General features: G+C 32.6%; 4 protein-coding genes across 6 annotated transcripts; 3 read left to right on the top strand and 1 right to left on the bottom strand.

The window, feature by feature from the left end:
* Window positions 1-16,144: 16,144 nt before the first annotated feature.
* Window positions 16,145-20,166, top strand: LOC120137366 (protein trichome birefringence-like 3). Its single transcript, XM_039153127.1, has 6 exons — window positions 16,145-16,381; window positions 16,468-16,690; window positions 17,501-17,672; window positions 18,622-18,818; window positions 19,015-19,173; window positions 19,833-20,166. Exons 1-6 carry the CDS (start codon window positions 16,177-16,179, stop codon window positions 20,164-20,166), a joined length of 1,290 nt encoding a protein of 429 aa, XP_039009058.1. The 5' UTR covers window positions 16,145-16,176.
* Window positions 20,167-22,827: 2,661 nt separating this feature from the next.
* LOC120137367 lies at window positions 22,828-24,725 on the top strand. Of its 3 annotated transcripts, none has more exons than XM_039153130.1 (5): window positions 22,828-22,932; window positions 23,129-23,221; window positions 24,178-24,239; window positions 24,363-24,421; window positions 24,513-24,725. In XM_039153130.1, the coding sequence occupies exons 2-5, from the start codon at window positions 23,145-23,147 to the stop codon at window positions 24,522-24,524; spliced, it is 210 nt and encodes a 69-aa protein (XP_039009061.1). In that variant the 5' UTR covers window positions 22,828-22,932; window positions 23,129-23,144; the 3' UTR covers window positions 24,525-24,725. The 3 variants fall into 3 exon arrangements, with proteins under 3 accessions (XP_039009061.1, XP_039009060.1, XP_039009059.1); XM_039153129.1 differs by having other exon boundaries at window positions 22,857-22,989; XM_039153128.1 differs by lacking the exon at window positions 22,828-22,932 and having other exon boundaries at window positions 23,023-23,221.
* A 1,960-nt stretch (window positions 24,726-26,685) lies between these two features.
* Window positions 26,686-28,128, top strand: LOC120137295 (protein SCO1 homolog 1, mitochondrial-like). The gene is made up of 4 exons (XM_039153081.1): window positions 26,686-26,926; window positions 27,022-27,210; window positions 27,309-27,511; window positions 28,020-28,128. Exons 1-4 carry the CDS (start codon window positions 26,774-26,776, stop codon window positions 28,126-28,128), a joined length of 654 nt encoding a protein of 217 aa, XP_039009012.1. The 5' UTR covers window positions 26,686-26,773.
* A 433-nt stretch (window positions 28,129-28,561) lies between these two features.
* On the bottom strand, window positions 28,562-35,078 carry LOC120137365 (AMP deaminase-like). Its single transcript, XM_039153126.1, has 19 exons — window positions 34,613-35,078; window positions 33,827-34,002; window positions 33,538-33,724; window positions 32,657-32,835; window positions 32,506-32,557; window positions 32,289-32,416; window positions 32,014-32,193; window positions 31,667-31,734; window positions 31,426-31,568; window positions 30,989-31,050; window positions 30,575-30,688; window positions 30,325-30,465; window positions 30,056-30,208; window positions 29,912-29,965; window positions 29,724-29,834; window positions 29,452-29,625; window positions 29,292-29,372; window positions 29,116-29,214; window positions 28,562-29,013 (listed from the first exon to the last, which is right to left on the bottom strand). Exons 1-19 carry the CDS (start codon window positions 34,962-34,964, stop codon window positions 28,948-28,950), a joined length of 2,520 nt encoding a protein of 839 aa, XP_039009057.1. The 5' UTR covers window positions 34,965-35,078; the 3' UTR covers window positions 28,562-28,947.
* Window positions 35,079-63,319: the final 28,241 nt, after the last annotated feature.

Below are 63,319 nucleotides of genomic sequence, written 5' to 3'. Positions count from 1 at the left end.
GACCATGTTGCATGACCATGCGACCTCTATAAAAAGCCAAGAAGCTTTGCTTCAAAGTCACATCTTGTCTTTAAGGGCCTTGGAGGGCCAAGTTGGTCAAATTGCCACGGCATTACAATATCACCCACATGGCAGTCTTCCTAGTGATACTGAAGTCACTAAGGCTTAAGAAATGGAGCATTGTGGTATGTTCACCTTAAGGAGTGACATCGAAATCTACAAAGATGCTAAGTTTGGGGGGAGATACTCGGAGAACCCGTTCATAAGAATGTGCACGAAGATTTGAAGGTGCAAGAAGATTCACATTCGCTGGAAAACAATGATGAGGGTTCGAATAGTGAAACCAATGAAGACGAGAAAAATTTTGCCACGGTAAAAGAAAAGCCCCCATCAGTAGGAGTTGATGACCAAAGGGAAGTTGCATAATTTTTCCGCAATAAATTTTTATGCACCAATAATCACTTAAAGATTCATGAAGAAGACGAAGAGGAGCTTGAGGATATTCCAAATGAGATGAGTCAGTCTAGCTTACTCATAGCTAGACCATGTATAAAATTTAAACCTTTGGATTCTATTGAATTTACTCATCCTAAACCCCAAGTAATTGCCCATCTGTCTAGGCTAGAAATTATAAAAGAATTAAGGAATGAAATGGAGATTAAGGGAAAATTTCCTAATGAGAAATTATTATTTGTCGCGACAATTTTGTCGTATGCTAACATTGTCAATTTTCTCGTTAGTGTTGTTTTGCTTCCTTATTTGAATATCCTAGGAAAAAACAAGGCCATACACGATGGTGGCTACTGGCATAGGGATGACCTCGACCTCTTCAACAAATTTGTTGGCCAAATGATTTCAAGTTACCATAGCAAAAAGGAACGAAAAGAGATCTCACTCCACTACCATTCAGCTTCACGCAGAGAATACTTTGAAAAAGAGAGGACTACTGAAAAGGTCCTACAATTTAGATGTGAAAGACACAAAATGTCAGGGCAAAATACTTTGAAGGTGGAACTGTTATATGTGTGGGGCATTTTGGTCTATACTGGTGCTTCGATCGAACGCGACAAATCTGCACTCCTCTTGCACGATATCGAGACTTGCCAAGCATCTTGAAGATGTCGTTACATTTTGGATTTACTCCTGTGTATAAATAAATGTTTATTTTGTTACTGTTTTTATTCAGTTTCCTTTTAATTGAATATTTTATTTTTCTTTGCAAGGTTAGGGTTCATCCAAATTTCAACCGTACCAGCATCAGATTATGAATACTCTAGCCTCACACAATTTCAAAAGCACACACGTCGCACGACCGCCGCACCACCACAAACATGAAATCAAGGTACCTTGCATTGCATTAAATTTCATAGCATGTAGTTTAGATTTTTCTTAGTTTTTATTTAGCATTAAGGAAAATGCTTATCTCAAGTTTGAGGAGGTAGGGTTCTTAAATCATTGCATGATAGTATTAATATAATGAATATTCCATGACATTAGTAAGTGGTTGAATTGGTTTTCTGGAATAAATTAAGGATGCCTGATGATGATGAATTCTTGATGGCTAGGATTGAATGTACATGAATGTTGAGGATGATAGAACCAACTCTAGGACTTGTTTATTTGAAACCTTTAAATACACGATTATATATTTTTCATGCTTAAGGAACGTAGAAATTTTTTATAAGAGAACTCTTGCATGTCTTGGCATAAACGATGAAAACCCCACTTTGTAAAAAAAGAGAAAAAATGAAGTTGTGAATAAATACTTCGGCATATCTGTAGAGGGACACTCCGCTATGCCATGGCATTGCCTGGAAACTGCATTTAAATAAATGACAGCTATGGTATATGAGTGAATGAAAGTAGTCACGGGATATTATACTTGACTAGCTCGAGGGTGGAAGGTATGCTCCCTTTCACCTAGAGTGTGGGATGGTAGGTGTGATGAGCTGACTTCCCTCATAGCAGTGTAAAAAAAAGTAAAAGAAAATAATGTGGGAGTAAAAATTGTAAATGTCATGGAAAAACAAGAAAACTTGCTTAGAAAATTTTTAGGTTTGTTAAGTATGGACTGAATACAAATACGCACACACCCACACAAAGAATCTTGCCCTAGGGGACAATACTTGATTTCTCAAACTAGTCTAGCATGTTAAAGCCAAGTGTGTTGAGGGCTGAAATTTTATCCCATACAACTATTCTGCTTCTGAACTTGCCATGATATTTTTATTTTGCTTAATACTATTCATTGCTTGAGGACAAATAATAACTTAAGTTTAGGGGTGTGATAACTCCGTAAAAGGGTCATATTTTGGACATTTTCACTTAAGTTATTGACTGTTTAAAAGCTCATATAGGATCATATAGATGTATTTAGGAGCATATAGTTGCATATGGTGGAATTTTGTTTGTCGCGGCATTTTATTTTGTAATCTGTGCTGCTTTATGGGGAATGTGTTTTGTTTGATGATGTGCAGGATTTGGGAGCAAGGATAAGCAAAAGGGAATTGCCATGACATGATGAAACTACTGAGCAAAATGTGATTGCCGCGACAACTCGGACGGCATTTCTAGGCAGAAAAAGTCAAATAAGATATTTTTAGTAAGAGCCAACTATCATTGACTATGCGTGATTTCTGCAATAAGCCATAAAGGATGGGCCAATTACCATCTTTGCACCGACTCTCACATAAAATGAATGAACTTTAGGGTACTAATGTAATTTTAACACAAAACCCTAGGTTCATTCTCCCCTATAAATAAGAGATGAAGCCTGACTTTTTGACGAGACTTAGAGATTTTTATACAGCCGCTAAGAGCCTAAAAATTCGAAGAAAAATTTCTATCTTTTTCCCGTCAATCATTTTTGTCGTGGCATTCCTCCGCTGACAAGCTAGAGGGAGTGGCGTTCTAGGCGTCCAAGAGGAGCTAGTTCGCTGGGATTGTCCGTGGTGGCCGAGGGAAGCTCTGACAGTGCACGTCGAAGGCTTTTCCTCCTTCCCTTTCCTCTTTGCTTTCATATTTTATCGTTTGGGTTGTAATGAACGAATTAACTTGCTTTGTGCTTGCTTATTTCGAACCCCCACCATGAACTAATACTATTTGGTGGGAGTTTATTTTGGATATTTAAGTTTTGCTTTAATGAATGATTATTTTTATATGTTATATTCTATTTTGTTTATGAAGCTTAGTGCCTTAAGGTTGTAGGAGCTACGAGAGTAGTCGTTCCTTAGGAGATTACTTAGTGTTCGAGAGAATGTCTAGGTAGCACATTCTTAGTGTTCAAGAGAAACTAGGGAGGAACCATATAAGCAAGGGGTTCTAGATAATAACTAGGACTAATCCACTTTAGAGATAAGGCTAGGATTTCATTCGACTAAAAGGAGTTGTGCATGAGCGATAGGTTAGATGTTAATGCTGCCGCAAAAAGGTATTGCCGAGACATATCATGTTATCTGGACCAATAGGATCACTGTAGGGGTTTACGCCAACCGGTTTTGCCAAGACATCTTCACTCTGTCGAGTCCCTTACTAGAGATAGCGTAGGGCACCCTAGTAGACTCTGTCGGGCAGATTAGGCATAGAAGTAAGATCATTCTGAGAAGTAGACTTAAATTTCCTAAGTAACTCCTATCACTCATTCCCATAGTAGCTTGTCGTGTGAGGAAGTCTAAAGTCCTGATAATCAAATCAAATATTTACATTTTATATTGCCTTTGCATTTCTATTTGTTTGCACTAAACACAATTTAATTTGTCACGGTATCTCTATCCATTTTGCCATAACATTCTCATTTGTGAATATCATTAGCTATACTTAGTTACTTTAGAATAGTGCAAAAAATTTACTCAAGATCTCTCCAATCCCTGTGGATACGATACTCACTCATCATTATATTACTTGTTCGATTGTATATACTTTCACATATTTCCGCATCCATATATAGTAATCACAATTTACGAACAAAGGGATTGTGTCATACGGGTTTTGAACTGAGTATTGTGTCGCAAGCATATTAACATTGAGGTCGAAGAAGATCGCACTTGAATGTCTCCCCTAGAACTTGAAGACAACTTGTCAATTGGGCACTTAACAGATTGTTGTGTCGAGGGAATCCTCATATTCAAGTCAAAAAAATTGGTAGATGAATATTTTCCCATTGAACTGAAAGCGATGTTGCCATACAAATTGTTCGTAGAACCACCTCGATAGAGATCGTAATAAGTTGCTGATGAATGTCTCCCCATTGAACTTGATGGGATGATACTAGGATTTAGATTTCCCATTAACAAGTTAAAATCATTACACATTACTTGAGTTGGGTTGTCAACTTGATCAGCTTGTTGAGCCAGCCCATAGTAGGAGCATAATGACATACCACGAACCGCGGCCACTTCAACAAATGTGGCATACATTTGTGTATCAGGTTTAAATTTTGATTCTGAGAATCAATCATCATAGAAACATCGTCATCGTTGGAGAGTTCGAACGCTGTATAAGTTAACGGAAATACTGTTGTTGGAAATTTGTACCGATGTGAGGACAATTTTCTAGTACTTCCAACATGAACATTCCTTGAAATTTTAGTGATCATATTCTCAAGAGTGATATTTCTCTTGAAGGATATTCTGATGGAAAAATTTGATGCGAAGATAACACCGATTTAATCTTCTCGAATTTCTCCATCATAGTAAACAATACCTGAAATACACCTCATTTTTAGATTTTTATATCTGCAAAAACAATAGTTGAAATTCGGCTAATTAAATAAATAGTATACGAATTAAAATATAAACTAATGCTATTTTTTTATAAAAAAACACAGTAAATTAAATAACACAATTTAATATTGTTACCGTATCGGTAAAATGTCTCGAGAGTTGATCTCACCTTCCATTTTACAACCGTAAAAAGTAATACAACATAATTAGTACAAAAACATTAGTCAAATAAATAAATATAATATAATAAAAAATAATTTTACCTTTTAAGAATAACAAAATCTACTTAGCTTGATAAAACGAATTAATAGAAGGAATAATGTGAAAGTAATTTTGTTGTGGTTTGATGTTTGCATTCCGGGGTATTTATAGGGGAGGGGGATGGGTGAGTCATCGAACCTCGGATAATAATGAAGTACCCAATAATTCAAGGTGAATAATGAAATGCACGAATCTCCGGGTGTCAGGTTTCCCATAAAGATGCAAATGATGAACCACGTTTTTATCGTGTGACGTAAGTTCGGACGAAAACTTAGGGAATGTGCGGATGGTGGTCTGTGCTTTACCCGTGTAGCGCCAGCTCACACGAAAACCCAGGGAAGGTGCACTTGATGATCTGCGCCTTCCTCCATGTCAATAATGGGTATTAAATTGGTAAAATTTAGTCAATGAATACTTGACATGTAATTATTGATTATTTGGGTGATTTTGGGTAAAAGCGTCATCCTTGCTGTTGGGTGACTTGTCGTGGCCATCCTGGGTGTTTATCTTCTGCAATTAGCCTTCTCGTTAGCCCAAACTCTGCAGTTCAAACATGTGAAAATAATGACTTTATTGAACAGCTGTTAGGATGTGATTGCCGAGCCATGTGATTGCAATAACTTTCATATAAACTCGTTGCATGATATATGACACTCTTTTGTCGACTTTAGAATGTTGGATTCGTTTACTTATGTTAAATATGCGTAGGTTGATATATTTATTTTGAAGATTGACTTTTAGATGGTAGAACGCTCGCGTGAGAGGTATGGGGATCGATACTCCGCATCTCCATCTTTTTTCCATTTTCTTTCTCTTTTTTACTTACCCACAGCTTCAAAATTTAAGAAAAATCCAGGGGAAAACACCTCCAAAAGTTAAATGGATAGATATTCTCTTAAAAGAAGACCTTTTTTATTCAGTCTTTGTTATTGATAAGGACAGTTTTACAATAAACTCTTTGTTCTTGGTAATGTTTCAAGCATAGGAAAGTGCCAAAAATAGCAGAGCCGCTGCTCAAAATTTTGTCATGTGAGAAGTAGACACGGGTGGTAAATAATATCTGGGTTTTGTTTCTTCAGTTGAAGCAGGCTCCACCCCATCCTAAATATTTGCCTTTTGTTTTTATGTTTGCTTAATCATCATATGAATTCCATCATACACATATGGATTGCTGCATGCAGTTGTTGTTATGGTGATACGGAACGATTCGCATCGAGTGAGGCGAATCTGCTCGATATTTTCCTCGAGCAGGTCGACTTTGTCTAGTATTAGAAGGAAGTTGTTTTTCTTAAAGGCCGGAAAGATTTCGTCGATAACCTTAATGATCAACAAGACCTTAACAATGCAGCAGAAAACAAGAATGCTGCTGCCTGAACAAGATTGCAAATCACAGAAACATGTACTTCAATCACACACTATAAGCACTCGCACACTCATATCTAAGTTGTGGTCACTGCTACGGAGGTTATTGTGTGATATAGATTTCCTAAAAATAATTATGTTTTTAAATAATAGATACGATTGTTTACGCAATGACCTTGAAAATCATTATAACTATTATGCTTTAGGGTGGTGCGTTTGGTTTACGGAATGTAAGATTACCAGTGAGAATAAAAGATTACCAGAGAATATAATTACTGAGAATGTTGTATTTTGTGTTTGGTTGGTTTAATAAGAATGTAAGATTATCGTGTTTGATTAAATGAATAAAAGATTATTTTAATGTATATTTTACCAAACTGTCCTTATTATATTTTTTTTAACAAGTTGAATTCTACTATAATATTACTATAATTAATTTATATATTTTCTTTAAAAAATTTAAATTCATAAAATTTATATAATTTTTTTTACAAAATTGAAAAGAAAAATATGTTTAATGAAATGGTAAAATTTATTTTAATCCCTGAACTTCATATAAAATTATAATTATAGATTTTTTTTTATAAATCTAAAATAATATAAGGATAAATTTATAATTTAATTTTCGTAAAATTTTGATTATTCAACGACAGAAAAAAAAATATCGGTTTACAGTTACAAGTACGTACTCTACTTGCTCATTCGAACGATTTGACCATTGAATCCCACATTATCAGTTTGGGATAAAGCGGTATCTAGTCCTTTAACTTAATAACTTCTTTCGATTTGGTCCATGAACTTTGTGTCTCCACATTTATCAGGGAATTAGGGAACTTTTTTTTCCAACTTGATCAATGGCATAGTTGAGCAGGGGGTCACAGGATGATTGTACAGCAGTTGAGCATTGTAGCAAGTTTACAGTTTAGTTTGTTCTTTTGTTCACTTCAAACCCAAAAAATACCAGGAATGTTTGAACGATAGTCTTTGTCTTTTGGAGCTAAAATAAGGTACTGGTGAAATATTTTAATTGGGGATGTAGCTCGGATGGTAGAGCACTCGCTTAGCATGCGAGAGGTACGGGGACCGATACCCCTCATCTCCACACCTTTTTTCACTTGTTCTGCTTCAAACTTCCGAATGGCTTTTTGAAGTTCCTACCCATCTGAAGCAACGGAGGAGCCGCCAGGCTCAGAAAATAGACACATCAACGTTGGCCATCCCGTCCAGTTTCTTGGCTGTTGTATTTTCGTCATTGTAGTTTTTTCTCTTACGCTTTTACCCGAAAATACTTGAAATGGTTTGATGGCGTTGGACCATAGACTCTGATTTAACATTTCATCATGGGACTTGGATGGCAGAACGCTTGCTTAGCATGCCAATATCCTTACACCTCCATTCTTCCTTCTTCTTTCATTTTTACTTCCCTACAGCCTTAGTTTTTCATGTATCTCAAGGGAGAACAGTTTTGCAAAAGATGAAACCAGGACCCATTGAGGAATGTTGCATAATCTATTCGTATTATATAAAATTTATAATCAATGTTGCATATAGTTTAGTTATGCTTTCTTCCTTTGAACCCATTGAGGAATGAATGGTCTTACTCACAGAGGAAAGTGTTGTTCTTTTAGAGGTTTCGAGTTCAAGCATACCTACAAAAATATGTGTTGTGAAGAGCTAAAAACTATTATGAATAAATATTATAATAATTTCAAATTATTAAAAAAATTATAAAATGTTAGTGGTAAATTTTGTAGAATAAAAATAAATATATGACTTCAAGATTATAATAGTTGTACTAACAAATAACTATCAAGGATGTGAAAGTGATGACTTTGTTGGATAGCTGTTAGGATGTGATTGCGTGGATTTTCAAATAAACTCGTTGCATAATGCATTTATGACGCTTTTGGCGAGGTTGGAATTTTGGATTTTTCGAGAGTTTCTATTAAATAATAACTATTGATCTGAATCGGCTAACTGGTTATGTAGCTCAGATGGTAGAGCGCTCGCTTAGCATGTGAGAGGTACGAGAAATTGATATTGATGGTTATCAGCATGATCCATCCCATGCTTAAATCATTCACTTTATTTATTGGAATAGGTATACAACTTGTACAGTTTATAATATTCCTTGGTGCTTAATTGGTGCATCGTAGGACAATTGCTTAGGTACTCATCGTGCTTAGCATTTCTTGCTTTGAATAGACAGGTACCAGCTTAATAAACTGCATCCCATTAACATGAAGGGATCCAACATACCTACACCACTAGAGGCAATGTAAAAGCACGCTGGGAAGAGAACAGGTGAGGGCGCCGGGTCGGGAGATTGCAGGATTATCCCACATAATTCAGAAGGTCTCTATTTATAGAGATAGCTTCTTTGGCTAGCTCGTTTGTTATTGCTTTGTTGACTCACAACATTTCCATAGCTATTGCAAATTAAAATAGCAACACCATAACCTATGTGTCCTTTGCTCCGGGCAACATGTTCACGGAAAGATGGTGAAATATCAGAAGCATGGATCATTTTTGCTATGCAAATTATAAAACTTTGATCCTGGAACCTCTTTGCTTATTTGGTTGGGTTTTGAGATTGTTAGTATCTTCATTTAACCAATGTTCTCTTTTCCTCACCCCCCCAAATGGTGAGATAAACAAATTCAGTAACTTGTGGACCACACAAATGGTGGCAAGCAAAAAATGTAGAGGATTTTGGTTCAAAAATAGTTAAATGTTTTGACAGCTTTGGACAAAAAACTTTTTAACTTTGGAATGTTACAACAATAATGTTCGAACATATCAACTGGGGATGTAGCTCAGATTGCAGAGAACTCGCTTAGCATGCGAGAGGTATGGGGAATCGATACCTTGCATCTCCGTTTCTTAATATTTTCCTTTTTGCTACATACTGCTTCAGGTTTTATGCGCGGAAGTTAAAGGGGTGCATCATAGGACAATTTCTTACATATTCATCCTGCTTAGCATTTCTTGCTTTGAATCAACAGGTACCACCAGCTTAATAGACATCGATATCGTAAATGGTCGGAAATGCTTGAAGAGATCGATATCGTCCTACTCTGTCTCTTCCACCGACTATGATGAGTTTTCATTAGACAGTAATGGAGTTCTCACAAACAAAATGTTGACAAGCATGCAACTGTTTGAAAGTACGTTCAGTCACCTATCCAACCTTTGAGAAGAAGAGCTTCCTTCCATAATGAGCAAAATTGCATTCAAATACTCCAAGCCACATCACATGAGGAAAAAAATGGTCAAACTGATTCAAGATCCTTATTGCATAGTGTCCAATAAGAATTAGAGACTGAAATCACCTTTGGGGCAATCCCAGAAGCCAAAATGTCTTTTTCTAATTGATCCCAGATGAATTGACCTAAGACAATTAGTTCACGTAGAGATTTGACATAATATAGATCACGGGCGGATGCACTAAGTTTCATAGAGGATCAAGTGTATACACGTTATTTTGTACTTCTATTTTTAAATTTTTAGATCTACCACTGACCATTGCTAGATACACTCTCATTTGAACCAATTTTGATGGAGGACACATGGCCTGAAGTCCTCAAAAGAATGTCATACTCTAAAAATATTTAGGCATAATGTCAAAATTAGCTCAGGCGATTATTAAAATAGTCATTTTAATTTTGATTCTATTCTTTTTTTTTGGAGCATTTTGGCCCAATGTTTCATTTTGGGGGACCCTCTATAGATATAAATTGTTAGTTAACACATGATTAACACTCTAAGGTAGGGGCATTTTTACCCTAAAACAAAACATTAAGTGCCAAAATATTAAAAACAAGGAAATAAAGACCAAAATGACTGTTTTAATAAATATTAGAGGGCTAATTTTAACATCATGCCAAACATTTAACATAAGACACACCATTGTCCCAAAATGCATTTTTTGTAGTGATAGTAGATATTTCATATTTGTTTATAGAAAATTAACAACTAGCAATATTCTCTTAAAAGGAAGTCTTTATTTGTTCTTGGTGAGAACAGTTTCCCATAAACTTTTTTCTACAGCTGCCAATTGGTTGGTATTTAATTTCCATTCACTGGGTAGAAATTATGGTAATTATTACATGGTGATGGATATTTTGCATTGTTCATATAAAACATGATTTACCACCATGGAAAAGTATGCAGGTGCAGGCATTGCCTGGATATTTAACTTGTTTGCAGCTTACTTGCAGCAACATCCATGGCTTTAATGGTATTGCTATGTTGAGTCACATAATTGCCATAGCAACATGTGCATATATGGAAAGATGGAGAGATTTCAGAAGCATGATGAATCACTTTGTCCTGCAAATGATAAATCTTTTGATCCTCTGCTCATTTGGTTGGGTTTTGGGATTGCTAACATCTTCATTTAACCAATGTTTTCTTGTGAGCTGTGAAGTGATTATATTGTAAATGAGTTGGGGGAGAAAGAGGTCAAGCAAAGGAAGGACTGAGATAATCAAATCCAGTCCAACACGTGGACCAACAAAAATCATGGTGGCAAGCAAAAGGAAGGATTGAAAGTTTAGGCCATTGGAAGAAATTAATGAATATTCATCCAGTTCAATGATATTGATGCATGGGAGATGATCGAGAACTGTTACTCTTCGTCAAGGAAGAAGACAAAGAAGTGGAGTGACCAAGAACGGAAGAAAATCTCAACTCAATGCAAAGGTCATGCACATGTTGTTTTGTGCATTTGGTCCCGATATCTATGAAGGATTTTCTTCGTGTTCAAATGCATAGGAGCTTTAAAATAAGCTCGAGGAGATCCATGGAAACAAGAAAGAAGTGTGCTCAATGGCTCTTGAAGAGTCTAAGGTATCCTCTAACTCTTGTGATTTAAATTCTTATTCATTTAAAGAGTTACAAGATGCCTATGATGAGTTGTATTTGGAATTTGAGACCATGAATTTCAAATATAATGAATTAATTTCAAAATTTAAAGTTGAAAATGATTTTCTTCTGAAAGCAAATGTTGATTTTGAAAATCAAAATGAAACTTTGAAAACGATTTAGAGCTTTCAAAAATAAAAATCAATGATTTAGAAAAAGAAAATTTTGATTTGAAAGTTAAGCTTGAAAGCTAATCTTAAAAGTTTAACAAAAGAAAAAGAATTAATTTCTAAAAACAACTCATTATGTTTAAAAATAACAAATGCTCACATTGTCATTTTCACGGTCATTTGGAACATACTTGTCCTATAAAGAAAATAAAATCTTTTAAAATTAAACAAGTATGGGTTCTAAAAGGAACAAAGGGCATTGAAACTAACGTTTAAGAATCCAAAACAATTTGGAACCAAAAATCTACTTAAATGTCTCTTGTAGATGTGTGGGAGCAATGGTAATGAAAGTGATGTTATTCAAATGCTTTAGCCACACTTGAAAAGGAAAGGGTAACCTCTAAGCTTAATGTTTTTATTTTAATTAATTGATTGCTCATTTAGCTTAAGCATGCATGAGTTTTGATTTTAAATGATTTTATATTTTCTATCTCATGTATGTTGAAAAGTGTGTTATGATGAACATTTTAAAGTTTTAATGATTTTTCATAATTTTTAGTTTATCATAATGAGTTTTGGTCAAATTTGATTTTGAATGTAAATGATATCTCTCTAACAACTGATATCAATTTTTCAAATGCATAACATTTTTGGATAACTTTATGCATATGCATTTAATTACAACAATTGATATTACATAAAGTATATTAGACTTGGATATATTGAATTTCATGTGTTGCTAACATGTTTGTTCATCTTTGTTGAAGTTTTTTTTTTTTTTTTGGTGTCAAGCTTTTACAAGTCAAATTTTTGTTTGAAATGTTTTTATTAAGGGCGAGCTTTTGATTTTCCAAATGTTTTTAATTGTAAAATTTACCACTTACTCTCTATTATTATTTTTGAACCTTAAATTTGAATTATTTTTTATATAACAAAAAGGGAGATAAGTATGATTTGAAAAATTCAATTTCAAGAATGAAAAAGGAAAAGTTTTAATGTTTTCCAAAATATGTCTATTTTTCATTAAATGTTTTATTAAGGGGGAGTTTTGTCAAAAACGATTTTTTGAATGTTTTGTTATATCAAAAAGAGGGAGATTGTTGAATCATGTTTTATTATATTTTGATATAACAAATTAAGGCAAAATGTTTTTAGACTTGATTGAATTTATTCAAAGTTTTTCAAAAATAATTTAAAGTCCAATAAATTAGAATTTGAGCAAAAACAATTTTTCAGGAATGACGTACGAATAAATTAGAATTTGAGCAAAAACAATTTTTCAGGAATGACGTATCGATCTGTTCTTACAGCATCGATATTATATGAACAGTATTGATATTGTTCATGTGGTACTGATATCAAAGGTAAGAGAATATCTAGGAGTACTAATACCCTCTGTTCTGAGCAGTTTTATTTTGCACGAAATTTCATCTCAACGACTCCAAATCATCCCCAACGGCTAGAAACAATCACAAACACATTCCAACATCTAAATACAAGTTCAAGACACTTAAATAAGGGTTAGAACACCCATCCAAGAAATCAAACACAAAAGAGAAATTTTTCACTCTTTTTTTCCTTTCTCTTGTAAATAGTTATGTTTTTAGTAAGCTTAATTTTGTAAACACCCTACTTTATAGATGTTTTATTATTTATTTCTTTTATCCTTTTATAAAAGAATTTTGGTTCTAGTTTAGCCTTTAAAAAATTAGAGAGTGTAAAGATTATCTCTTTATCCTTAAAAAAGAAATAATAAATTAGAGGATTTGTCGAAAAATCTTAAGCGAGGAGCGTAAATAGTAAATGTAGACTTCATTAAAAGAATTGAACCACTATAAATTATTGTGCATAACCAATTCACTATCTCTCGACAAAACCATTTAGTTGTACAATCAAGCTTCTTCGAATCTTAACAATAGGGGCTGAGAGAAATTAGACCTAAAATTTTATAATAAAATATAATATATAGGATACCTTTATTTATTACTTGTATGATCTTATCTTATGAGATCTTTGTCTTGACGTGGGGGCAGTAATAAAGTAGACCCGGCTGTAAGAGGAACAACTTACAATGATGCTTTCATTGTTTAATACACCTGGAATTTATTAAAATGACATATCTCACCCCCTTTCAAGGCAATAATAAAATTTTGATGGTAAAATTCAGTGGCTCAACTTATTTTTGCAATAAAATTACAATAACCCCCTTTAGTTTAATTTTAGTTTTTTATGTTTGATCGAAATTTAATATTTAATATATTTGTAGGGTGGTTTCGAATATTTTTTTAGAGCCTAAATAAAAATTTAAAATAGACCCCTATAAAATGAGAGTGTATTCTATTACTTTAAATAATTAATTTATATTACATTGATAAACATAAAAAATAAATTTTGTCAAACACATTATTTTTATTGTTTTGTTAATAAAAAATCTTATATACAACTAAGACAGAAAAAAATCAATAAATATTAAATGTGGATATATTACAAAGCTTGATTTTGAATGATGAGATTTAAAAAGATAATATATTTTGTATTTTAGTGTATAAATATTTAACTTAAATTCATAATATTTTATTTATATTAACTTTAAAAAAACATTTTTATATTAATTTATTAAATAATGTTATTATTAACTTACTTTAAAAATATTTTAATTTAATATAAAAATATATATTTTATTCTCATTTAAACTTTTAAAAATATATTTTATTATTATTTTAACTTTTCAGTATATATTTTTATATAAAAAATATATATTTTATCTTAATTTATTATATATATTATATCATTATTTTAAATTATTAAATATATTTTATTCTTATCTTAACCTCAAAATATTTTAACATAAAAAATATATTTTTAACTTAAGTTAATGATAAATTATATTTAATAAGTTAATATAAAAATTATTTTTTAGAGATAAGTTCCTATTACAGATTGTAAAACTATTTTAGTTTTACACAAATTTAAGATCGTTGGTGAGTAAAAATATATGGATGAGATCAAAAGTTGGAAATATAAAGATATTCACTGGAAAAAAAAAGAGTCAATCTCAACCATCTATTTTCACTCATCCAATGATCCTAATTCTATGTAAAACTAATTAATTTTACATTGTGTAAGTAGATCCTAACTCTATTTTTTATACACTGAAATACAAAATATATACATCATGTTGTCAATTTTAGATCAAGCATTGGTTTTAGCTCAATGGTTGAATATATGCTTAGTATCCCAAGAGTCCTAAGTTCAAAGAACTTAATTTGCTTTGGTTTAAACCCGTCGAATATGAATTAAATTGTGATCATTAATTACAAGTAAATAATGAATGTTTAAATACTCTGTAACAATTGACAATTTAGGTAAACTAGTTAAAGCTTTGTACAAGCTCAAGCCCTTTCTCTCAAATTCATTTTTTAATTTTTTTTATTTTAATTTTTTTGTTAGTTATTTATTTCACAGATCGTGTTCACATTAAAATTTTATCTATCTATATATAAAACTTTCGTATTATCAATACATGTATATCCGCTCTTAAGAAAAATTTCTTAATCCGTCATTGAGAACAGATTGCCCAACTCATCAAATAATGTCCTACAACTCAATGTCCCTAACTCGTCGTGCAGGAGCATAAACAACATGGTGTTAATGTTTTTGTTGAAGCACTTCAAGGGCTCATTTAATCTGCAAATTAGAGAAGCGTTGCCGATTGTGTACCGTAAATGAATAAAGATTACTCCTCAAGGGAATTAAAGCAATAAAGTTAAGAGCTCGACTCTCCACCTTGAAAGCATTTTTGGTTCGTTTGATACATAATTGAACACATGGGAACCATAAAGCATTCTGCAAGGACATCAGTCCATATCAGCCTTCTCCCTCGTGGCAGGGAACACCATGCGATTGGTAACTTCCACCTGCTACTATCTAGAATCGGTTTAAAATTAGGGGTGTAAATGAACATAACGTTCAATAAATTGTTCGTGAATCGTTCATTTATTAAGCTAAATAAATAAGTATGAACAAAATGTTTATGTTCATTTAATAAGCGAACGAATATGAACATATGCATGTTTGGTTCGTTTATATTCACAAACAAACTTGTTTGAAAATTGGTTTATAAACTTGTTTATCAACTTGTTTATAAGCTCGTTTATCCGGTTCTCTTTTTTCTTTTATTTTTTATATTTTAAAAATTGGTGAAGATAGAGAGTAAATTGAACACATAGACTTTTGAGTTCAAACTGTGAAACCTAAAGGAGTTTAAAGACTAATAATGTAGTTCCTTCATTTTGGAGAATATGTTCTCAAACACTAAACGAAAATATTTGCAAACCTTAAACGAGCATGTTTAGAAACCTTAAACAAACAAAACACCAACATCTTCAAAAATAAACAAACGAACCCGAATACGATATCGAAATTTAAACAGATGCAAACGGAATATAAACACATCTAAAATTAAACAAACGAATAAAAATACAATCACACAATTTTGTTCATTTAAACCCGATTTATTTTCACCCATATTTAAAACCCTAAACCCTTCCTCCGAGACAAGTTAACAAAAAAGATGTAACTTCCACAGCAAGGATGAAAACAGAGATGTTAGCCTCTTAACTTACTCCCTACCTTCCATTATATACTGCTAAACAGAAGATGATAAAGCCCATAACCATAGCTTTAGCTTTACTCTTACTCAAGAAAAGACTATAAAAAGGGAAATAAAAAATAGGTTGTCATCATACTGTTGTAGCACTGGCTCTCAAATTTTCTCAGCTTTTCTCTCTCTAAACATGAGCTTCGTGGCACCATCTTCTTCAACAGTCGTGAAGAAAATGAAATCATACAGAGGAAAGATACCTCTCTCTATTATCACAGCTTCACTCTGCAGTTTTGTGTTCCTTGCTCTCTTATATACAGAAAGACTAAGCTTTCTCTCTTCAAATTCTATTCTCAAAGCTGGATCCTGTGCGAGAAGAAGTGCTGTTGTAAAGCCTAGTAAGCGATTCGATAAATAAGCACTTAAATTATACTATCTTTTTCATTTAAATATCTAAAGTATTTCTTGTTGGATATGTTTGCAGAGAGAATCGAGAAAAATCCCGACCTCGACGACAGGTTCGAGTTCGAGCCTGACGAATGCGATATTACTCGAGGGAAGTGGGTGTTCAACCTTTCCATCAAGCCATTGTACACGGATACGAGTTGTCCGTACGTCGAGAGACAATTTTCCTGTGAGAAAAATGGTCAGCTTGAGTTTGATTACCGTCATTGGGAATGGCGGCCGGATGACTGCTACTTGCCCAAGTAAGCAAAGTTGTGTTATATAAGTTAGTTGCATTCTACATCTCCAAAATATTAGCATAAGTGGATGTTCCTTGTTCCCATATGTAATGGGGTAAGGGGAGGTAAGATAGTAGGTTGCCTCCAACACCAGATTGGAAGCAGCTTTCGTAGAAGACCTCCGAATTATGAAATGCCCTCCGTAGGACTCGATTCCACGACCTCAAGGTTAAAAACCTTGTGCTCTACCAACTGAGATGGATATTATATTATTTTAGGGTAAACTACACATTTAGTATTTAAACTATCGGTTTTGATCCATTTTAGTACATAAACTTTCAATTTTTTCAAAATCATAGCTAACTTTTATTTTTCATATCATTTCAGTACCCGTTGTTAAAAACTTAAAGTGTTTAGTATATAAACTATCAGTTTTAGTCCGTTTTAATACCTAAACTTTCAATCTTTTCAAAACTTAACATTAACGACGGGATACTAAAATGAAACAAAAATTGAAACTTTAGGTATTAAAATGAACGAAAACTGATAGTTTAGGTACTAAACACATAATTAACCTGTTATTTTATCAAATTGAGTGTCAAACTTAAGATATGACAGAGAAAATGAACATATGTGTTTACATTTTGATTAATATGTTTTAAACGTGCTATGGTGTCAACATTTGAGGCTTAATGTGATTACTAGACTGACAAAAGAAGTCGGTTGATATGATATTGAGGATTTAATCAGAACGTTTTGAAATTCAGGTCGATTTAAAATGTTGACCGTGACTTAGAAGGATATATGATGCAATTAATCATTTTTTATGTGTAGATTTGATGCGGAGGTTGCACTTAAAAAGCTTAGGGGAAAGAGGCTGGTGTTTGTGGGGGATTCCCTGCAAAGAAGCCAATGGGAGTCTTTGGTTTGTATGGTTGAATGGACTATTCCTCCCCCACACAAATCTATGAAACGAGGCAGAATTCGTAATGTCTTCAAAGCCAAGGTATTGATTTCATTATTACGCCTTCCACGAAGCTCACGCTTCACCCACCCCATTTATAGAGTACAAAGGTTGGTTTTAGGATGGAAATTTGGTCCGAATTTGACGAGTTTTGATCCGACATGATCGGAGTTTTTTTTTGTGAAAATTAGTATTGAATTGGATTTGGTCAGGTTTTTCGAAAGATAAAGTTGGATCGAATTTTAGTTTAGGGTGAAAGTATTAGACTCGAACCAAAAATAATAGTATAATTTATCTTTTAATATTTACAAATAATTATTATAATGTTATTCTCTTTCTCTATTTTTTTTAATTAGGTCAATAAAAACGAAAATTATATATATTTGTGTTGTGACGAGTCAAGTACGAGTACGGGATTTTACCTTAGAAAATCTAATCAATTTTTGAATCTTATGCTTAGGTTAGATGAGCTAAAAACTCAACCCAACTTATGATCGTCCCTAATTGATTTAATGTCTGTTTGGTAAAGCTTTTTAAAAGCATTTTTAATTAAAAAAAACATGTTTTGATTGTAAAATCAATGTCAAACGGGTACAAATTGAAAAAAAAAATACGATGGAAACAATAGTTTCAAACCAACACCAAAAGCTAGGATTTCTAGCTTTTTCAGTTTTAACTTTGCGTTTGGAAGCAAGTTATAATTTTACCCTGACTAATGCTTGAGCTTTACTCAATTATGTATTTACGTTATTTTAATAATTTAATACTAACACTCTTAAGAAATAATTTATTAATTTTAATAATTAATTTTAATTATTTAAAAATAAATAAAAATTTATAATTTATATATTAAAATATTAATAATGAGTTATATAAAATATATATTAAAATATAATTATATTAAAATATCAATATCAAATCAGTTATAATCACGAAAAATGATCAGATGAATTTAAAAAAATCGACTTAACCATTTACTTTTATTTTTCAGGAATATAATGCAACTATTGAGTTCCACTGGGCACCATTTCTTGTTCAATCCAATACGGATCTCAGTATCTTAGAACCAAAGAAGAGAATCATAAAAATAGATTCGGTTTCCAATTCCTCGAGAGACTGGGAAGGAGCTGATATCCTTGCCTTCAATACTTATGTTTGGTGGATGATTGGCCCTAGGCTCAAAACACTGTAACTTCTCCTTTCCCTGACTCGTAACCGAACCGGGACGACCTCGAAGACCGAATCGTTTAAGTCCGATTCGAAATTTGATATTCGAAGTTTAAAAAATTAAATCTTATTAATTTTCATATAATCGAAACTAGTTTGTACGAGTTATATGCTCGGATTCACGTTCGAGTTTAAGCTCGTTTATTATATAATACAGGTGGGGTTCATTTGCCAACGGTGAAGAAGGTTATGAGAAGCTGGATGCACGGGTTGCCTACAAGATCGGTCTGAAGACGTGGGCTAATTGGATCGATTCAACCATAAATCCCAACAAGACACGAGTTTTCTTCACAACTATCTCCCCTCTGCACACGAAGTCCGGTTCTTGTCTTTCGCCAACTTTTTCTTTTAAATGGTTCAATTGGATTTGGTCACTTTATTATGCTAAAAACTGGAGATTCAATACTTCGGGAAGTCTTACGTGCAACAACTTAATATACAGCTAAAGAAATACGCAACCGAAAATGTCGAAATTGTCTCTATAAGAAAATACAAGAATAATGAGTGAAAGAAGGTGGGGAGAGATATAAGGAAGTACAAGAATGATGAGTGAAAGAAAGGGAGGTTCAATATCCCTCTTTCGATCTTGATCGACAAATTTTATATTAATTTTTAATATTGATGTCAAGTATAGAGTTATTATGACTATTTATAGATTAGTTGGTGTAGTTGATATGGTGAGCTAGTAGTAAATTTAATTCCTATAGATCATGTAGACTTGTTAGAAACCATATAAAGAGATCGTGAATTCTCGAAGAGTGTACAATTCTTGAGATCTTTACTCTCGGGGATATGAGTATTTATTCTCGAAAGAGGAATTCGAAGGAATGTATAATATGCGGAGATCAATCTTCCGATGAAATTTGGAAGGGGTACAACATGACTAAATTCAAATTTTTAAACGTAGTACAGGGGACCAAAACTACAATTTTTCCTTTTACATTGTTGTTCATTCTTAGATATTTTTGCCGGCAGGAGCAAAGATTGGGGCAGAGAAGATGGGTTGAGATGCTTCAACGAAACAGAGCCTTTGAAGAACAAGAACTTCTGGGGAAGCGGCGCCGACAAGGAGATGATGAGCGTGGCGGCCGGCGTGATCAAGAAGATGAAAGCTCCGGTGTCGGTTCTTAATATAACGCAGCTCTCTATGTACAGAGTCGATGCACATTCGTCCATCTATACAGCAAATGGGGGAAAGCTATTGACCGACGAGGAAAAGGCAGAACCAGGGACATATGCCGACTGCATCCATTGGTGCTTGCCTGGAGTTCCAGATACTTGGAATCACTTACTTTTTGCACATTTGTAAAAGATGTATTTGTTTGTTCAAAAGTTATTTGATTTGTATTTACAAGTTGTGTATTCTTTAGTGATCTACCAATTTTTTGCAAGGAAATGTTGCATATATAATTAACAAATTTTTGAGTGATTTATTTTTCTGATGTTATTATTTAATTATTAAAAAACTAACAATAGATTAAAAATGATATCAAAGTTACTTTTAGGTTAGAAAATATTTTTCTTAAATATTATGTGTGTATTAAAATATGTAGTCTTCAACAATCATTTTAGGTTAGATATAATCATACATCAATTATTTTAAAAATATATATATATATTTTCGAGGTCTGTATTTACATATCAGTATCAAAATTTTATATATATATATATATATATGTTAAAGTTTGTTTAAAAAGAATACATTAAAGATATTAAAAATATATTAATCGAGTGACCTCAGTGATAAAAGAATTGTAGTTATTCTTAGAAGTCACAGGTTTGAGCACTAAGAATGTTAGGGGTGATAAGCATTCAATGTCAAATGATTGAGAGTAGCTTTTGAACAGATATTGTCTTGCACTTACCCTAAACTAATAAAAAAAGTTTATTTCCAAAAGGAAACATTAAAAATATTAATATCGATCGTGATTTATTCTTTTGAATCTTATATTGACAAATTGATAATTTTTTTGAAAATTTTAAGTATTTAAATTTAATTTTAAGGTAAAAGTATTAAGAACCTAAAATAAAAATATAATTTAAATTATATATATATTAAAATTATCGGGTCAGGTCGGATATCCGGTTATAAAAAATTTTGGTCTAGATCTGACCTAACTATCCGAGAAAAATCATAGGTCGGGTACCAGACCCGGTTAGGTAATTTTTAGAGAATTGCCTATTTTTTAGGTTCTGATCGACGGATCGATAGACTGGGTCAATCATGTCATATATTTTTGAATATATATATATATAGGGTATGATCTAATTACATCGTGCAAAACTCTTTTAGTTTTACGTTTTTAGGACCGCTGGATGAGAGCAATTAAATGTTTGGATTAACAGTGGAAAATGAGAAGATATTAATTGAGAAAAAAATGTAATGAGTTAATCTTAGTGTGTGATTTTCCTCAATCTAACGATCCTAAAAAAGTGTAAGTAGATTCTAATATATTTGAAAGAAATATGTGTGAATAAATAAAATATTAATATTTATTGTAAAATCTTAATATAATAACAATAATAAAATCATATGATAATAATATGCATAACAATTTATAGGCTAATTGTATAAGTACATAACCAACGGATTGGTTCAAGTGATAACTAACTTGATATCGTTAAGAAATATATCAAGTTCGAAGTCTTGTGTATGCAGAAAATTTTTGTTTGGATACTCATTCACCAAAATCAAATATATGATTTGAATCTGTCCAAATTAATCAAAGTAAAACCTTATTAAAAGAAAAAAAAAAGGTAAAAGTACATAAATTCCCATCTCTATTTCAAGGCTTGAATGTCTCTAACTACACTCAATTCAATTGTACTTGCAAAATATCATGATTGTTCTTAACACATCATAACTTTACACTCAAATAAAATTAAGGGGTTGTTTGTTTGCCTTTTAATGGAATTATTCAGCATTGAATGATGAATTGTTCAGCATTCAGCGCGTTTGTTTCGTACCTCTGAATGATTCAGTGCTGACTGATTCAGCAAAACAGTGCTGAATGATTCAGCACAGAAGTACATTCTGAATGATTCAGAACCATTATCAAGCATCATGTCACATTCAGAGCCTCTGAATTATTCAGCATTTAAATCATTCATCGCTTAATCATTCTGAAGTAAACAAACAGCCCCCAAGTACTGGGCATTATGTATTTTTTTTATTTCACAAACAAAATTAATAATGTTTTTTAATTTTAAAAAGTTAAATATTGTGTTTTATTATATATATATATAAATATTTATATTTTTTATAACTATGACTATCTAATTTATTAGCCAATCAATTTGGATTAAATATTTCAAACACATTACAAAGATTAATTTTCCATTCTAATTTAATTTTAATCATAATATCAAAATTCGAACAATAAATATTGTTAAAAAGATTTAACATTTCATCTTATTAGATAAATTAATAATTGATAAAAAAATATTTTAATTTAATAATTTCTCTTATTAGATTTAACCAATTTCTTAGAGAAAAAAATACACCGCTGAAATTAGGTTCCAATAAATTCAACCAGACAATGTGCAAAATAGGGATAAACTATTCATTTAGCATCTAAACTATTAATTTTAGTCTAGTTTAGTATTTAAACTTCCTTTTTTTAAAATCACACCTAACATTTAGTTTTTGTTTCATTTAATATCATACCATTGAAAATTTAATTTTTTTTACCTAAACTATCAGTCTTGATCCGTTTTAGTACATAAACTTTCAATTTGTTTCAAAACTTAATGTTAAATTTTGAATGGATGTACTAAAATGAAACTAAAACTAAACCTAAGGTATATTTTTAAAAAAAATAAAAATTTATGTACTAACACAGACCAAAATTAATTGTTTAATACTAAACACGTAATATATCTAAAAAATAGAAAAGTCGAGAGAGTTTGAGGTCTTCTCGGTTAGGCAACCAAGTTTTCTGGCCCGTTTAACAAAATCCATCGGTCCATCAAACATAAAACGAACACTCGTTTGGTTCTGCGTCTCTGCTCCTGCGGCTTGCAACCTAATATAAAACGAAACGAAACCCCATAGCCACCTGAAGAGAGAAATCGGGTAAGATCCAGAAACTAAGTGGCCTTTTCCATCTTCTTCATAATTTCCTATCGGCAGGTAAAATTCTACATTTTCTCTACAGATAATTCTTTTTATTTTTAACCTTCATATGATTAACGAAAAATCTAGGGTTTATTTGAATTCCCTTTTTTGATCTGATATTTGTTTTGATTTTAATATTTTTTTTTGCTATCAGATTCTGAAAACTGATCATGGCGGGAGGGAATTTCATGCACAGAGTTATATCTTATGTCGTCAATGAACTTGTCGTTGATAGACTTGCAAACAGGTATATTTTTTTGTGGATTTCTCTTTGTTCCAGGAATATAAAAATTTCACAATATTTTCTTATAATTACAAACGTGTAATGAAGATTTGAGAATAGCTAACGACCTGTGGAGGCTTCTTTCTCGAGCTGGTGGGACTGCTTTGTTTCCCATCGGTTCGCTCCCAAGAAGCAAGAGCGACTCTATTCTTAAATCCTAATATTTGTATCTTCATATGTAGTGCAACATGTCATGCACTATGGATTGAGGAGGTTTGAGAATATTTTTACCTCAAAACCAGCCCCCTTCCATCTTTGTTTTAAATGAATATTATTGCCTTTTTGTTTAGTATGTCTCTTCAAATGCTTGAGTCTGTCCATGTTTTGTTGAAGCTTGTTTATCATAAGCAAAAGGATTCAGGCTTGTTAATCTTAAACATGTTTTGTACAGTTAGGGTCGGAGTCAAGATTGAACTGTGTGGTGCTAAGCTTCTTAACTTCAAAACGAACAGGGTTCAAAAAAATAATCAACCCAGAAAAAAATAGGGGTCGAGACTTAATTTAATTAATTGTAAAACTGGCATGATCCTGAAAATAATTAAACTAGAAAATATTGGGTGGGACCAAGGTTTAATTCCAATGGTTTCAAAACTATCGGTGGCTTAAATTTTAATTAAACCATCAAATTTTGTGTTTTTTTTTTTTTTGGGGGGGGGGTGCATGACCCCATGCCCACCTACAATGTGTCTCGTCTCTGTGTGCAGTGTAAAAAACCTTGGAAAATTTCCTATGAACAGAATAAAGCATCGCTCTTTGATCTTAATTCATTAATAGCCTGCAGAAAGTTTTGTCGTTTTACACGATCTAAGTCGAGTTCTTTTTCCTTCTAGTTTCATGGTTTGTTGTTCATTCACTTGCATTAATCGTTGCTCTATGATTTCTGTAAGGGTTTACTTTGGTGTCTCATTTTATTTATTCAGTCCGGCATTCCAAAGATTTGCTGTGAGGACATCAAAGAAGATAGAGGATATCTCCAGCATGGGTATGTGCTTGGTTCCATCTGTTACTTACTATGGTCTTTTTCTACACACTGTTTATGAACTTAGCCCTCTATTATCCAACAAAAGAACTTCTGATGTTAAATCGTCTTCTTTGGTTCGTGCAGCTGCAAAGAAGAGGGAAGAGCTTGCTGAACAAATGAAGGAAATCTCGAAAAACATGGAGGTCGGTTGCATTTGTTTGAAGTTGATATTATATATTGATACCTTTTGTGAATGTTTCATTGTTTCTAAACGGCATGTTGTTTTCCTCGCAGTCAAAAAACTGATGATTCTGTACATACGACATCACATTTTGTTCGGGCGACTGCCTTGTCGCGGTTTTGATAATCTCTGCCTAATAAGTTTGCATGTAGTAAAATTTGTCGTTTTGAATATGCAAGAATGCATATATGGCATCTATATTTAGTGATATTGACAAGCTGGTACTAGCATTATCTATATATGGAACTCGTAGAGAATTTAGATCACAACATTTGTGTGTTTCGATTGTCCCATTTGGTTTCGATTTATCTACTTCGTTGGCATAAACTTTGACAGACGTTTCCAGGGCTACTAGGTGAAATAAAAGAGTTAAAGATGCTAGACTTGCGATTTAAGAAAAGAATGTGAAGGTCAAATGAACTTCTTGAAGAGGGCTGGAGATGTTTGTTAATCATTTCTGCCCCTTTATAGTACCAAAGATTGTGATTTTATAACAATGGTAATTCATAATGTCTAAATTCTTTTGTCCAATGAAGCAGGCAAGAGCTGTGAGCGTCAGTCATCTTCTCAGTTGGCTACATCTGATCAGATATATAAAGTAATACTATTATCTATTGATTTTTACGGTCAATTTATTTTTAAAATTTTGATTATTATTATTAATAAAAAAATTAAAATATATGTTTAATTTAATAAAAATTAATGTAATAATATTACAAGGTGAATCAAGACTGGAGTCTTTCTTTCCTCGAAAACGGACTAAGGAGCAGATTTTTTTTTAGAAAAAAATATAATTAAATGGCGAGACTGAAGGTTACAGTATTATGTCAAAAAACAAACAAACAAAGAGGACTACTATTACGATAATATTGAAGATTATGATTTGTAGAACGAACTAAGTGAATTTAACGGATAAGAAATTATTGTTAATTGTTATTTTTGGAAATCTCGAATTTTGGGTAAGATGTGAATGTACGAGTGTTTATTACTCCCTTTGTCTCATTATTTATGTATGATATTGATTATGTATATAGTTTTATGAGATATATTTGATTAAGAAAAATGATAAAATTATCCTTAAAAAGTGATTGATAAATTTGACAGATTTGTTTTGATAGGTATAAAAGAGTGAGATACAAGGATAAAAAAGAAAATATAAGGGGGTGTTTGGATGGGGGAATGTAGGATTCTCATGGGAATGAAATCCACATTCCCTCGTTTGGTTAGTCCGGGAATCTCATTCCCGGTAATGTAAGATTACCAATAGTGGCTTTTTTAGAATATATTACCGGGAATGTCATTACCTCCATTTCCTTAGGTATTATTGAATTCTCAGAGTTTTGGACTAAAATGCCCTTAATTTTTTTTAAATATCATTTTTCTGTCATTGAATAATAAAAATTCTACGAAGGTTAAATTACAAATTTATCTTTAAATTATTTTAGATTTACAAAAAAAAAAGTCTATAATTAAAATTTTATATGAAGTTCAGGGGTTAAAATAAAATTTTACCCTTTCATTAAACCTTTTTATATTTTCAATTTTGTAAAATAAATTTTATAAATTTAATTTTTTTAAAGAAAATATATAAATATTTTCCAACTTGTTAAAAAACAAATATATAATAAGGACAATTTGGTCAAATAGACATTCCAATAATCTTTTATTCCTTTAACCAAACACGGTAATCTTACATTCCTGCTAAACCAACCAAACACAAAATACAACATTCCCAGTAATCATATTCCCTGAAAATCTTACATTCTCACTGGTAATCTTACAAGTGTTTGGTTAAAGGAATATTGATTCGACTCGAAAATTTATTATACTTAAATTTTCAAATTTGATTCAGACTCGAAATTATAAATTGAAAATAAAAATAACTCAAAAAAGTTCGAAAGAATTGTATTCCCCCTTAAACTTAACCAGTTAAAATTCAAACCTCAAAATCAAACCTAAATCACATGAAACCCTTATATTATATTTAAAAAAACAACACATAAATATCAATATTATTAATTTAATTTTAAAAATAAAATTTTAATATATTATTTTTTCAAACTGCTGTCCAAATTTTTTTAATCAAATATTAAATAAGTCATTTCATCTCGTTAAAAATTAAAATCAAATCAATTTGAATGGAATATTTATTAATTTTTGTCGAATCAAAACTTAAATAACTAGTGACTCGTCTCATCTACTCCGTATCCGACTCTCAACCATTGCAAAACCCCTGCTCGATTCTAACGGTAGGGTTTATCAAAAAGTTTGAAGAGTGAAAGAGCAAAGGAAATAGATTTCTTTCCATTCAGCCATGGCTACCGCTCTATGGAGAAACGCAAGTCGTCTACGAAACGTTCATCGGTGTCTTCATGCCTGCAGTCCAAGTCAATTCAGATCCCCTATTCCATCTTCAACCACAACCGCCGATTCTTTTCACGGTCCATCTCTCTTTTCCTTGCGACCGGTTCGTTTTTGCTCCTCGTTTCTTACTTCTCCGTTTGAAAATAAGCACGACATTGTTTTAATCTATGGCGGGTTTCCTTTTGTGGTGGCTCACAGGTCATTCCTGTTGGAGCTGAATTCAAATCCTTGGGAATTTATGGAAGATATTTATCTAATTCCACCACAGCTCCTAGTGGAAATCAAGAGAAATCATCTTCATCCTCAAAAACCAATTCTGAAGGGACCCAGAACAATGGAGATTCGCAACAGAGCAGTGGTGCTGGAGGCAAACCTGTTCGCGGCGGGGTACTTTTTTTTAGCTTCTTAATGGATCTCTATTGAACATTTTCCCTTTTTGGGATTACAATTTTGGGATTTTGTTTTGATTGGATTGGAATTTGCAGCCTGTTTCTTGGTTGAGTTTGCTGCTGCTGCTTGTCACTGGAATCGGTATTATCCTTTACATTTTTGCAGAATTTCATCCAAAATTAGTAGGGTTAACTGGTAGCCCTGATGAGATAAAGCAAATTGCTCGTGCATATCGAGTTTATTATATGAAGACAACGGAGGAAGATTCAGACTACCTTGTTGATCATTCCATAGTCATGTAAGTATTAGTTTTGTTTGATTTGACCTGCATCTGATGTTTGTATCAGAATGCTGCTCAGTGGCAGTTTAAATCTGTAGATTAGTAGGCATTGGTTTATGTCAACATTGATGAAAACACAAAATAGCAGACCCCAAAAAAAAAAATGAAGATGGCATTTTACAGGCAAGAATTGTTTGAATAGGCAATGTGATGAGAGAAGGTTATTAAATTTTCTGAGTGAAGACTTACTTCTTAGCATGTGAAAATGCTTTGTCTCTTGAATGGGCTTTTGTGTCACTGCTTTAAAGTTCGTAAACCTATCAACTCACTTGGTTAAATTACCGAATGATGAAGGCTTTTTATTCCGTGCCATTGGCATTCCATTCATGCAACTATGATCACTTTTTGTTAGCTTGATTCTTGCTTTTGACATGCTTGCTCGTAATATAATTTGATTTTTCAGTCTAAATGCTGAACTCTATGTAAAATCCCATGAACTCTTTTTTTCCCGTTCTTCCTTATGCAGGTACTTGATGGATCCTAAGATGGAATTTGTTAAGTTTTTCGGGAAGAATAATGATATCGATTCACGGACCGATGGTGTAATTAAAGAGATAAAGCAGCACAAAAAATAGAGATGTGCTTTTTAAGGTGAAGTTCTTCCTTTGATTTAACAGGTGAAATTATTTTATACATAGTTTGTCTAAAATTTAAACTCTATGATCATATGCTTATTTCAATGTCACATCTATCATATTTAAATAACCCTAAACCCTAAACCTCTAAATCTATAACCTTGAATCATAAATCCTAAAATTCATAATCTCAAGTCATGAACCCTAAAACTTATTTGAATGTCTGATTCAGATTATTTTATCTCAAGGTAATTTTATACTACAGATGTAAATTTGCTATTGAAAAACATATTTACGTTACTACAATAAATTGGGCATAAATTGTGTAATGCAAATAAAAGATCAACATTGATTGTAAAAAATATTATAACTAAATAGCTTTGAAATTATAATCAAAATTTATAGAGCAAGAGAAGAGAGCAGACTTCCACTCTGGCTTGACAAACTGGTATAACCAATAATAGCATACAAATATATTGTACTGGAGCAGACTATGTAAGTGGCATTATATCTAACAGACACTTGAAGAAAACCATTTCTAGTTATCATCTGAGAGACGCAATTGTTTTGTCAATTGCATCCTCTGTATTTGGAAATGGGAATTCCCCTCTCACAAATTTCTTATCATAGCATACAAGAGTTGTTTTGCTTTGTCCGACCATAGCAGTTACCTTCCGGGGTCGAACTCGGGAGGCACAAACACTTGAGGTCGGGTTTTGCCACCCTTGTATAAATTGAAAGAGAATCAGATGGATACCTCCCAAACATATGTGATGTGAGACGTTAAAGAATGGATTTTGTGCGGAATGTTGCACGTTACTAGTCGACTTCTTTGGGGATAATGGCCTTGCCTAGGTACACCAGCTGCATCTCCTCTCTCCAGATCTGCAGAAAATGGGGTTAGGGAATTGTTGTTGTATTCAGGTTATTAAAGTCGCTTTAGGCAAGAAAAACGTTCGTGCACTATATTTACAGTCGAGCCCCTACCCTGTCACGGAATTCTAGCCGGATATGAGGTACATTTGTTCTGTGTATATTGTTTCCGGCAGGCCCTCTCTTGTAGTACTCTGTTCCGATCCAGTGGGACTGAAAAAGAAAACGCAACTCATTTCAATAACTCTCGTTTCGGAAAGAGTTCGGCAAAGAAATTGCAGAGCGTGTACCTTCAAAGCATGTGAAAAACCGGACTGGTAGACTGAATTATGGGCAATCTCACAGAGATCGCATGAACTCAGCTTCCACACCTGCAATTTGAAGGCTTTAATTTACTTCAATATTAGATAAATAGGTATAGATATTGTTGCTTAGCGGGAGAGAGGTTACGGAAGCAGCTATGCTGTACTCTTCAACCAAAGGTTCCTTTGTTAAGTGTATCTGAAGTGGATCATCCGTAGACAGGGAAACGTTCAAACCACGTAGGAAAAAAATAGGAAAAGGATTCCGATGATAGTCTAGAAACAAGGAATTGTTGCTCAGAGGAGACATAGCCAACCCAATCTGGTACCAATATGCCAATACATGACAATAATTAGAGACTCCATGCTCATTGGTTGACTGAAACATTTGTATATTTTCAAGTTTACTTTTGTTATTACCTGTGCCAAATAGTAAAGATACTGTAGTACAGGAGATTTCCTTAGATTGATCCCATGTGCAATATTATGAGCAGTTAGAAAGGTCGCCGCAAGGTGGTCAATGTCACCAGCCTGAAAATACAATAAATATTACGAAGCGCACAAAGTAAAGTATTCGTGAAGGCAGCATGTAAAACTTTCATGAGTACCTCCCCGGAATGAGGCCGGAATTTGATGGTTGTCATGCCCTTGGATTCACGGAGCTGGAAAAAATCATGCCACATAGTTAAACATCAGTATACCAAAAAATCACGAAGCCGGAATGTAGTTGAATCCATTTATATAATGCATACCTTGTTTAAGGTGTAAAGGTTCGCATAGCAATAATATGCATAGTAGGAGAATGCAGGGTTAAATACATTAGTCCATTGGTCTGGTGTTGGCATGTGTTTGGTGGGGCGTCTTTCAGGCTTACTCTCATCGTCTACCAAATCAAGCCCTACAACCTGAATTGCCAACAAGCAGCTGTTGTCACGAACGATGCAAGCCGAGGCACAATGCAATCTACACTGAACCATTGCAAAACCGGGGGATGAAGTGTTAAGAATAAAAGATACAAGACCTGTTTCAAGAAAACATGCAACTGAGGATGTGAATCTGGATCCACAGTAACCTCAAATAGAGGTATAAAGATGTTGTCGAGAATGTTCTGAAACGATGTAACAATTCCCATCTCTTTGTAAACATTATAGAGCCGAGGGATCTGAAGTAAAAAATAGATAAAATGTCGCACATTAATCTAGGTTCGCAAGATATATGGCACAAAAGAAGCTAGTAACTAGGTAACAAGAATTCAAGTAGATCATTAGAACCTGAATTAACCAAACAACATTCCCACTGTACAATTCATTGTTAACAATCCAACTAGCCATTTGATCCCATTCGCTTTGCTTCCTTCCATATATAGATATTCTGTATTCAGCCATCTGCGGCAATCAAATTGAACATCAAAACAATGTAAAATCCAGTGATCATAGTTTGGTTTGTTGAAAGAGAGGAAGCATCCTGATGCATATCAATAAAAGCAAACATTAGAAATCCATAATTTGGTTCATTGATTACATGTAGCTCATCATAGAATTAAGTAAATTTATAGAAGAGTCATCCACCATACGATAGTTTTACGATGGTTCTACTCAAGTGCTAGTTCTATCTCATTGTCTGAGGAGCCAGAGCAGAATTTAATCTTAGGGATAAAATCAATTTGTGTGGAATAAGGGACATACCTGATATTTGCTTGCAGCAAGATCAGAAAACACTTGCTTTGTCACCTCAGCAAGGAATCGACCTGCACGAGGTACAAAAGTCGGGCTGTAATTTCAAATTAAGCACAAAGAAGAAAAGATTCTTTCCGAGCAATGAATCAATAAAAGATGCAAAGACATTGAATCATGTTTATAGCAAAAGAATCGGAACAGCACCTTATAATGCATAACAACGTGTGAATATGAAGATGAGACACTGATGGTTCATTCAAATAAAAGATTGGAAGCATGGTAACATATTAGATCCAGCACGATATCTGAATCTTATCATATTTCAAACATCAAAGAAACACTAGCCATTGCAATTTCATACAGATTAATTGTTTATTTCAATGTGATCTCAGCAGTCGACACAATATTCCTTTGTCCCCCAAATCAAGGAAATATAAAGGATATACCTTGGATAAGATTGTCCTGCTTGAGGAAAATCTCCCTGAGCCTACTTTGACCGCAAGGATTATACTTGAGGTTAAATTTATCAAACCGATGAAAGGTACTCTTGTCAGCATGAACATCAAGAAGATCCACATTTAAATCATACCTGCTCATACAAAAGCAAAAAATGAATTATAATTAGTTGCATCATCTCTCACTCCCTTTTTTAGGGGGGAAAACCAAAAGGTAAAAAGAGATTATTACCCAGTTAAATCCAAGCTCTCAAAAACTTCTTTCAAGGTCAAATATGTCCCATCTCGAAATATTACAACCTGAAAAAAGAACCTAGTGAACAACTTTTTTCTTTCTTTCTTTCTTTTTTTTATTGGGGGGGGGGACATGCACCACTTCCACAAAGGACCACAATTTGCAGGAAGGGGATAAAACACTCAGAGACTCATTTACATAATTCAAACCCCCTAGCAATGAAGATTGGCTAAAACATGAGTGTAATGGTTTACCTTGGAAGCATTCAGTTGTAAAAGGTGAACAGAAATTTTAAGGCCCCCTATAAAAGCACACCAAAGTAAATAATCAAGAATGGAACTCACCTCATCTGGCTCCTTCCTCAACTTCGACTTTATAAACCTCAAAAGATGTTTCTGGTTCATGCATGCCGAGTGATGGACATGTGTATCAACTTTCCTCACATTATAGAAGTCCCTATGCGGTGCACTTTTCTGAGCCAGGAATTCTTTATCCGCATTAAGCATCAAATGAAGATTGAATTTCTGAATGACCAAAAAAATGGAAAAAAGAATTTTAACGATCAAATCTAAGAAATTACAAAATTAGAAAGCACTTAAAAGCAGGGCAAGACATTCACTTGTTCTAGAAGATTTAGCCGGTGATGACATAAAGTCCTGATATTGCCTGCCGCTATAACACGAAGTACATGATGCAAGTCAGTGAAAAAGGCTGTTGCATCAGCCACAGGAAAGAGCTCCCTTCTTGCTGAAGTAGAAAAGAAAATAAATGATTAAGCAAGATAGCAGTTCAGATCATCAAAAGTAAGGTTCCGTATAAGGTCTCTCGAAACTTACAATCCTTATTGTCATAGACATGAATTACTCCATCTTGCATCTCAAAATAATGCTGCAAAAAAGGGTAGGCATAGTTACAACCCTAAAGAAGAATGAGGACAAATGCAAGTGGCTTGTGGCACAGAATCTAAGATTAAGAGTATAAAGTTACATCAGATTTTCCTTCAGGCGCATAATAAAAGGGATCTGGATTAGGTTTTGGTGTGCTTGGGTCTGATATAACTTCTTTCTCCCAAGGAGCAACTGCCTCCTTGAATACATATCTTTTCCGAATTTCTAGGCATTCTTGCAGAACTACATAGACCTCAACTTCGTCTGGTGATGGTATCTCTGGTTGTAGAATACAAAAAAATAACAAAACCAGATTGGCAAATTGTACTCATAAAACCTGACATCATAAAACTTAAACTTAAAGCTCTGGGCTTGTGGCACAGAATCTAAGATTAGAGTATAAAGTACATCAGATTTTCCTTCAGGCGCATAATAAAGGGATCTGGATTAGGTTTTGGTGTGCTGGGTCTGATATAACTTCTTTCTCCCAAGAGCAACTGCCTCCTTGAATACATATCTTTTCCGAATTTCTAGGCATTCTGCAGAACTACATAGACCTCAACTTCGTCTGGTGATGGTATCTCTGGTTGTAGAATACAAAAAAATAACAAAACCAGATTGGCAAATTGTACTCATAAAACCTGACATCATAAAACTTAAACTTAAAGCTCTGATCTTGCAATCTTTCAAACAGGAGAATAAATACATACATCGCCTTAGGCTATTGTCGAGCACTAAAATCCTTTGAAAAACTTATACTTTCAAACACAAAGCTTAGCAAGTTCTAATAAATAATACAAGAATGGAATTTAGTTTTACTTTGAATGTTTAGAATTGTTAGTTAAATAAATTGTTAAACTCACACATGATTTAAGCATTAGGACACAAGCAATGGTGAAAGCAAGTTATGAAGCAAAAATAAACATTATGATGCAGACATATTACATAAAAACCTATAGTTGCATATATTAGAGGCTATACCAGATGGGGAAATTTTAAGTCGTGCAAAAGTTTCGTGCTCCGGCACTTTCCTAAGGATATCAGCTGCAATAGGATCAGGTCGAACACCATGTAGGTCACCGGATATACTATGGGTCCGAATCATACTTGAAGCAACTCTCTGGATTGCCTCTCCATTACCATTAATATGGTCAGGCAAATTCGGGTCCTACACATGTGAGATTTAAAGTACAAGTAGTTTAACCAAATTTCCAAAATAAGAGCATAGCATAAACAACTTCAGCAGGAAAAGGGAAGAAAGTTTACTCACAGCATTTCCATTAGTATGCAGATATGATCCGTCTAACTCAGAATTGTTGGTGATATTATCTTCATCGTCCGACCCTTCTATGCTCTCAAAGGCACTTGCACTAGGGGACTTTGGAGTAGTAGGCCGGATAAGACTAGCAGATCTCTTTACTGGAGTTCCCCTGCCACCAGATTTCCCTGAAGCCAAAATAACTACTCATATAATTGCAACAAAAGCGACTAGAAAACAAAAAGAAAAGAAAAAACATTAAGTTATATGTGTATAACTAAAGACAAATCTTTTTCTTTACATGTCCTAAAGTGAAAGTAATAGTATAGTGGCAGAGACCTACAGCCAACGATCTTAAATGGAGGAAAACATAAGAAAAGAAAAACGCTCGTTAGTTTTTCAATTCATTTGCTCGATGTGATATTCACATATCATGATCTTGAAAAAAAAAACCAGATTCCAGAAGGTCAACAAAATTTTGATCTTCCTTGAAATTGGAATTGGAGAACTAAAGTAAGTTTGAAATTGGACTCTTTTCTTTTGGTTTTCTGTTGTAAATCTACTTAACATTTTCCTTCGTTGGAAGTAAACAAAGATCAGTAGCTTTTTTCTTTATAAAAAAAGTATGCGAAAATAGAAATACAAAAAAAAAAAAACATGTTTCCAAGCTGTTAATGACTTAATAATTATGCAATGCGCAAAATTTCATTATAACAACGGAAAATGCTATTTGCTTTAATTTTCACTATAAGTTTTCAATAACTCACAAAAGCTCTTGATTTCAAATCTCTAGTTTACCTCCATGGAGAGTATGGAGCCTCGGCAAACCGGCGGGAATCCCGTCAACATGGATAGGACCGTTGCGTTTCTCTTCTCCGTCAATCCCACCGGATATTACAGTAACATCGGGCAAAGAAGCCGAACCGCGGCGGTTGTATCCGTTCCCCTTCCGGCGATAGTGTTGGCCGCCCCGCTTCTTGGAGTGCTGCGGCGACTCTCCTTCCGAAATGTCCTCTCTCTCCCTCTCCACCTTCTTGGCGAACTCCAGCAACTGATTTAAGGTTTTCCGATGCATATAATACGACGACACGGCCACCAACGAAGCTCCGACCAGAGCCGCCATCGCTAGATGAATAGTATACGTGTCCATCTGAAAACAAATTACTTTTTTCTCTCTCTCCCTTCTCTCCAAATCTACTACTGCCAAACCAAGCGAAGAGAGGGAAAGTAGAAGGAAATGGGAATGGAAATGCAAAAACCTTTGTAAAATTCAATTGCTTTTAGCGAACGATAACGGTAGTGAGAGAGAAGCTTAGCTAGTGCTAGGCATCTTTGCTCCCGTATTTATAGGGCAAAAAATAATGCTTTATATTTAACATATCCCCAATAATAGACTTGTTTAGGGAAAGGATAAATTTCAAATTGGATAACTAAACTTTACTCTCTCTTCTATTTCACTCACTGTACTTTAAATCATTTCAATTTTCTCACTTGACTTAATACATTGGGTTTTTTTGGTCACCCATCCATTAGCTGTTAAAATAGGTTGTTATATTATGAAAAACAATGTCATTTTAGTGAAAATTGTGTTTTTTCAAAATGACTTTAATTTTATTTCCATTAACTATTTAATAGCGTAGTGACCAAAATAGGAGAGAGGATAAAGTTCAGCGACAAAAAAAATCGAATATATTAAGTTTAGTGAGAAAATTGAAAATTTTTAAAGTTCAATGAGCAAAATGGGAGAGACAATAAAATTCAGTGATGAAATTAAGAAAATAAAACTAAAGAAATAGGGATACCATATAATTATTTCAGAAATTATATTAAAATGATCCTTTATTTGTAAAATTGTTTTTAGGTGGACATAATTTAATTAAAATTATTATGTGGTAATTTATGTTTAGAGAAATAATTTTAGATTTAAAAATTTCTAAAGTTATCGATAATTTTTTAATTTGTGAATAGTTATTAATAATTTTAAATTTTAAAGATCAAAATGAAATAAAAGAAAGATAATATGAAAATTAACACGAACATAAATTGATTGGCATTTTAATTCGAAATCAATGGATTATAACTTAACCCGACTCGATTTTAAAGTTATTTTTGTAAAATTTTAGGTTTGAGTTGAGTCGGGTTAAATTTTATATAAAATGAAGCTAAATTTGAAGGGAGAGTGGAAAATCTTCAACCTCAGTGTAAAATATACTTTTTTATATACATGTAATAGTATATTTTCCTATAAGTTTATGGATAATTATTATAATACTCTTTTTATATATAATTTTTTTAATTATCTTTAATTACGTCGGATCAAATTTATACTTTGAAAAATTGAGTTGAATCAAATTTAGGTTTAGGAAATATACTCTACAAATCAAGTTAGGTCAGGTCGGGTCCAAAATATATAACTCTTGAATTGAAACAGATTCATGTATAGAGTATATATTTTTTAAATCGAATTAGATTGACTAAAAATTTGATCTAACCGTACTCATTAATCGTTATCATCTCTATTCATACCTTTTATCATTAATTGATTGAAGTTAATGTATATATTTATTTTAATATGAGTATATGTCCTTGGTATTTTTATTTTCTTTTATTTTGATCCCTATCAATGTAAAGACTTATGTATTATATACCAATAAACAAACTTCAGCCTTTGTCAGCCCTATTAAAGCCTCGTTGGCAGGCATATGCAATTTTTAAACTTGCGTTATTAGTTTCATAGATTCATGTATTATATATCAATAACAAACTTCAACTTTATTAACGGAATTAGTTCAAGTAATAAGTAGTTTGATATCGCTTAAGTAAGGTCTCAAGTTGAGTCCTTGTGTATACATAAAATCCTCGTTGGAAGACTCACCCACCAAAATCATATGTACGACCTTAGTCGGTCCAGATTAACCAGGCGAAGCCTTACAACTAGAATACAACCAAAAGAAATTTAAAAAAAATAACAAACTTCAACCTTTGTAAGCCCTATTAAACCCTCGTTTTCAGAAATGTGAATTTTCTAAAACTTGCATTATTAGTATCGTATTTTTTCACTTAACTACTAAATTGAAATCAGGGTTTTAAATAGCGATTCGTGATAGCACCTTCGAAATAGTAGTGGCGTTGCCTTCCGATATACTTTTTATGGCCGCTATAGCGCTCGCTATAACCGTAATTACGATAAACGTTACGTGACCAAAAATACGACTACAATCACGATTTGAATCCTGATTTGAACCACTTATTCAATTTGGTCCAAAAGTGATTATTAGAACAATGAATATAAAGATAACAAAAAAAAGACATAATGGAAAATAATATTATTGGCATGGGGATTGGGGAATGCTTGTCTTGTTCCGATGTGGAGAATTCGTGTGGGTGGTGGGTCACTTTCGTTACCCAAAACGAGGTCTTTTGCCCAGCACTAGCAGCTGCCTCGCAACAAAACGCATCAGCATAATTTTTATATCATTATCACATTTTATTTATTTTCTTTTACAGTAAAGTGGGGTGTGCAAAAATACCCGAATCGGTTGACACGATCCGTCGACTCGAATTCAAAAAATTGGGTAATTTAAAAAAAAATATCCGGTGGGGTCGGATACCTGACCCGATATTTTTCGGGTTAGATTCGGGTCACAAAATTAAATTTTTTCGAGTATCCGATTACTCGTGTATCCAATTAGGGATATATATATATATATAATATTATAGTATTATATATTTAATTATTAATAGTATTATATATTTAGCAATCAACTTTTATGTTTTATTTATATTATAGATTATTAGATTTTGTATTTCGAATTTTTAAATTTTATGTTTGGATGTTGGATTATGTAATTCGAAGTTTCGAACATTTAAATTTGTGTTTTTTTAATTAATAATTTGAAAAAAAAGGTATTTGGGTACCTGAAATACGAATACCCTCAAAATTCGGGTACCCGGTACCCGCAACATCCGGGCCGAGACACGGGCCGAGAGATCAATTACCCGAAAATTCGGGTACCCGACACTTCGGGTACCCGGATTTGCACACCCCTAATCAGAGTATTATTTTGTTGAGTCATTAAATTAAAGTTATAAAATGATTTGGTATCGCTTTATTGAGTCTATCGACTATTAAAAGTTATAAAATAGTCAATCGACTATTTATATATTTTAAACTCATAATTTTTTGTTAAAAATACTTGTTGTCGTTTGAACTAGAAATTAGTTGCTACTTTAGACACAATAAAATTTTATTCTTAATGATGTGTAGTGTCACTATCGTTGTATTCAAGCAATGGCTCGAAGGCATATGCTTCAAACATTAGCTCAACGACATAATGTAAGTGGAGAGTCGGTCCATAAAATACAACTCAAACCGTTTTAGGATCAGATTTTATCACATCTCAGACAACGAGTTAACATCTAACTCAATCTTTTTAAAATTATGAGTTATGTTCATATGAATAGTTAGATGACTATTTTGTAACTTTTAATAATTGATGGACTGAATAAAATATCGGCCTACAGTTAAAAAATTATTTTTGTAACTTTTAATTATAAGAAGATTCAATAAACTAATTCTCTATAATCAAGGATCATTTATGTACTTTACCCTTCTTTTATTTCCTTGTTTTGAAATGATTATTACTTCATTTATACAATCATTTCTAGTGAATTAGTTATCGAAATTAGTCTAACAGTAAACAGCAAATCTCATTAGACTCTACTGTTGTCACGTGATATATGTTATGCCTCCAAATATGAATAATAAATTTCATTTTTCTACAAATAGCTCCAAATCCATACAAACAGGGTTTTTAAATCACATTAATCTCGATATTAATTATTGTTGGAACTTGGAATAGAATATTCAAATTTGTATATCTATTTTTATGGTGTTGAGGCCGCTAACTCTCGATCGATAACTAGTTCATGATCAAAACCTAATTTGATTAGTTAACAATTGAGATATTGCACGAACTAACATACTTCAATGGTTAAAGGAATCGTTGTTGTTCCTAGAGGTCACAAGTTCGAGCACTAACAACTATAATAGGGTGATTGAACGTCCATTGTCAAATGTTTAAAAGTCTTTACCCTACACCCAAATCTGGATGAAAAATGATATCTATCTTATTTTATTTTATTTGTATTTCAAAATCTATGAACAACATGAAAATGGCCGGCCAAAACCCGAAGGCAGGCAATGTTAAATTATAAATGGGTTATGCTTCTTTACCGAAATTGATGAGGATTGACATTTGTGGCTAAGGATAAACAAAGTTGAAATTGTAATTCGGAGATGATGGGGGTGAGGACAAAATACCAAAATAAAGGGATGGTTTATAAGTGATAAGTACATATAACAAGTCACATAGTAGTTAATATGTTTTACAGTGGAGAACTACAATAATAATAAAAGGTTAAAAATACACAAATGGTCCCATGATTATAGGATATTGTTTTATTGAGTCTCTCGATTATTAAAAGTTACAAAATGGTCTCTCGACTATAGGGAGTTGCTTTGATTTGGTTCCTCGACTATTAAAAGTTATAAAATGGTCACACAACTATTCATTATATTTCAAACTCGTCATGTTCCGTTAAAAAGTTAACAATGTAACAACCTAAAAACTCGGGTTAGTAGTTTGGAGTATAATGTTGGGCTTAGAGTGCTTTGGTAAGCTTGATTTAAAACAATTGGGTTATGTGTGAGTTGGTTTAGGCTTAGGGTGAAGCACACAAGTTGGTAAAAAAATTTGATTTTTAAATAGGAGCCAAAAGATGAAGGACTAGAGTAGTAATTAACCCCTAGAGTTTTGAAAGGTTGAATTTCACTTAATTTTGGTGATGTCAACGAGGGTAAAAGCTGACAACTCTCCATTTTATTTTCCTCGCCATTTGTCTTATTCTTCCTCTCAATTTTTTTCATCCCTTCCTCCTATGAACATCAAAGGTGGAAACTTGGTTGTCCAGCAAAGTTAGTCTGAGTTTAGAAAGGTAAAAACATTAATTTCTTCCCTTGGAGCTCCATTTTAAGCCCATCATCTCAAGTTTTGGCCATGGTGGCCATGGTGAGGTTTTAGAGAGGTTTTAAGTTTTAGGGCTGATTGAGGTTTATTTTATGCTACATTTTGTGCCTAAATACTCTTCGATTGTTCATGTTTACTATTGAATTGGACGATTTTATATGCTTTTTGTGCAGGATGATCATTGCTGGAAAATGTGCTTAAAATGACTGAAAACTACACATTTTTGTTATAGAATTGAGGTTGGAATATTGGGCATGAAATACTGACGTGGCAGTGAGCCAACAGCTTCTAGAAAGTCCAGTCGATAGCGTCCAGTCAGCAGCTTCTAGAAGATTTAAAATTCAATCTTTTATGATTTATCTTTTTATTTTTAGGATTTAAATTTAAAATATTATCTTTTGTAATTTTTAGCATTTATAGGGTTTTAGAAAGCTATAAATACCCTCTAAGGGTAAGCCTAAATCATCAATCATTGATCATTGAATCATTTTTTTGAACTAGCTTTTTCTTCTCTTTCTTTAAGTTTTGTAAAATTTCTTTCCTTAAGTTTTGTAAAATTTCTTTCCTTTTTCTTTTACTTTAAAGCTTTTATTTTTAAAATGCTAAGCATGACTTTTGTCATGCTTAGCTAATTTTCTTTTTAAGCCCGAAGGCAAAAACGATGACTCAATTCTAATGTGAGAATTGAAAAACACTTAAGTAACTTTGGAAATCTCTCTCAATTTCTTTTGTGCTTATTTTCAAAATCGAAATAAAATTTCAAACCCAAAGATTGTCTATGGTCGGAATGATTGTTGCGTTTATATGCGGGAGCAATGATCGACTTATTGAAAGCACGTTCAACTTCCTGGGAACAAACTTAGCAAATTGATTGCTAAAGAGGGGATTGAGATCGAAAATGGTTTTTATTGCAACAACTATCCGAGTTGGTTTTAAATGCACTTAAATGGTTCTTAATCTACAACAACATATGTTGATCAGATTAATTTCCAAATACAGGATCAAAGTATTGCACTTGGATATTTGATATACAAAGTTAGTCGCAATTGTTGCCCTTGTAGACAAAGCAACCGTCGTGAATCTTGAAGGATAAATCTATTTCGATGATCTCAAGAAGTTGAGACAGAGCTAATGCCTAAAGCTGATTTAATCAATTGAATTTTTAGTTTTTACTTCCCTTAATCTACTTTCCTTTATTTTCATCTTACATTTTTTCTTTCAATTTTACTTGTTTTTATTCTTCAACTACAAAACCCCCAATTTATTTCTTTTATAAATAATAAAAAACTATATTAAATTATTTGTGTAAAAAATAATAACATAGAAATATAATTATAAATTTAATTAATTAATGGTTAATCATTGGTTAACCTTTTATAGAAATTCGTAACCGTAACATTACCGATAACTATCATTTTTAGCTGTTAAGTTAACCGAAATCGTTTAATATTAACGGTTCGGTTAATTAACCTATTAAATATAATGCTTATATTGGTTCACGGTTACGATTAACAATTACAGTTTTTTTGACACCCCTACCACCCATTCCACAATCCGTAGCACCCCAGGAATCACTAGTTGAACGACTTCGATGCTACAAGACCACAAACTTCTTCGGCACCAGCGATGACGATCCCATTGTCATCGACCAGTGGTTTCGTGATTTTCTTCGTACCCTCAGGCAGTTGCATCTTACCATGGAGGGTAAGCTCAAGTGCATCACCGCGCTGCTAAACGGTGAAGCTATCGACTGGTGGGAGATAGTCGAGCTAGCTTTGGAGCCTGCGACACTGGCGTGGGAGTACTTTCTAGAGGAGTTCAAGAAGAAATACATTGGGGGAAGCACACACTGACGACCTGAGGGACCAATTCACTATCTATTTCAGGGGGATCGATTTGTGATGGAGTATGAGCGCGACTTTCTTTGTCTGAGCCACTACGCGTCAGAGTTAGTGGCAAATGAGGACCTTTGTTGAAGGAGGTTCAGAAAGAGGCTTCACATTGACATCCTTACCCATCTGGCTACTGATCCCCAACAGTCTTTGTAGAGTTGACTCACCAGGCTAAGGCGATAGAGAGAGTGCAATCTATAAAGGTCCGTATGATGGGCAGTTTAGGAGGCTAGAGCCGAAGAGCACCAGATTCTGCTGGACCATCCCAGTCCTTAGCCAAGAGGGCTAAGGACTCCTGAGGAGCGAGAAGATCCCCACCATCTCAGTCCCGAGGGATCGAGCAGAGTTTAGGGCAATATCAGGGTCATAGCATCGTAGGAGGCCTCTGACCTCGACCTCGGTGGCGAGCACCGAAAGTTTTGGTAGAGGGTCGCATCCTCCTCTGTGTGGGCATTACGGCAAGTGGCACATTGGAGAGTCAACGACGACACGTGCGAGCGGAAGAATTATCTTTGCCACATTCAAAAAAAAAGAATAACTTTCTATATATCTTTCCAAAAGTATTTTCGAGATAACATATTCTTGCATTACTAACACATATAACTAAAAATAATTCTTATAACACAATATAACTAAAAACTGAAATTAAATACTAAAATAAAAGAATTATAAATGATAAAATATATTTTTTCTGAATAAGATGATAAAATCTAATCTTAAAAAATACTATAAATCTTATAACCTTAACTTTACTATTGAGCCAAAGTCTCATAAACAAATAAGCATCAAATTATAACGTGTATTTTATAATAATTATATTGTAAATAATTATATTTAAATTTAATTATTAATCGACTTTCTTAGATTACGTCCGATGACATAAGAGGGATGCCGTAGACGGACTTACTACAAACATTTTGCTGATGTATACCTGAAATCGATTAGCAATATAATTGGCGTACAACTAATGCGGAAACAAACGAAATTCATATAAGCCACGCGGTATCAGGATTAGGACCAGGATTGGCACGAGACTCGAATATGATATGATTCGATTTATTAGATCAGAATTTTTTTTTAAATTATTTGAGTTTGAGTTGGGTTTATTTTTACATATTATCTTCGAGTCGGATCGTATTTAAGTTTAGAGTGAAAATATTCGATCTAAAAAATATAATTTTATATTATATATTTAGTGATATTGTAATAACACTTCTCTATATATATTATTTTTTTAATTAAATTTATATTTTTTATTAAATAAAAATAATATATTTTTTTATAAATATATCATTTCGAATCAGATTCAGATTTTATCTTAAAAGAACGAATCAAAGTCGGATTAAGTGAAAAATATATAAATTTTAGATAAATTCAAATCGAACAGATGATATATATAATTTTAAAATTAAATCTAATTAATTAAAAACTCGATCCAAGATTATTCATACCCATCCCTAACTCGGGATTATCTCAGGAAAGGCGGGTTAATATACGGCTAATATACAGCATTACCGGATACATTAAAATGTATTTAATAAATTCGGTTTAGCGGTACCTATTATGTTGACAACTAATAATGTTTTAGGTAGAAAATATGAAAAACTATTAAAAAATTTGGTAACCGGTAAACTTTGGTTATCGGTAAGTATCTATCCTTTTTATAAAAGTGTCCATACGTTTAACATATCAAGTAAATTTTACCGGTTTTGTCATAATGAATCTGGTTTTGTCATATTTTTACCTGTTATATTGTAAATTATCTATCCTTTTTATAAAAGTGTCCATACTTATTTCACTGTGAAAATATATTTATTATTATCTTTAGTTAATATTGTTAAATTTAAAATCTAAATAATATTTTATAAAATATCAAAACAATCAAAAAAAATTTTTTGTAAATGAAATTATTAAATTAATATTGTAGGTGGAAAACATGAAACACTATTAAAAAAATTGAAACATAAATTACATAACTTTCAAAAAAGTATATATCATTTTTATAAAAAGTGTCCATACTTATTTCACTGTTGAAAACATATTTATTATTATATTTGGTTAATATTGTTAAATTTAAATTCTAAATAATATTTTATAAAATATCAAAACAATCAAATAAAATTTTGTGTAAATTAAATTATTAAATTAATATAGGTGGAAAACATGAAACACTATTAAATAAATTGAAACATAAATTACATAACTTTAAAAGCAGTTTTAAATCCTAAAAAGTGTCGATACTTTTAAAAATATATCGATCCAAAACGATATACCAGGTAAAAATATGATAAACCGGTAACAAAATGATAAAACCGGTAAATTTAAAAGTGTCGATACGTTATATAAGGATCGACACTTTGTGAATTTAAAAGAGAAGCAGTTGTAGCGCCTATAATGTGTCGATACTTTAAAAAAATATATCGATCCACAACGATATAACAGGTAAAAATATGATAAAACCGGTATCAAAATGATAAAACCGGTAAAATGATACCGGATATATTGAAAGTGTCGATACTTTCGTAAGTACGTGTAATAAATTATCGACACTTTCAAAGAAATAGGTAATTATCCTTTCGAAAGTATCGACACCTGACATAAAAGTATCGACACTTTTGTATTTGTATCGATTAAATATAATAACATATCCGATGAAAATATAAAGGCCATAGCTAAATATCCTCTGAAAAAATAGAACGGAAGAGTTTTTGAAATCGAAGAGTAATTGTTTGCTGCATTTCAGAAGGCGTTTCTAAAGCGAAGTTTGTTTGTTTGTTGCTGCAGTCGAATCGAAAAGTATGTTGTCAAACCCTAATTTTTTATTATTACAGTAATCGCGATAGGGTTTTTTATGTGTGTTTGGGGTTTTGGAGTAAGGAAGCATTTGGGACCGATTGCAGGTAGAATAGATATTCAAGGAAATATAAATGTCGATACTTTTATTAAATATTATAGGTAGAAAATGATATTATAGGTTGTATAAATGTGCCGACACATTTTGGTGTGGCCATTCAAATTCTTTTGAAGAAAACCGTTTTACCACAAGAGTAGTTATCTATATTTGTATATTGAAAAGTGTATGTAACAAATAATTTGATTTGCGTAAACTGATATATGAAGGAAAAATGGAGTCAATGGGTTGGAAAATGTGGAGCAGATGACTTTGAAATTGAGGCCGAGACTCGAAAGCAACCAAAGGGTGGATATACTTCTAGTAAGTATCAATGTCTTTTTGTTATTATTGTTGAAATGGTAATTGGATTAAAGTATCGATAAACTTTAAATTGATTACAAATTTTAAATGTTAACAGTATGGCCGAATGCAAAAGGATGAAGGGAGATGGCACACAGAGCGGTTCGGTATGTAAAATGAAATTGACATTGAGTATAGTATTTTAGTGTTAATGTATTAAGAAACGTTTATGTTTAATATTAGGTGAAAAAAGATGTGAGGTCCAAATGGAATTCAATGAGTGATGCTGAAAAGGAACCTTACATCACACAGTCAAGGAATGATAGTAAAGAATACAAAGAACGGAGGAAAGCACATGAAAATAAGGTATTCATTAACTTGTAAATACGTTGATACAAAATATATAAGAACTATAACATTATATATTGTTAAAAATGTAGGAAGTGTCGACAAGATGCAGCATTAAAAGGGTGAATTTATTAATTAAACCCTTAAGGAGAAGGGTCAGTTGAATGTGCTGGGAGAAATAGGTTTTGGATCGTTGATCGGAGTAAGGGATCGACCTATTCGGAGGGAATTGTGTCGATCCTTGATGGCACAATTTGACGTCAGTCAATGTATGGCTAAGTATGGTGATTATTCATTCCCTCTGGGGTATCGACTGCTGCAGCCGTATTGGGGTACAAACAAAGGCAAAAGTGTTATAGAAGTCTGTAGGAGTAAGAACTGGAAAGCACTTGCCTCCAAATATGGTTTGAATCATAAGGTGACATATACTGAAGTTGAAGAGGATCAAAAGTGGATCTTACTTGGGGATGAGCTGAAGGCCCGAGTTCTATTGTACCTTGTCGGTATTTCTTTGTCCAACGGGTGATACGTCAACGAACAAGGAATATATGAAGCTCATTTGCGATGAAGGCTTGAAGGGTGAATTCAATTGGGCTGAATATATCCATTCGAGATTGATTGAATCAATTATCACCTTTAAAAAGGGCAGCCAGAGTACCTCAAAGGGTGCATAGCAATCTTAGAGGTAAATGAGTTGAATCACTTTTTTGTGTTTTTATAAAAATATAAATTTTTATAATGCAGGTTGCCTGTTCGATTTTTGGTCGGGCTGTGAGGCAATGCCGGCTTATGAAAGAACCGGAGTGGCACGCATCCGTGCATGGGGAAGGAAGAGGTGGTTAGAGTGATGGTGAAGTTGAAGTTGGATAGAGGGAAGAAGCAAGAATGGTAATAAATGTAATTAAATAATATTAAGAATATAATCAATGTCTTAATATTGTAATTTAATTTTTTGAAGGTTATTGGCAAGGATGTAGAGGAGGTAGTGGAGGCAGAGGAGAAGAAAGGAGGGATGGTTGTATTGGGGGATGAAGGTGAGTGGGACGACGGTGAAGCAAAACAGAGTAACTTCGACATTTTGATGTCTGAATTGGCTGATATCAAAAAAATCCATTTGAAATCATGCAAAGACAATCAAGAGTCGAAGAGAAACTTGATCAAGTCGTAGAGAAACTCGAGAGGCATAAGGGGGTAGTGGAAGGAAAAATAGATGGAGTGGTGAAAGAAGTAGAGGTGTTGAGGGGTGAAGTGGTGAAAGAAGTTTCGGTGTTAAGGGGTGATATTAAGATGGTGACGGGAGAAAAATTTGAGGGATTGGTGAAGGAGGTTGTTGATTTGAGGAGTGAACTTACGGGGGTGAAGGGGGTGGTTGATAAATACTTGGATGAAGGAGCTCAATTGAAGGGTGAAATAAAAGATATGAAGAGCTATGTAGAAAAAAAGTACGATGAACTGAAAAAATATGAAGAAGAAAAGAGGGAGGAGGAAGAAGTGATGGAAGAAATGAGGAGGAAGGAAGTCGATGTCATTTATACACCGGAGAGTGTTATAGCAGCAGTTTTGGATTCGGAATGTCCTGCACCCCAGAAGAAGAAGCAGAAGGTAAGTTTTAAAAAGAATACTTAATTTGATTTTTATTATGTTGTTGTGACAAAAATTTGTATGCAAAATTGTAGGTTGAAAAGCGGACATTCCAACCGGAATTGATGACATCGAAGCTGCAATTTGTGATTATTTATGGAATAGCGAGTTAGAATCGGGGTAAGTGAAATATATTGTTTTGTGAGTGATATTTAAATATTTCATGACAAGATATTAATCCTAATGATTCATACAGATATTCTGTAATATCAATGGGAAATCAATTCGCTACTGTATACGACGTTGCAACGTTGAAGCCTACGGAATGGGTTGGCGGTGTGGTAAGTAGAAAGTAGAAAATAAATAAAACTTATTGAATATGTTCTGATTGTGTAATTAATTTTGTTAGGTTATCGATTTGCTCGCCTGGACCATATGCTACGATTCTCAAAAGTCACACCGGAGGATTGGCTACCTTCCATACCTCTTAGTGGTGAGTTAAATTAATAATATTGAAAAGTAGTGTTATAGACGGTAATTAATAATGTTGTTGCGTAATTACAGCAACAGGCGTTGGAAGCCAACAATAAAGAAAGTGTTGAGAATATTTCTACCTTCTGGGGGTGTCATATTGGATACTATGTGAAATTCACCGACTGTGAGAAGGTAAGACACCATACCAATTGCAAATGATGTTTTCGGATATAGAATGTGAATTTTGTCAAATTGGGTGTGAAATTTGTTGTAGATAATGATCACAATAACTACCATAATTCACATTGGTATCTGTTGGTGTTGGATATGGTAGATCATGTTGTAACAATATATGATAGTATGTTTACAACTGAAGCAGCTAAACAGAGAGTGAAGGATGCTAAGAGATTGGTATGTATGTGTATGAAAGGACATTATGTAAATTATAATGCATAATTTTTTTGGTGCATAACTTCTTCTATTTTAATGCAGATTAAAATATTAGATTCTTATAATAAGAAACGCATTTGGTTGAGTCATGTGGATCTCTAGGAAAGTATCCCTTGAAAAATTTCAAATTTGTGGAGCATAAGAAGAATAAGCAATTGAATGGTATGAGATGTTATCACAAATAGAAGCTTAATTTATGCAGTATTCATCATAATTGACATGTGTTTTTCAAATTTTGTAACAGATATGATTGCGGCATGTATGTGATGATGTGGATGGAATCGATCGGTTCTACAGGGGCAACTGGTGATTTTGTAAGTGGATAGAAAAAATTGTTTGTGGTAAAATTGTTAAAAGTCGTAGATTGAATGCTGTAGTTGACAATACTTAACGTTCTGACAATTTGAATATAGGTTGTTGGAGACTGGGATCGATCGCGAGTATTAAACGATCTCGTAAGCCACAATCAAAATGAACGAAGACAGGAGATAACAAAAGCTGCAATATTACATAAGAATAACAAAAGGATGCAATGATGTAAATGTCGAGTTAATTTTGTATAAGATTTATAATTTTGTATACGATTTATATTTTTATGTGAATATAATTATGAATGAGATGAGAAAAGTTAGCAGTATGTTGTTGTACATGTTTCTTATACACATTAAGGGTCATGTCGATACTTGGAAGTAAAAGGCAATTTACAATATGGCCAACAGGGTGCACCCATAAAGTGTCGATCCATATATAAAAAAGTGTCAATCCCAAAAACATCGAAAACCAAAAGTATAATGTAATATGTAATTTTTCAATCTAACCGGTACAATTATACCGGTTTTATGAGAGGATATGTCTAAATAATGTGTCGACACTAATATAGTTTGTGTCGATTTTTTTCCAGAATGAATGGAAAACAGGGTGCACCCATAAAGTGTCGATCCATATATAAAAAGTGTCGATCCCAAAATCATCGAACCCAAAGTATAATGTAATATGTAATTTTTCAATCTAACCGGTACAATTATACCGGTTTTATGAGAGAATATGTCTAAATAATGTGTCGACACTAATATAGTTTGTGTCGATATTTTTTTCCAGAATGAATTAAAAACAAGGTGCACCCATAAAGTGTCGATCCATATATAAAAGTGTCGATCCCAAAATCATCGAACCCAAAAGTATAATGTAATATGTAATTTTTCAATCTAACCGGTACAATTATACCGGTTTTATGAGAGAATATGTCTAAATAATGTGTCGACACTAATATAGTTTGTGTCGATATTTTTTTTCCAGAATGAATTAAAAACAAGGTGCACCCATAAAGTGTCGATCCATATATAAAAAGTGTCGATCCCAAAATCATCGAAAACCAAAAGTATAATGTAATATGTATTTTTCAATCTAACCGGTACAATTATACCGGTTTTGAGAGGATATGTCTAAATAATGTGTCGACACTAATAGTTTGTGTCGATATTTTTTTCCAGAATGAATGGAAAACAGGGTGCACCCATAAAGTGTCGATCCATATATAAAAAGTGTCGATCCCAAAATCATCGAACCCAAAAGTATAATGTAATATGTAATTTTTCAATCTAACCGGTACAATTATACCGGTTTTATGAGAGAATATGTCTAAATAATGTGTCGACACTAATATAGTTTGTGTCGATATTTTTTTCCCAGAATGAAGGGAAAACAAGGTGCACCCATAAAGTGTTGATCCATATATAAAAAGTGTCGATCCCAAAATCATCGAACCCAAAAGTATAATGTAATATAATTTTTCAATCTAACCGTACAATTATACCGGTTTTATGAGAGAATATGTCTAAATAATGTGACACTAATATAGTTTGTGTCGATATTTTTTTTCCAGAATGAATTAAAAACAAGGTGCACCCATAAAGTGTCGATCCATATATAAAAAGTGTCGATCCCAAAATCATCGAAAACCAAAAGTATAATGTAATATTTTTCAATCTAACCGGTACAATTATACCGTTTTATGAGAGGATATGTCTAAATAATGTGTCGACACTAATATAGTTTGTGTCGATATTTTTTTCCAGAATGAATGGAAAACAGGGTGCACCCATAAAGTGTCGATCCATATATAAAAAGTGTCGATCCCAAAATCATCGAACCCAAAAGTATAATGTAATATGTAATTTTTCAATCTAACCGGTACAATATACCGGTTTTATGAGAGAATATGTCTAAATAATGTGTCGACACTAATATGTTTGTGTCGATATTTTTTTCCCAGAATGAATGGAAAACAAGGTGCACCCATAAAGTGTCGATCCTATATAAAGTGTCGATCCCAAAATCATCGAACCAAAAGTATAATGTAATATGTAATTTTCAATCTAACCGGTACATTATACCGGTCTTATGAGAATATGTCTAAATAATGTGTCGACACTAATATAGTTTGTGTCGATATTTTTTTCCCAGAATGAATGGAAAACAAGGTGCACCCATAAAGTGTCGATCCATATATAAAAGTGTCGATCCCAAATCATCGAACCCAAAAGTATAATGTAATATGTAATTTTTCAATCTAACCGGTACAATTATACCGGTTTTATGAGAGAATATGTCTAAATAATGTGTCGACACTAATATAGTTTGTGTCGATACTAATTTAAATATCAAGTGTTTTCCACCGTTTATATAGTACTCTTAATCGAGAAACCCTAAACATAAATGCAAGCAGGCAGATCTCCTCTTTCTTCTACCGTTATCATAAGTGACGATCAGATATTCAGGTAAATTTATCGATATTTTATGGGTTTGATTTTCTATATTGGAGTTTTTATCCTGAATGTGTTTGTGTCCATTGTAATAGGGGTAGCATCCAACCAAAATGGCTCCAAAACGTCAGCGTCAGAAGCGAGGTCTTTCTCAAAGCTCTTCTCAACCCAGTTCTTCTCAACCACCTCCTTCTGTAACAAACGATTCTTCTGAGGAAATCAGGTCCTTCGAAACTCTGAACTTTAGATCCGACATGGAGAAACAAAGATGGCAGACAAGTTTTAAAGTAAGGAAGATTCGTCCCGAACGTGTCATTGACCTGGGTTTCTTGTTTGATGATAAATATGCATTTAGTTTTAAATCCACATTTACATCTTGGGGTTGGCTTGAATTCCTTGGTGTAGAACCAAGATATTATCCCAACCTAGTTAGAGTCTTCTAAAACAATGCTTCCTTACAGCACGAGCCTAATAAGACTAATATAATAGGAATTAATACACATATCATGGGGAAGGATATATATATATATATCTCCAGAAACTATTGCGGAGGGTTTAGGTGTAGCGAATACAGGGGATTCATATGAAAATGGTGTAGATTGGTCTACAATTAAACGGGTTACTAGAAATAGCCCAATTCACCTCGATGTAGAGTCGAGAGTGTTTCACAAAATGCTCACATGGTATATCCGGCCTAGTGGGGGAAAACATTCAACGCTTCGAGACAGCGATTATTGGTGGATAGCAAAGTATAAATCCAAAACGGCTCCAAACATTGCAAAACTCATATTTAATACAATTGTATATATGGTCACAAAGGGAGCAACAATTTCAACTACACTACCATATGGATGTGTCATCACCCATCTGTTGAAGAAGAAGAAAGTTGATTTTTCGCATGACGCCCCTGTTCGATTAACCCGCAAGATTGACATGGTATTTATTAAAAAAGCGGGATATGATTTTGTTGAAAAACTCGGTTGGAAGCGTGTCAAGGAGGTCGGATTAGATCAAGAGAGGGAGGAAATGGACCCCGTTGGCCATGAAGAAGAGAAACCAAGTGGAGACGCAATGATGGAAGAAGCTCCAGTTGCAGAGGATGTCACAATTAAGACCGTGATGGAATACATGGTCAATTTTCGGGAGCATATTGATTCCCTTGTGAGTGGAATGCAATCCGATATTTCATCATTGCAACGTGAAGTCTCCATGTTGCGTAACGAATTACGTCAACGACATCAAACGAGTTAGGTAATTCATTATCTATGTTTCTTAACATTTACACGTTCTGAACTTTATTTTATTTTCTTTTAACAGATGGACAACCAAGCGGTCGCAGAAGATGAAGCTGACGATGAAGATGACGATGATGATGATGATGACGATGAAGCTGGCGATGAAGATGATGACGATGATGATGATGATGATGATGATGAAGATGATGATCCAAACAAGTATATCGTGTCTGCAACGCCGCCTTCAAGAAAACTTTTAATTTTTGATCTCAATGGTGTCCTTGCCTACATCCCAAGACTGCCGGCAGGTTTTAATTCTATTCTTCTGTATCCATTATTTTAACATATAAGCGTAGAACTTTAATCTCATTTTCTTCATGTTGTAGATGTTGTCCTCAGAAGAGGATTATTTGAATTTATGCAATTTTGTGTCGACAATTTTGTTGTTGCCCTTTGGTCTTCAAAGATGAGGTTAGAACATGTTTGAGGCAATTGAATTACTGTAGTCAAAATCGTTAATATACATTTGAATGTTAACATTCAAACTTGATTACAATCTCAGGCATAACGTCGACCGTGTACTTGAGAAACTACCTGTATTTTCCGAGCATTTTCTATTCGTGTGGGTAAGATGAATGTCATTACAGTTTGCTGACTTTTCGTTGTCTATGATTCCTACATATTTATGTTCGACTGTTTGTGAACAGGATCAAAAAATGCAAAACATACGATTCTGTTACCTACTGTAAAGATCTCAATGATGTTTGGAACGCTGTCCAGATTTTAACGAGCTAAATACACTTTTGGTCGATGATTCAGCGGAAAAAAGATTTATAATCCGGTAAGTTGCATTTATGCAATATGTTTCTGATCAGTTGAACAGGTGTTCAGACATTGATTATTTTAACAACTTATGTGTTTATATAGAAATACAATTGTGTTATGGTGATGATTGACACCAACAATAGGCATAATTGGTCGACCATACAAATTATCTTTGTACGTTGTGTCGAACGCAATTACATCACCGAAGCATGTGTAATCCGATCTCGATGTAGAATCCGACCAAATAATTATACAATGCCCCCGATTCGTCTACCGAGTATGTCATAAAAAACCCGGGATCATCATGTTTCTTATAATCAAAGTAGGCAATAAGCGCATTCACATCCCATCGACGATTTCCTTTGCTTTACCTCTTTGAAGTGCATTGTAGAGGTCTTTATGTGTAAATCCAACATGATAGCCCCCTGCCTGCTGCGTTAAATAGTTCATTACTTGTGACGTGCCAACACCGACCTCTTTCAATGTTGTTGCCTCATCGATATCAGCCTTACTTACAGCTCGATTAGAACGCATAAATGGTGTCATAGCAGATGTGCACAATGCATGATTATGTTTCTGATCAGACTTACTTATAACCCACTGATCGTTTGTATTTGTTGCTGTAACTACGACTCTAGCCTTACATCCTGTTCTTGTGACTGGCGTATGAGCACGTTGACGATCAACAGTATTGACTTTTGATACTCGAAACCCTTCTTTGGAACAACAAAATTCTTGTGTCTTCACATTCCCTTCCACGTCAAGCCGTGTTGTTCCCTTACGTGCACTAAACCCATGTTCCCGTGCGAATCCCTTGTAAAAGTGCCAAGATCACGTGAACAGAAGAGCTGACCAACCAATCTGTCAGATTCATCAACATTATGTACTTCATGGCATTCCTCGGTTGGCTTAACATTGTCTCAGTATTATCCATGGCAAAATTTTGTGCAAGTTCAGTGCTCCAGGAGTTGATGGATATGTAAACGAAGGTTCATTTTGAACATGTTTCTGTCGTGCTGCTTTCAATAGGATGTGGCATTGGTAGTGGTAGTTAAAGGGTGGGTACAACATTAAATTCGCAGTACATATTTAGGTATGTACAATAACTACAAGTATATTTCATTTTTAAATTCGCAGTACACTGTTAAAAAAATTGAAACATAAATTACATAAGTTTTAAAAAAAGTATCGATCTTTTTTATAAAAAGTATGGACACTTTCAATATAATAGGTAAACATATGATGTAATAGGTAGCCCTTATATAATGTAATAGGTATCGTTTATATAATGTAATAGGTAGTGGTTATATTGTAAAGTGTCTATCCTTTTTATAAAAGTGTCCATATTTTTTTCACTGTGGAAAACATTAATTTAAGGTTATCTTTTGAGTGAGTTTTAAGATATTAATTTAGTAATTATAGGCGTCTAATGATTTATTTTTTACGTTTATTATTATTATATTAAAAAATTCTAAATAATATTTTATAAAATATAACAATCAAATAATTTTTTGTGCAAATGAAATTATTAAATCAATAGGTGGAAAACATGAAACACTGTTAAAAAAATTGAAACATAAATTACATAACTTTTAAAAAAAGTATCGATCCTTTTTAAAAAAGTATGGACACTTTCAATATAATAGGTAAACATATGATGTAATAGGTAGCCCTTATATAATGTAATAGGTATCGTTTATATAAGTAATAGGTAGTGGTTATATTAAAGTGTCTATCCTTTTTATAAAAGTGTCCATACTTTTTCACTGTGGAAAACATTAATTTAAGGTTATCTTTTGAGTGAGTTTTAAGATATTAATTTAGTAATTATAGGCGTATAATGATTTTTTTTTACGTTACGATATATATATTATTAAATTAAAAATTCTAAATATTATTTTATAAATATCAAAACAATCAAATAATTTTTTGTGCAAATGAAATTATTAAATCAAATAATTCAAATTGAAAATTAAACAACAAATCAATTAAACATTGTTGTGGGTACATTAATTGAACATTGTTATGGGTACATTATTTGGATTAATTTCGTTGAGATGGGTTATGTATAACAAAACAATCTATCTCGCATGTGAGTACTTTATTCCAACCATGTGACAAGTGTGACAACTCCATCAACTCACAACTCAGCTTTGAACTCAATCAATATTGTCTTTTAGCTTGATGGTTCATAAAGCATGTTACTTGAACAGTATGAATCAATTATGCAATTTTTCATGTTCAATTTAACACTGCATTTCAAATTCATTTCATATGTAATTGGAGTTTGAATTTAAATTTCAATTTGAGTTTGAATTTCAATATATATTTCGGCTCCACTATAATATTAGCCCAAGCCAATATGCATGTTATCATTGATTATTCCTAATTTCCATTGTTTTTTTCCAACGTATAAACGCGAGGGAAATCCCGACCATTTTATTTTTGGTCAACTTTAAAGCGTCAGAAACGTTTCGGGCGTATGATCTGGGTGGTATACAAGAAATGTAACAAATAGCAACTAAAATCATAAGTTGAGTACCACCCAAATCATAAGTCTGAAATACTTCTGATGCTCATCAAAATCCAAAGCTCATATGGTGCCAAGCAAAAGGAAATCAAAATCCAAATCTCATATGATGCCAAGCAAAGGGAAATCAAAATCTACAACTTGTTTGAAATTGATATGATATGTTCAGTTGTTATCATGTTGGGATTTTCTCGTTTTGATTGCTTGGATAGTTGTTCTCTTGCTTTTTCAAGTGTTCTTAAGGTTATCCTTTGAGTGAGTTTTAAGATATTAATTTAGTAATTATAGGCGTCTAATGATTTATTCTTACGTTACGATATATATTATTATTAAATTAAAAATTCTAAATATTATTTTATAAAATATAAAAACAATCAAATAATTTTTTGTGCAAATGAAATTATTAAATTAATATTGTAGGTGGAAAACATGAAACACTGTTAAAAAAATTGAAACATAAATTACATAAGTTTTAAAAAAAGTATCGATCCTTTTTATAAAAAGTATGGACACTTTCAATATAATAGGTAAACATATGATGTAATAGGTAGCCCTTATATAATGTAATAGGTATCGTTTATATAATGTAATAGGTAGTGGTTATATTGTAAAGTGTCTATCCTTTTTATAAAAGTGTCCATACTTTTTTCACTGTGGAAAACATTAATTTAAGGTTATCTTTTGAGTGAGTTTTAAGATATTAATTTAGTAATTATAGGCGTCTAATGATTTATTTTTTACGTTACGATATATATTATTATTAAATTAAAAATTCTAAATATTATTTTATAAAATATCAAAACAATCAAATAATTTTTTGTGCAAATGAAATTATTAAATTAATATTGTAGGTGGAAAACATGAAACACTGTTAAAGTATCGATCCTTTTTATAAAAAGTATGGACACTTTCAATATAATATAATGTAATAGGTAAATTTGTAATGCTATCGGTATAAATATACCGGTTTACTTATAAAATAGGTAAATATAAGTGCTACCTATTACATTATATAAGCGCTACCTAGTATGTTATTGTACTTTATAATATTTCCGGTTAAATAATATAATATAACCGGTCTAAATTTTAACCGGTCACTTGTTTAACCGGTCACACCGTATATTAGCCGTTTTTTAGGCGCAGAACCACCCCCTAACTCGGACAAGACAATTTGGCCATCAACTTCATTTACGTAAGCTTTTGCTTTTTACATCTAGGACATGACATGACGTGTGGTGTTTTACACTTCAAATTTACGCATAGGATCCATCGAGGAATGTGTTAGTGATGGTTATAAATGGGCAAAAGTTCTAACGTGAGAATATTTAATTTTTAATCTAATGAACTCATTCAATTAATTTTTGATTTAAGATGTTTTCTATTAGGTTTTATGATTTATCAGAGTCTTTAGTGGTGTTGATTATTTCTTGAGATCTCTAAGCGTATTCAATTGAAATCAAAGAAAAAAAATTAGTATTTTTATAAAATTATCACCTTAATATAAATTAATTACTTGTTAGACACTGTTTAAGAATATTTTACGGATCTAGCAAATTTTTAAATACTTTCTATAAAATTATTCTTGCATTAAATTACACAATACAATTATGTCTACCAATTATCACTTAACATTTTCTGATGCGTTTTTGACCCTTTCAAAATCCTATACGTATAGTATATTCGAGGAAAACTTTGAGGGTAAGTAATTTAAAATATAAATAATTTTATAAAATATTACGGATCATCTATCATCATTTTAAAAATAATTTTACAGAAAGGTGCGGTACATGCACCGCATAAGATTTTGAAAAATATTTATAAAAGTTTTATAACTAATATTTATTTTTCAAAATCCTATGTGGTGAATGTGTCGCGCCTTTCTGCAAAATTATTTTTCAAAATCCTAGAATATAGTATACGTATAAGATTTTAAAAGGGTCAAAAACACATCAGAGAGTATCAAGTGATAATTGGTAGACATAATTGTATTGTGTAATTTAATGCAGGAATAATTTTATACAAAATATTTAAAAATTTGCTAGATTCGTAAAATATCCTTAAATATTTACCTTTTAGACACCCTTTGAGATAATATTCTCGATTTAACATCCTTTGCAGAAAGGCACGACCCATGCACCTTCCATCCCACCGACCCAACTGATTATTCACACCTACCATCCCATCCTATAAATACCCCATTCTCAACTATTTTCACCATACCAAATCCTCTCAAAATTTCTCAAATCCTCTCAAAAACTAAACCTCGTTCAAATTTTATTTATAAGGTATATTTTGTTATATTTAATGTTGTGTTAGTATTTTATTTAATTATTTAATTATTTTATTTAAATATTTTATTTAAATATTTTATTTTTTTTGCAGTTATAAAATTGAAAGCGGTCTGCTTCGTTTGGATGGAAATCTGTATAAGTTAACGGAAACAATGATATTGGATATATGTACTGAAGCGACGACATTTTTCTAGTTGACAGGATTGTTGTGAATGTTTACGAGTTGAGAGCGTATTTATAGTCGAGAAAAAAGTTTAAAAGCGGTGCATGGATCGCGCATTTCTGCAAAGGGTGTTAAATCGGGAATATTATCTCAAAGGGTGTCTGAAACGTAAATATTTAAGTAAAATGTGATTTTTTGGTAAAATCACCAAAAATGCACAGTAAGCAGAAAAAAATTAACTAAAGATGCCGAGTAATTCATGTATGAAAATTTTAGCCCAAAGACGCCGAGATATCTTGGGATCTTTAGGTGATTACTGTAGAAAATACGTTAGATGGGGAAATAATGTTAGAAACACGTTAGTTTAGGAATTAAACACTTTATGTAGCATTATCTAGGCACTTTTGCCATTATAAATGTCTATATGATCTAAATTTCAAATTTTTACATAATTAAATATTTTATATTAATAATTTATTTTTTATTTTTAGAATTAACAAGCCTAAGATCAAACCATGCATAATCCTACATTAGAACCCCGTATTTCTAACATTGTTATTATATGTTGTCTCTCTTTTGCAATCATTCAAAATGGTGGTTTTTAATTCTTTTAAGATCTATATAGAACTCGGATTTCACAAATTCTGATTCTATCTAATTTTATAAACATTAAAAAAACTCGATCAGATTTAAATTTCAAGTCAGATCATGTTTTTCAAAAGATAAAGTTAGATTATGTTTGAATTTAGGGTGAAATGTTCTTTACTCGATCCGATGATTATCTCTTATGTATTTAGCGATAATTACAATAATGCTCCTTTTAATATTTTCAGTTAATTTACTATTTTACTGAATAAAAATAATTTATATATAGGTGTGTCAGATCGAATTAAATATAAATTTTTTTACCTCAAAATCATTTCACATTTAGATCATATAATGGTTGTCCCTTTTTCGCATATATATAGGGTAAGGGGGAGGTAAGATAGTAGGCTACCCCAACACCAGGTTGAGAGCAGCTTCCGTAAGAGACCTCCGAATTATGAAATGCCCTCCGTGGGACTCGATCCCACGACCTCGAAACTATTCCAACCCGACCTATATCTATCCTAACTTTTTTTGGGCTTAATCATTGGTGTGTGATCCATTGATTCGATTAATCTAAATCTAATTTTACAAAAAATTATTATGGGATGACCCTTTAATATAGATCTTGGGTTTGCAAATTTTTAAAATTGTCAATAATAAGATCTTTAATGCATATTATATATGCTTGTTAGATGTTGTTTTTAATTTGAATTCATTCGGCTCAAAATCAAAATAATCTCGATTAATTCTCAAAACTAAAATAAATTTGTTTAAATAATTAATTTCCAATAGTTAAGTGGTTACAAGGAAATATCCGTTAAATTTTTTTAATAAGTCTCTTATTATTTCACATACCCACATGGAATGACGATATGAATTGTTAAAATACGCGTGAAAAAAAAATATATGTCAGTCAGTTCGTTAAGTTTTTAACGACAGATGCCAAAATAAAACATAAATTAAAGGTTAGGTATGATCTTGACAAAAAAATAAAGTTTATATATTAGAATAAAATAAAAGTGATAATTTAAATATTAAGCTTGTAGTTTACCTTATAATATAATCCAATTAAAATTTACCCAAACTGTTCAGTTGACAAGTATAATGCTAGTATATTTTAGTGGGTAAACTACGTATTTAGCACCTAAACTATTAGTTTTAGTTCATTTTAGTACCTAAACTTTTAATTTCTTCAAAACCATATATAACATTTAGTTTTTGTTTCATTTTAGCACCCCATCAGTTAAAAGCTTAACGCGTTTAGTATTTCAACTATCAGTTTTAGTACCTAAACTTTCAAAAAATTTCAGAACTTAACATTAAATTTGAACGAGTTACTAAAATGAAACAAAAATTAAACTTTAAGTATGGTTTTGAAAAATTAAAAGTTAGGTAGTAAAACGAACCAAAATTGATTGTTTAAGTACTAAACGTGTAATTTACCCTATATTAGTTATTGAATAGTTCATTCAAAATGTCTCCGTCAACTTTCCAACTGCTTTGTTAAATAATGCTACATTTTCTCATTTGGCCATCAAACTAATTAGCTGCTCATTTATACATGTTTTCAACATTTAGCTGTTTTGCACAAAGCATTTACCTTTAAAAAAATGGTTGTCCCTTGTTCTCATATGTAATGGGATAAGGGGAGAGGTAGGATAGTAGGCTGCCCCCAATACCAGGTTGAGAGCAGTTTCCGTAAAATACCTCCAAATTATGAAATTCCCTGCGAGACACTCGATCACACGACCTCAAAGTTAAAAATCTTGTGCTCTACCAACTGAGCTAGATAGATCCCAGAGCATTTACCTTTTAAAGTTGGATTTATATAGAAGAGAATATCATTATGTCAAACTTTTAATCATAAAATCTAAATGCCATCGCAGAAAGATGGAGTTAGTGGGACACAAACACCTTTCTATAGTGATATTTGTTATTCCTTCTCCGTTAAATTAATCTAGAAATATCTTTTAGGATGAACACATATATATATTAACGATATAAATTTTTTGAACAAGGTAGGTTTAAGAAAAATTTCAGGGTGTACGCTATCAATAAAATATGTCATAATCGAAGAAAATTCAAATTTCATGGTGGGGCATCATAAATTTTCAGAGTGAACACCATCAATAAAACAAATGACTAATCGAAGAAAATTCGAATTTTAAGATGTACGTATGTCAACTTTCGGCCCTTAATGTATCCGCCACTGGCTATATCTAGTGTATATACGCATTATGTATCAGCACCCAAAATTTAAAAGTGCAGTGGCAGTCGTGCTGGTGAAGCGTAGAACATACCGAACACATTTTCTTTTTTAATTTTTTTGGAAGATGCTGAAGAAAAAGAACATTTCTAAATGCTTTTTACATGAAAAGAATTTCGATGGGCATCGATATTATTGTAATTATTTTAAAAATCTAATAATAACAATTGTTATTTTAAAACAATAAATATATATAAATTATATTTATTAAATATGACATGAGTAATTAAATTGTTAATAATAAAATAATAGATTATAGAATTGAAAAATCGTTACTTACATAAAACAGCAGTAGCTTAAAAAACAAAAAGGCTGGATACTAGGGATGGCAAATGGTTACAATTTCGTGGATTCCGCATCGCATCCGTTTCAATTGGAGCGGGGATGGGTATAATTTTAGCGGGTAGTGGGCGGGTGTGGATTTATAAAGTAGTATCCGTCGTGGATGGTGGGCAGGTAATGGGTTTGAGACATTACACGCCCCGCATCCGCCGTCCCAGCTAAATATCTATTAAATTTTGGACCATTATGAATTTAGCTGTAATTTTAGAGACTAATTTATAAATTTTAATATTGTATAATATATAACATATAATTTATCCAAATATTAAGGATATTTAGTCTTTAATCTGGTCTTTAATTAGGGAAATATTCGGCTCTTTGATTAAACCCATATAATCCCACTAACCATGTCACTTTCCATGTTCTTTAGCCCATGCTGCCTATCCAAACACAAATTAGCCGTACTATAAGCATTAACATCAAAAACAGCAGTTCCTATGTTCTTTAGCCCCTCAAAACCCATATTAGGCGCACTATAAGCATTAACATCGAAAGCAACACAACAATCCAGCTCTGCGACTACATGCTCCCTACAATCTGTCTCCATAACATTCGTAGAGCTACTCCTCTGACAAATTGAAGCATGCGCTGCTACCCCATCACGAACTGTCTGGGAACCAACTCCAACATCCCATTAGTTTGTTGTCAGGCGAGTCTAGATGGGTATGTCGCTAGTGGGTAGTGGGTGTGGGGATGAATTTGAAAATATACCCGCGTGGGCGGGTGTGGATTTGAAAATTTGTACCCATCATGGGTGGTAGGCGGGTGGTGGATTAAAAAATATTAGGTGGGTATGGGGATGGGGGAGGGGTATCCGCACCCGACCCGCCCGTTTGCCATCCCTACTGGATACTGGGATGGATTTAGGGAGAGTGGATCGAGGTGGTTGCCACCCTAAAAATTTAAGATATAAAAAATATAAAATTATTATATATTTTAAATTTTATATATATATATATATATTATCTATTAAAAATTTATTTTCCTCTCCCTAAAATTTATATTCAAGTCGGCCCCCAACGTCCGTTTTTGTCCAGATAAGAAATTTTGCACCTGGATCTTGGTTTATATCATCTGCCCTGGTGTGATATTTTGCTACTCTTCGCCATATGATCTCTGTTCCATTGATTTGAGGGTTAATTACTCCAATTATCACTGAACTTTACTCTATATCTTATCTCACTCACTATATTGTAGATTTGTTCAATTATCTCACTGAATTTAACATATTAGCATATTTGATCACTCTACCATTAAATATTTAATAATGGCGTTAAAACGTATCGTTTTAGAAAAACAAAAATTTCACCAAAACAACGTTATTTTTCATCTATATAATAATAGCTCATTTATAACGTCGTTTAGAAGAAAACAAGAAAACAGCTGAATAACCAGAAATACTAATTATGTTGAATTCAATAAGGAAATTGAATGAATGAATTTAAAGTACAGTAAGTGAAATAAAAGAGAAAGTAAAGTTAAGTGATAATTGGTATGATTTACCCTTAATTTAAATATTTAAAAGAGAGGTGTTCAAAAATTTCAGATAATACGAATAAACTGATCAGACCAAAATTTTTTCAGTTAATCGATCTATTAAATGTTAATACTTTCTTCAAAATTAGATTAAATGAATTAATCAAAAAAAATATATATTATTTATATATGATTAAATGAATTAATCAAAAAAATTTATATATTATTTATATATTAAAAGTGTTTAAATTTTAATTTTAACCAAGACCGGTCTAATCAATTGAATTAATAAAAAAATAAAAAATATTTAATATGTAATATATATTATTTAAACTTTCAGTTAATTCGGTTGATTTAATTTGATTCGTTTAATTATTTTCGAATCCAATAAAATTATTTCCTCTATTTAAACTGAAATGAATATAAATTGGATTTTATCCACCTAAAATAAAAACTTCAATAGAAAAACTGTAGAAGAAAATATTATAACAATTATCTACATAAAAAAAATTATATATAAAAAAATATTATAACAATTATCTATTATACATAAATCTAATCTCTTAAAATCTGAATTCATTTTTTAAAAATAAAAACCGATCTTATCCAATATAATTAAACAAGTTGGAGTAGAATTATTATCCCTTCAAGTTTATACCCTTAGTGTGCGTTTGGTTCACAGAATGTAAGATTATCAGTAGGAATAAAAGATTATCAGGAAATAGGATTACTAGAAATGTTGTATTTTGTGTTTGGTTGGTTTAGCAGGAATGTAAGATTACCGTGTTTGGTTGAAGGAATAAAGATTATTGGAATGTATATTTGACCAAATTGTCCTTATTATATATTGTTAATTACAAATTGTAAAATATTATATATATTTTTTTATAGATTTTTTTTGTAAATCTAAAATAATTTAAGGATAAATTTGTAATTTAACCTTCGTAGAACTTATTATTCAATGACAGAAAAATGATATTTTTGAAAAAATAAATAAAAATTTAAGGGCATTTTAGTCCAAAACGTCGGTAATGTTACAATACCTAAGGGAAGGGAGGTA

This window comes from Hibiscus syriacus, unplaced genomic scaffold, assembly GCF_006381635.1.
Source record: "Hibiscus syriacus cultivar Baekdansim isolate YM2019G1 unplaced genomic scaffold, ASM638163v2 tig00110656_pilon, whole genome shotgun sequence".
Taxonomy (NCBI): domain Eukaryota; kingdom Viridiplantae; phylum Streptophyta; class Magnoliopsida; order Malvales; family Malvaceae; genus Hibiscus; species Hibiscus syriacus.
The sequence above is the reverse complement of the archived record's forward strand: the minus strand, read 5'-3'. Positions and strand labels throughout refer to the sequence as shown.

What these genes read in the sequence shown, in the direction of transcription:
- LOC120137367 (XM_039153130.1), top strand. Translation starts at nt 23,145, where the DNA reads ATGGCGGGAGGGAATTTCATGCACAGAGTTATATCTTATGTCGTCAAT. An exon ending in GTTGATAGACTTGCAAACAG is followed by an intron (nt 23,222 to 24,177) that starts GTATATTTTTTT and finishes TTATTTATTCAG; the next exon opens with TCCGGCATTCCAAAGATTTG. An exon ending in AGAGGATATCTCCAGCATGG is followed by an intron (nt 24,240 to 24,362) that starts GTATGTGCTTGG and finishes TGGTTCGTGCAG; the next exon opens with CTGCAAAGAAGAGGGAAGAG.
- LOC120137295 (XM_039153081.1), top strand. Translation starts at nt 26,774, where the DNA reads ATGGCTACCGCTCTATGGAGAAACGCAAGTCGTCTACGAAACGTTCAT. An exon ending in GCAAACCTGTTCGCGGCGGG is followed by an intron (nt 27,211 to 27,308) that starts GTACTTTTTTTT and finishes TGGAATTTGCAG; the next exon opens with CCTGTTTCTTGGTTGAGTTT. An exon ending in GTTGATCATTCCATAGTCAT is followed by an intron (nt 27,512 to 28,019) that starts GTAAGTATTAGT and finishes TTCCTTATGCAG; the next exon opens with GTACTTGATGGATCCTAAGA.
- LOC120137366 (XM_039153127.1), top strand. Translation starts at nt 16,177, where the DNA reads ATGAGCTTCGTGGCACCATCTTCTTCAACAGTCGTGAAGAAAATGAAA. An exon ending in AAGTGCTGTTGTAAAGCCTA is followed by an intron (nt 16,382 to 16,467) that starts GTAAGCGATTCG and finishes ATATGTTTGCAG; the next exon opens with AGAGAATCGAGAAAAATCCC. An exon ending in GATGACTGCTACTTGCCCAA is followed by an intron (nt 16,691 to 17,500) that starts GTAAGCAAAGTT and finishes TTTTATGTGTAG; the next exon opens with ATTTGATGCGGAGGTTGCAC.
- LOC120137365 (XM_039153126.1), bottom strand. Translation starts at nt 34,964, where the DNA reads ATGGACACGTATACTATTCATCTAGCGATGGCGGCTCTGGTCGGAGCT. An exon ending in GCTCCATACTCTCCATGGAG is followed by an intron (nt 34,003 to 34,612) that starts GTAAACTAGAGA and finishes TTTTGGCTTCAG; the next exon opens with GGAAATCTGGTGGCAGGGGA. An exon ending in GTTTTTCACATGCTTTGAAG is followed by an intron (nt 29,215 to 29,291) that starts GTACACGCTCTG and finishes TTTCTTTTTCAG; the next exon opens with TCCCACTGGATCGGAACAGA.